At 39.2% G+C, this 72,089-nt stretch overlaps 2 protein-coding genes across 3 annotated transcripts; both read left to right on the forward strand.

The window, feature by feature from the left end:
* Nucleotides 1–7,915: 7,915 nt before the first annotated feature.
* On the forward strand, nt 7,916–15,357 carry LOC148132577 (granzyme A-like). Its single transcript, XM_087954107.1, has 5 exons — nt 7,916–8,070; nt 9,782–9,917; nt 11,567–11,702; nt 13,114–13,386; nt 14,786–15,357. The coding sequence occupies exons 1-5, from the start codon at nt 8,010–8,012 to the stop codon at nt 14,939–14,941; spliced, it is 762 nt and encodes a 253-aa protein (XP_087810233.1). The 5' UTR covers nt 7,916–8,009; the 3' UTR covers nt 14,942–15,357.
* A 24,214-nt stretch (nt 15,358–39,571) lies between these two features.
* ESM1 (endothelial cell specific molecule 1) lies at nt 39,572–50,298 on the forward strand. Of its 2 annotated transcripts, XM_026687394.2 has the most exons (4): nt 39,594–39,721; nt 39,970–40,641; nt 47,203–47,358; nt 48,935–50,298. In XM_026687394.2, the coding sequence occupies exons 2-4, from the start codon at nt 40,341–40,343 to the stop codon at nt 49,033–49,035; spliced, it is 558 nt and encodes a 185-aa protein (XP_026543179.2). In that variant the 5' UTR covers nt 39,594–39,721; nt 39,970–40,340; the 3' UTR covers nt 49,036–50,298. The 2 variants fall into 2 exon arrangements, with proteins under 2 accessions (XP_087814554.1, XP_026543179.2); XM_087958428.1 differs by having other exon boundaries at nt 39,572–40,641.
* The last annotated feature ends 21,791 nt before the right edge of the window (nt 50,299–72,089 follow it).

The following is a 72,089-nucleotide window of genomic DNA, read 5'->3' on the forward strand; positions in this document are numbered from 1 at the left end:
TCCAGTTATGCAGTTGTCCAGATATACCATAGGATTTTATTTTTAGGAGTAGTTTGTCGTGTACCAGTGAATCAAAGGCTTTACAGAAGTCTATGTAGATTGCGTCTATTGCTTTGCCCTGGTCGAGTTGTGTCGTCCATATGTTTTTTGCAGTGTAAGAGTTGCAGATTACAGGATAGTTTTTTTCTGAAACCAAATTGTTTATTGGAGAGTAGGTTGTTTGTCTCTAAGTGGAGGATGATGGATTGGTTAATAATTGATTCCATGACTTTGCGGGTGACGCAGCATAAGGAGATTGGTCTGTAATTTTCAACTAGGCTTGGGTCTCCCTTTTTGAAGATGGGGATGACTTGTGACCATAGGTTAGGCAAGGAGCTGGTCCTGAAAGATTTTTCAAAGATTATCCTTAGAGGTTCAGCTATGGCAGTGGATAGTTTTTTTTAAGAAGTAGGCACATATTCCATCCGGTCCAACAGATAGAGATGGTTTTAGATTGCGTAGTACTTTTTCAACATTGTCTTCTGTAAGATCGATATGTATTATATCATTGTAGTTTTCTGTGGTTTGGCTAGGAAATAGTGGGCATGATCCATTGCTGTTTACAAATACTGAGCCAAAGAATGTGTTAAAGAGGTTGGCTTTAATGGTGTCATTTTTGCAGTCTTTACCATTAGGTCCTTTCAGGGGTGGGATGGACCTTGAGTCTTTTAGTTTGTTGTTTACAAAATTGTAAAAAGTGTGGGTGGAATTGGTGAGTAGAAGGTTTTCCTCTTTAATGTGATAATTGGTGCATTCAGTCTTTATCTGGTGATATAAATGTTTGTATCAGCTTTTGAAGTTGGCAACATGACCAGATTTGTTTTTATGCCAGAGTGATCTCTTTTTGGATTTCCTTATTGTTATGGGAAATCTGTTTTTTTGTTGTTGTTTTGGGAGTTGTTGTTGGTACATATAGTTTGATGACTCTTTTGACTTCAAGTAAAAATATGTTGTAATGATCTTCAACAGTATTGCATCCAGTGAATAGAGATTGCCAATCAAGGGATGAGAGATCATTGTCTATAAGATCATAGTTGCCTTTTTTGAAGTTATCATTGGGGATTACATCATTGTGATGATTTTTGTGTGGGCTTATGTTGAGGCAAAAATCAATCATATTGTGGTCACTGTTGGAAAAGGGTTCTTTAAATTAAATTCAAACTATTGCAGAAGATGAGATTGAGGTAGTTGTTAAGTCTAGTATTGTTGGTTACTAGTTGTTCCAGTCCCAGATTTATAACAGCATTGTAGAAGGTTGCATGTATGGGTAAATACTGGTGATTTAGAACAACTTACTATTTATTTATTTATTTATTTATTTATTTATTTGATTTGCCAATTGTTTACAAGATAATAAGTATAAATGTATACATAGTTGTGAATACATGAAATGGTTACATATAAGAAAAATAGAAGAATAGGAGAAACAATAGGACAGGGACGGTAGGCACGTTGGTGCGCTTTATGCACGCCCCTACAGACCTCTTAGGAAAGGGGTGAGGTCAATAGTAGACAGTCTAAGGTTAAAGTTTTTGGGGTTTGGGGAAGAAACTACAGAGTCGGGTAGAGTATTCCAGACATTGACCACTCTATTGCTGAAGTCGTATTTCCTGCAATCAAGTTTGGTGCGGTTTACTTTGAGTTTGTATCTATTGTGTGCTCTTGTGTTGTTATGGTTGAAGCTGAAGTATTCATTGACAGGTAGGACATTGCAATGTATGATTTTGTATACCATGCTTAAGTCAGACCGAAGACGGCGTAATTCAAGGTTTTCTAGTTCTAGAATTTCAAGTCTGGTGGCATAAGGTATTCTACAGCGAGTAGAGGAGTGGAGAACTCTTCTTGTGAAATATTTCTGGACTTTCTCAATTGTGCTAATATCAGATACGTAGTGTGGATTCCAGACTGATGAACTGTATTCGAGTATTGGTCTAGCAATGTTTTGTATGCTCTGGTTAGTAGTGTGATATTACCAGAGAAAAAGCTACGAGGATTAGGTTAACAACTCTTAATGCCTTTTTGGCTATGTAGTTGCAGTGTGCTCTAGCACTTAGATCATTAGAGGTGAGTATTCCAAGGTCCTTTACAGAGCTTGGGTCATCAACAAGATCTTGACTATTCAGCTTGTATTTTATTTTCTGATTTTTTTGCCAATATGTAAGACAGAGCATTTATTTGTTGAGATTTGAAGTTGCCATTTGTTTGACCATTCGGATACATAGTCAAGATCTTTTTGAAGGGTAGCAGTATTGTCTGTGGTATTGAACAGCTTTACGTCATCAGCGAAGAGAACGCAATTGCTCTTAATATGATCACAGAGGTCGTTTATGTAGAGTATGAAGAGAGTTGGTCCTAGAACACTGCCTTGGGGAACACCACTATTGACAGGTACTGGATTTGATAGGACGCTCCCGATTTTGACCATTTGTTGTCTGTTTGACAGGAATGCTTCTATCCATTTATTCAGTTGTCCAGAGATACCATAAGATTTTATTTTTAGGAGTAGTTTGTCGTGTACCACTGAATCAAAGGCTTTACAGAAGTCTATGTAGATTGCGTCTATTGTTTTGCCCTGGTCGAAGTTGTGTCGTCCATATGTTTTTGCAGTGTAAGAGTTGCAGATTACAGGATAGTTTTTTCCTGAAACCAAATTGTTTATTGGAGAGTAGGTTATTTGTCTCTAAGTGAAGGATGATGGATTGGTTAATAATTGATTCCATGACTTTACAGGTGACGCAGCATAAGGAGATTGGCCTGTAGTTTTCAACTAGGCTTGGGTCTCCCTTTTGAAGATGGGGATGACTGTGGCTTGTGACCATAGGTTAGGCAAGGAGCTGGTTCTGAAAGATTTTTCAAAGATTATGCTTAGAGGTTTGGCTATGGCAGAGGATAGCTTTCTTAAGAAGTAGGCACATATTCCGTCCGGTCCAATAGATAGAGATGGTTTTAGGTTGCGTATTGCTTTTTCAACATTGTCTTCTGTGAAATCGATATGTATTAGATCATTGTTGTTATCTGTGGTACGGCTAGGAAATATTGGGCATGATCCGTTGCTGTTTACAAATACTGAGCCAAGAATGTGTTAAAGATGTTGGCTTTAATGGTGTTGTCGTTGCAGTCTTTACCATCAGGTCCTATCAAGGAGGGATGGACCTTGAGTCTTTTAGTTTGTTGTTTACAAAATTGTAAAAAGCGCGGTGGAATTGGTGCTTAGAAGGTTTTCCTCTTGTTTAATGTGATAATTGGTGCATTCGGTCTTTATCTGGTGGCATAGATTTTTGTATCGGTTTTTGAAATTGGCAACGTGACCAGATTTGTTTTTCCGCCAGAGTGATCTCTTTTGGATTGAAGTTTCCTTATTGATATGGGTAATCTGCTTTTTTGTTTTGTTTTGGGAGTTGTTGTTGGTACATATAGTTTGATGACTCTTTTGACTTCAAGTAAAAATATGTTATAATGGTCTTCAACAGTATTGCATCCAGTGAATAGAGATTGCCAATCAAGGGATGAGAGATCGCTTGTCTATAAGATCATAGTTGCCTTTTTGAAGTTACAATAGGGGATTACATCATTGTGGTGATTTTTGTGTGGATGTATGTTGAGACAAAAGTCGATCATATTGTGGTCACTACTGGAAAAGGGTTCTTTAGATTGTATTCCGTGAGATTAGGTTCAAACTGTTGCAGAAGATGAGATCGAGGCAGTTGTTTAGTCTAGTGTTGTTGGTTACTAGTTGTTCCAGTCCCAGATTTGTAATAGCATTGTAGAAGGTTGTGTGTATGATTTCAGTTGTACAATCATTTAGGGTCCAGTTAATATGAGGTAGATTGAAATCACCAAGAAGGATAAAAGGGTATGGGCAGGATGCAGCCCATGTTAGTAATGTATTTAGCTTGTTTACATGTTCGATGTCATAATCAGGTGCTCTGTAACATAGTAAGAATCGAATTGTGATATTTGAGGATAGTTCACAGATGATGGTTTCAGGAAGGGCAAACTCCTGGGTAACTTGGATATTTTTAGATGTAAGGATTTTTATAGAATATAGCAACTCCACCTCCTCGACGATTTTCACGATCTGATCTGTAAACATGATAGTCTCTTACTGTGGTAATGGAGTCGGGAGAGATGCATTGAGCCATGTTTCACAGACAAATATAATGTCGAAGTTAGCCATATTTAGGAGGAAGAGAAATTCAGGTATTTTATTCACGAGGCTTCTTGCATTGAGTAGTTTGCATTTAAGGCCGGCAGTAGTTGGAATTGAGGTAGTTGGGGCGTGCGTGCCTAGTCTTGGGTGATGGTGGATGGGTTGAGGTAGGGTTGTGGTTGAGGGTAAAAGCTGAGTATTGGGTTGAGTGGTTTACTTTTGATACAGTCAGCATGGTAGTCAATGTACAGGTCCTTCTCTCCATTATCTAGACGGTTTTTGAGTTCGATCGGAGTGCACGGGAGCGGGCACGTTGCTGTATGGTTAGGTCAGGGCGGCAACGGAGGTTCTTATGGATGGTGTTGATTTTGGCAGTGAGTTTATAGTATAAATGAATTTACGTTTGCTTGATTCATTTTTGCAAATGACCCTGCACAAGCGTAGCCACAGAGCCATCTCTATTTTTGAGCTCTCGGTCAATGCGGGAAATGTCAAGTATTTCATCAGCGGAGATGGTTGATGCTTGATAATTTCTGATGATGTTTCGGACAGTTGTGATGTCATCATTGACATTGATGTCTTCTAGACCAAATAAGATGGCGTTAATGGGCGTTTCCGTTCACGCCAACGGCTTCTCTGATGATAATTGGGATATCAATATTTGTCTGGGTTGTGTTTATTTGTGGATTGGGTTGTGGATTGGATTGTGGTTGATTGGTAGAGATGTGGTTAGTAGCTATTGGATGTTCAGGTTTTTGCGTTGTGTCCTTTTTTTCAAGGTTGGATATTCTTTCTTTTACGGCGTCCAGGGATGCTACTATGATGTTGAGGGATGTTGTAATGGTTTCATGGTAGGGGATGTTTCAATGGTTTCAATGGTATCAACTCTTTCAGGCAGATCCAGTTTGGGTCTGCATGATTTGCAGATATGTGGAAACTCATTGGATGATTTTAGGTATTGAATCATCTGCTCAGGTAATCCCAAGCAGTCATGATGAGTGTATTTTTACACAGAGAACATTTGATGGAGTTTTCATTATCCTTTAGATTTTTGTAGCATTTAAGGCATGTGCAGGAGTCTTGTGGTTCACTGGTGGGGATCATCTTCTCTTTAGGTTGTGGTTTGACGAGGATTTTCTTTTGGCATGGTAGGATTGTTAAAATAGTACGTTGATTGAATTAATTGGAGGAACAATTTTGGGTAATCTATATAGCCAATATTATATCAAACAATCAATTGCAGTAATCTCTCAAGTCAGATAATATTCCTGAGCAACAATCAGCCTGAATAGTTAATTACTCTAATCATTAATCAATTAATTACACTAATCATTAACCACACTGTTCATTTCATTTACTATGCTAGTGTAAGAATTTTCTAGTCCTTAGAAAATTTTAACTAGGCTCTAAGTTCATATTTGTCTTAAGCATGACTAGATAAGCATTCAACCCAATTTTAGGAAGAAGCCACTGAAATAGTTGGTTGCTCTTTCTTAAAGGTGCAATTTCCGCTTTAAACCCATTGCAGTTTCATTATGCTGCTTCTTTCATCTCTCTGATGATTTAAGAGGTTGTTCTGTACTTCTTGATCTTTTTATTGGCTGACATCTTTGTTCCAACATTCTGCTCGAGAAACTATGGTTCTCACTTTTTAACTATCCTATGGACAGCAGACTAAGATGCTACTTCAACTGATAATATGGAAGGAGAAATGGCTATGGCCCCTGGGGGATCCATATAGGAGGAGGACTTTAAGAAAATCAAGGTGGTGATTGTGTCTCAATGATCAAGCCCCCTTCTCTTTTTTATGTGCCTTTTAGTGTGACATGTAAAAACATGTGGAGCTTCAACTGTGCACTCACAGTCACCATCTTGCCTTTTTTAACCCCCTCTGCAGATGCCCCTAGACCCATGGGTAACTAAATTAACCAAATCGCTAATATCTCTCTATCCCATTTTATCGAACATGAAGCCAATGCAATAGGAAGCCTAGAAGGAACTTGCCACGTTATATTCATGAGTTAGAGAAGAAAGATGCCATTATCTCTCAAACAAATTTGCCCATTTTTCACTCAGCTGCCCACCCAATTAAACTGGCATAATTCCTTATCTGCAAATGGAGACGCTAATTGCATGGGAAAGCATTTTACAGCTTGCAAGATAAATAGATGTAGCAGCATGGCACATGATCTGGTCTTCAAATGACCAGCATAAAATTTTCTGTATGGTTACAAGCATTCATACATATATGCTCCAAATTGATAAGACACTTGGCAGTTTAGTAGTGCTTGCTTTACTGAAACCTTTCTGAGCTGCAGTAAATAGCATATCGACAGCATTGCAAGTCCATGAATATAACGAAAGACACTAACTTTTTCTAGGAGGAGATAGAGAGGAGACTTTATAAAGATGATATAATGCCTGGTTTTCTAATAGATATGAAATGCTTGAGCAAAGAGGAGTAATGAAAAATCCCTCCAAAAACAGACCAACTCCATGGATGGCGGAAACACTAGAGAGCTTAGGGTAGTCGCCCAATAACAATTGGACTATGACTTTGAAATTTTAAGCATTTCAAAAGCAAAAATGGGGTTGTCTTTGTTAATGGAAATGATGGGAGAGGAAGACACAGAAAACAAGTTATATTTAGAATGACTTTTGTTTCATCAGAATTGTCCATGCAGAATTGTCACTCACCAAATTAATAAGAGTTGTTAGGGATAACATTGTTTACCCTAACTGTTTTGGGTAAAGATAATAAAATGATGAATCATGGTTTGTCAGATAAAGTGTATGTGACTTTAAGCTAAAGGAATGTAATTAAGGGTGCAGCTGTAAAAGTACTATATAAGCAGCAAGGCACTCTCTGGCTCTTAATGGCTGGCTTATTGAAGACTGCATTCTTGCTGGATCGGGGAGGAGAAAAAGTGTTGGATTACTTTGAAGATATTTCTCAACGGAGAGAAGATAAGTTTTGGACAGATTTATTATATGTGTACTGACACTGGCTATTCGACACGGACTTTGCAATTAGAGTATCCTCGACAAGACTTGACTGAAATTGATATATGACTAATGGACTGTTTATAATGACTATGCTATAATTCTTAAATGGAATAAACTATATTATTGATAGCACAAGCGTATCTGTATTTTTACTGCGTGTTAACTAGAAAACTTATCTCACACATTTACCTGTCTTCCTATCTGACTTAGCTGCACATTCTGTTTAGTTTGTTTTCCTTAACACCCGTTGGGGAATCCAGGCTTAACAAGAGTTGTCTAGAGAATCTCTTCATTGCATATGATGATATTCTCAAAATGCGGCTAGAGGAGCAGCCGCACATCAAACATTTTATTTTCACATATGTAGACTGGATATTTTCAGGAAACTCATATTTCTTTTACTAATGCAACCTTTTCTCTGAATAAAGAGGAAACCTACATATGACGTTTTACTTGGTTCAATAGCCTTGTCCTACATTTTTTACTCAGCAACCCAAACCACACATTTCTCTCACACACAGTTAAATGCAAACCTGAAAACCTAAGAAGTATTCTCTCATATCTTTTGTTTTCCACCTCATTAACCATGTTAGTTAAGTATGACAAAGTCTTCATACTAGAAATGAAAAAGAAAATAATTTTGAACATCTTAGTGGTGTTCCAGTTTCACAATGTGTAAAAGAACACCCTTTATAGGATGAAACCAACAACCACTTCTTTACCATCCTCAGTGTGTACACATTCTGTACTTTGATGTACTATCCTCAAAGTACACATTCTGTACTTTGATGTGGAGAAACACAAAAAAGCAAAGATGGTTCTTCTAATGGGCTTTTGGTTTACTGTTGTGATTTTTCTCCTCGGCATTCCCAGAGGTAAGTGCTAAATTATATTACTTTTTTTGTTCATTTCTTTTCATCGCTGATAATGTCACTTCAGAACAATCAATGGAAGGGTGAGGAGATAAGCTACACAGTTTGTTTCAAATGTATGGATGTCTCCTTGAATTTGGACAGTGATGAAGAGAAAATAGCTCAGGTCTCCTTCGGGCAGAACTGACACTGGCAGTTGAAGGCCCACAGTAGAGATTCAAAGCTACAGTTGTTAAGAAGATACTTTATTAGAGATACTAGAAAAGCCATGAGTAATGAAAAAAATCAACTGTTGTAAGATTCAGGATATACATACTGCATATAGTTTTGTATACATGCACAAGCGCACACATACATATACACAGAAGAGGTCCAAAGTCCAAATCTGACATATTTTCACCTGTTCATGCAACCTCACGGGCTGAGAATCATGCATTAAGTGGCAGGTGTGATTAACATTAATACATTGTTGTACCAGACCAATGAGAGTTCTGCTTATGACCATATCACATTTAACCCACATAATGCCAGAGTTTAGAATTGTATCAGGAAAAGATAACTTCAGTAAAATGCCTTGCATACAAATTGCAATATTTAATTATTAAGGGTTTATATTATTGCATCAGAAACCCAATGTTTCTAAGTATAAGGGCAATGTGAATAGTCCTTATCAGTAATGAATAAGTTCACTCCCTTTGTATTTCTTTCTCCCTTTGAGTCTCTCTGCAGCGGAGCTGTCCTGTCAGTTCTGTTGATTAATTGGAGATGTGACTACTAAATTGGTTATTGGGAAAGTGTTGGCAGAGAATACAAACCCAGATGAGAACAGGAAAAAAGAAGTGTCAATCTTCTTCAGCAAAGGCCTAGAATAAAGAGGGGGGGGGGAGAGAGAAAAAGAGAGAAACAAAGAATTTTTGTTCTTGTTTTCTTATCTTTTCTCTGTTCCTTCCTCTTTCATTCTTGTTCTCTCAGTTCTATTTCTTTCAATATAGCACAAAATAAATAAAACAATTATTAGATAATTTTGCATTGTATCCATCAATAAAGATTTTTGATTTAAATCAAATGTCTTTATTGATGGATACAATGCAAATAATAAACTTAGTTTATTAAGTTTAATTTAAACTTTAATTTAAAATTCATTGGTACTTAATTTTAGGAGAATCACACTTGCTTAATATTGTCTAGAAAGCATCCAGAACATTTAGCTTTTTAGAATAGGATTGTCAGGCTATCCAGTAACATTGTGCAGTAATGCTCTTGTAGATGCATATCACAATTCATTGAGATATTCAGTATATATGTCATACAAAAATTACACTTTTTACAGAAGCCTGAAAATTAATCATTACATTTAGCTATTACCAAGCATAATAGAAGGACCCAGCAATCTCCACATTTCTATATGCTTCAGGGTATGTAACCGTACTTCTTCAATCTGGTGTCCTCCAGGTGTAATCCCTGAAAGTCCAAGATAACCGTGCCAAAACTGGAAGTGCTACAGTCCAAAGGTGTGAAATGTGTTACTAAGTGCAAAAAAGCAAGATTGCTTTGGTTGGTTGGTGATACTCCACCATAACCCAAACTGTGGAGCACTTTGTATGATGAAACATTCACATGTTGTGTTGGCTTCTTTTTCCTCTTTAGCTAATGGGTATATCTTAAAGTTGTATTTTGTAACTGGTGATTAGCTTGGCTTCTTCGTTCTATTTAGATCACTGTGTCCAGATCATTGGTGGAAAAGAATCAGTTCCACATTCAAGACCTTTTATGGCCAAAATCAAAGGCTCGAATTGTGGGGGAACCCTGATCAAATCAAACTGGGTATTAACAGCAGCTCACTGCAACATGTAAGTTTGGAAGTGTTGCTAGTTTTTTATTTATTTATTTTTAAAATCTTGTTTTATTTATATATATATTTTCAAGCATAACATAGCCCTGCAATTTAGGGATGAGCAAAACCTAAAGTTTAGATCCAAGCAAATTTGTCATCTCTCAGGTAAATTGTTCATTATTTCAACTTCTTGGCATAAATTCTAGGTGTGACAATGAAACAAAGAAATCCAATCTATGTTTATGTATATGTGTATGTGCCTATGTGCATGGTACTAGAATTTTTCAATACAATAAATATGTACAAAAAGAGATTGAAAATAAGAAAAGGGGGAAAAACAGAAAAGGAATTAAAAGAGAAGAAAATACACATTCTTTCCATCAATTATCACTTTATTATTTTCATCATTCTCTTTGACCCAAATGAAGAAATCATCAATTTCATATTTTTTTCTTTCAACAAAAACTCCATGTGAGGTTTCCAGTTTTTCAAAAGAAATTATTATTATTATTTTATTATTTTCCTATATCCAGACTAGAAGGGCTTTGCTATTTTTGCAAATTCAGTTAATGTTATAATCCATCTTCCATCGTAGATACTTCATTAGTTTCCCAACCTTTGGCATGCATTAATCTTGCCAGATTTACCATATGTAATATTGATTTCTCATACTTCTTTTCTAATTCCATGATCATAAAACCCAATAGGAATAATTCTGACCTCATCCCCACCACCACCACCACCCAAAAAAAATCTTGTTTAGGTGATCAGGGTCTGACCAGATGGAACAGCTTGCCCTCGGACGTTGTGGGAGCGCCATCACTTGAGACTTTCAAGAAGAGATTGGACTGCCATTTGTCAGAAATGGTGTAGGGTGCCCTGCTTGGGCGGGGGATTGGACTAGAAGAACTACAAGGTCCCTTCCAACTCTGATTATCTGTTATCTGTTAAAACCATTGCTTGGGCAGGGGGGTTGGACTAGCTGACATATAAGGTCCCTTCCAACTCTGATTATCTGTATCAGATGATGGGCCAGAAGTCACAGTAGGAAAAAACTGGGATAAACCAAAAACCTGGGTAAAATAGCAGACAAGATTGTGCTGGCATACTTATCAGCCAGAAATTGGAATCAACTTTCATAGATGATATTAGAGAATTTTTCTGTTCTCTCAAAAGCCCTCTTACAAATACTTCTTTTTCATGTAGAGCAAAACATGACATTAATAGCGCATGATGCCTTGCACATTACTGGTGTTATTGTTCTTGTGAAAATTGCATATAATTTGACCTCCCTTTGATTTTCAACCTCCATGTATGTGTGAATGTTCCTGTATTGTAATTTATTATTGAACATAACCAGAAATAGGCCATTGAAAGTATTTTACATCTTGTATCAAAAATATATTTACTTTCACTGTTGAAATAATACTCCAATGAAAATTGAAGTAAATGAATATATACTGTACCTAAACCTGCTGTCTCTAAATCTTAAATTTATGTGCCAGGAAATAAACAATGTTCAATACAGTAGAATTTACTTCTGAAGAAACACAGAGGATTGAACTGCCAAATGATAAAACTTAATATTCTTCAGCTGAGATTATAACGTATTATACTTGCTAGAAATGAACTTTACTCAATACTTATTTATCCTCTGCTTTTTAGAACAAAAACCACTGAAGTTATTCTTGGAATTCATTCAGAAAAAGACACAACAAAACAAGTTTTCAAAATTAATAAGCACATTCCTCATCCATGCTATGATTCCGTCACAATGGAGAATGACATTATGCTTCTCCAGGTATATTCTAAAGGTTATATATAATTAATATACATGTGAATGACAGCAAGAATAGTTTCTCCTTTTCTTTATGGGTACAGGGAATCCTTAATTTACAGCCACATTTGGGACTGGAACTGCCATTGATAAGCAAAGTAGTTGCTAAATAAACCATGCTAAATTTTATGACCTTTTTTTCTATGGTTATTAAGCAAATCATTGCAGGTATTAAGTGAAGCATTCAAATCCAGCTTCCCCCCACTGACTCTACTTGTCAGAAGACATCTAGGAAATCTGCAAATGGCAATCACATGACCTTAGGCTGCTGCAACTGTCATAAATCCATGCCATTTGCCAAGGGCCCAAATTTTGATCCTGTGACCACAGGAAGAGCTGGTCATAAGTCACTTTTCTGAGTGCCATCATAATCTCAAATACCAGCTAAACGAATGATTGTAAATTGAGGACTACCTGGATTGGAGATTGTTGAGATTGTTGAGATCATTGTTGAGATGTGTTGTTTGTTTTACTTGTATATGTATGGCTAAAGCCTCTATTACTGGGGGCTGAATGTCAGGGGGTGGAATCAGTGGTGAATATTTCATTTCAGCTTTGCAACTATGGTCTGGGCTTTGGTTATCTCTCCAATATCATTCCATCTAGTTTTGGTATGCAGCAGAAAGATTTGCCTAGCTACAAGGGGGTTGGGCTCTACAGTTTGTTTCAATTTGCTGCTTCACACACTTTTGCCTTACATCTTTCCTGAAACTTGTTGCATTCAGTTCCCTCCTAGTAAAAGTACCATTTCTCTGAATCTATGGAGCTGAGGTTTTTTTCTTTCCTAGGGAATGGACAGTGACTGCCTTGACATAGCTGTGTGTACTCATGCAGAAAGCAGTGTACAAGGGATTTATCTCTAGCCTTGAGAAGGGAGGGCGAGAAAAAGAAACAATTATTTACCCATGTTGTTGATCTGGCCTACTTCAAAGGGCTGACAAGCAATCCATAAGAGGAGCCTGAGAGTTGAGGACCAGTTGATAGGAACCACCATTGACAATGGCATCAGTGGAATAAAGAATATTCTCACACTTATGTGTTGGAAACATTCTTTTCCCTTTCATTTCAGAGAAGGAGAGCAGGAGGAAGGAATTCATATTTCTATATAAATGATCAGCAGGTGTAAAATTACACATATTGAAGAAGTTCAAAGTATTAATGTTGTTACTATTCCTATTACCATTTGTTTTTATTGCAAGGGGCTCCGATGGTATAAATTCTCAGACTCATTGCATCGGCACAATATTGTAATGTAGGTCAGGCTGAGATACGGTGACTCTCCAAGGTACAAGTCTAACATACAATGCATTAGACTCCATATTGACTGTTAATGTAAGGACCAATCTCTTTTGCCTTCTCTCTTGTCCCATTTAAGCTTAATAAAGAAGCAAAACTTGACAAGAATGTCGCCATCGTCAAGCTTCCTCGGGTGTATAGTGACCTCAAGGCAGGAACACAGTGTCTGGTAGCTGGTTGGGGGATTACTAAGAGTGGAAGCAAAACACCATCAGATGTCCTCCGTGAAGTTAATGTTACTGTCATTGCAAGAAGCACCTGCAATGATCAAAAGCACTATAATTCTCGGCTTTTAGTGACAAAGAATATGGTCTGTGCTGGTGACAAGAGAGGAGGCAAGGATGCATGTTCTGTAAGTATATCTATCTACGTGCTCTGAATTTTTGAAACTCAAAAATAGTATATGGAAAGCAGAATTTGTGCATTTTTCAGAACACTAGTCTGAAGTGCAGCTGGCACTTTGTCTGCCTAAATGTGGCTACATTCTCCACCTATTTAGGAGTCACACTTGTAGAATAGATTGTATCTTTATACAGCTAAAAGCATTTGGTCATTTCCTCATCAAAAAAGGGTATGGCTGGCAGTGATGGGAGTAAGCTAAAGCACAAACACACAAAGAGATACATGCATACAGAAACAGATACACCCTTCTCCTCTCCTCCCCTCTTCTCTCCCCTTCCCTCTCCCCTCCCCTTCCGTCTCTCCTCCCATCTCCCCTCTCTTCCCCTCTCCTCTCCTCTCTCCTCCCCTCCCCTCCCATCTCCTTTCCTCTCCACGTTTCCTTCAAAAGTGTTGGGAAAAAATACATTTTGGCTTTAACTCATATTCTGAAATAGTGAAATACGCAGGGGGGACAAGTATATATGTAACATCAGAAATACAGTGCCATTTTAGATTTAGGTTTATTTGTCTGTTCTGTAGATTTCCATCTACCTCTCTTTCAGTTCAAGGATTCCCTCTTCCCATCTTTTCCTCACCCTATTAACTCTGCAAGATAGGTTTAACTGAGAGAGATCGACAGAACAGAGACCGAGAGACACTCAGTCGGGTGGAGGGGGTGGCTGCAGAGGGTGAAAAAAAGTCAAGATGGAAGCCAAAACCAGGCAATCAAAGTCCTGCCCCCTTTTTTTTACATGCTTCAGGGCAGAAGTTTGATTCTCTAACCAGGATGGGCATAGTTCTCCACTTCCGGCCAAGCTATTCCAAAGTGAATAGCTTGGCCGGAAGTGAAATCCTACTGAGAAATCCTCCTCTGCCCCCCCTCCTTCCAGTCCCCTGAATGAGACACTTGCAGGGCCCCCTCCCAGCCAGCCAAAATTGGAAGGATACAGTCCCAAAGATAACGAAGGCCCACGCTACTCAGAGCTTTATACATAAAAACAAGTCTCTTGAATTTGAACAGGACCTGCCAGCAACCAGAGTATCTCCCAATGAGATGTTACCATGTTTGGCTAAGCTGGTTAGCAAAAGTCAGAGGGAAAGCTAGTGTGCTTTGTGTGAACTGCAGCTTCTGAATCATCTTTGGGGCAGCGCCTTGTAAAATGAACTATAGTAGTCTAACCAGGAGGCAGCAATGGCATGAACCCTTCATTATTGTATATTATAATTGTCCCTTAAAAAGAGAAAAGCATACAGCGTCGCTGTATCAATCAGATGGACAGCATGGAGATTTAATGAATATATATATATACACAACTACTGCAAATAATGCAAAAGTTCTCTTCTCCCACCCTTTTTTCTCCCTTGCGCAGGGTGATTCTGGTGGGCCTTTGATGTGCAAAGGGGAACAAAGAGCCATCGTTTCCTGGGGTATAAAATGTGGAAAGCCTCAGTATCCTGGTGTCTACACCCTTCTGACAAATAAATATTCTCATTGGATAAAGAGTGTTATACAAGGCAGCTTATAGAATTATCATTTGATGTTGACATTCTTTTTTATTATATTCATTCATTATGATTTCTTGAAGACAATCTTTTCCAGCTTTTTCCCTCCAGATATATTTGACTAGTCACACCACACTCAGCTAGCACAACCATTGAGCCTGCTGGCTAAAAATAATAGTGACTTCAGATGAATTCATCTGGAGGGTAACTGATCAGTTTGGGTATTTAGGTTTTCTATTTAAATGCAACTTCACCACCAAGTTTTCTTTTCCTTTATAAAAGCTAAGCACGAGTTTCTAGAAATTCTTTCTCTTTATTTTTCTCTCTCTCTGTGTGTGTGCACTTACTCTACTAGATAAAGTTATTCCCATGTTTATCACAAATAAAATGGTAGTATATTTCCAGAAAGCAGAAGAAAATAAATCCTTGTTGAAAACCATCTTGTTATTGATTTTTTGTTGTCATTGTTCATCTGTGCTATGTATCCAATATTTGCTTGTGGCAAACTTCACACTTTTTCTGTATTTGGAAGAATGAATTTCTGTGCTGGGAATAGCTTCTAAATGCCCTTCTATGGGATAGCATATGATAATTGGACTTCTCTTAGAATTAGAGGTTCTTTGGAATTGCAAAGTTCCCAGATTGCACACCTTATGCCCTTATCATTGGAGACTTCTTATGAATCTATACACCACTTTTATGAGTGGCGATGTGAGAGAACTGAAAGCATTGGAACCACTTGCCTCCTGCAGTTAGAAGTCTTCATCACTCAATGTTGTCAAACTGAGATGATATGAGGCAGGGGATTGACTACAAGAGTAATTTATCTATAAGGCATGACATGTATGATAAACATACTGTGAAGGAAGTGAGAGGACACCAAGCCAACAAGCTCAATTTTTTTCATGCATTGCTCGGAAGAAAGAAGTCAAGGAGCGATTTTGACTTTTGTTAAGGATTTGGGGAGAAATTAGAACAGAGAGCTGTATACACTTGCTCCAGAATATGTACAGAGAAAGCCAAATGCTTACGATAAACTTAATGGGACTTGCACTCCAGTCACAAATAGGATAAGGAGGAAGGGTTAACAATTTTGGTTCATCTAGTGAGGGGCTGGATCTTGAATAAGCTGACAGAAATCAGATTATATTACCAAAATCATGTGAATATAGACCGTAAGTTAACAACAATAATACTGCTAACTTCAGAACAGATTTGACTAGAACATTTCATAATGTATCTATTGGCTTGCAAGATTCTCTGTGGAACATTTCAAATAATAACACCTAGCACTGATAAAGGTGATGATAAATTTACCTGCTTCAGTTTTTATCGTTTTCCAAAGTTGGCAGTCCTCAATAGAGTAGAACAGAGTAGAGATCCAATTATCCCACAATGAGACTAGAACTACAGAACTTTTCCTTCTTTCCTTTGAAACTCAGCTCAAACCTGGTCTGCCCGCATTTTAAGATTAGCATTAGGCCAAGCTTATCACCAGCAGAGAATACATTTTAATATCCATTTATTGTACCTATCAATATTATAAATTCAGTTAGAACCTCTAAGGTTATAACAGCAAATATGCGAATAGGACTTTTCTCTAAGGTTATAACAGCAAATATGCGAGTAGGACTTTTCTGTTCTTAGACAATATTTATTTGCAGTATGTGTAATCGTCTTCAGAGCAATTTTATTTTGAATTGAAACCACAAAGGAAACCCAGGTTGTGTTCTAGGAATCATTATGACATCTTCGAATAACAGTATACCCTCTAATGCACATTCATTGAATTCATAAATTCTCCAAAGCATCCACTGTTAATGAAAGGAAAATTACACATAAAAAAACATGTAGAGGATGGGGTAATATTTGGAAATAGGCCGTTCATGTAGGGGAATGTACATCCAGGAAGATCCCAGTTCATCAAAAGCTTTTGATGAACTCGACCAACACTTAAAGAAGCCATTTAAAAGAAGTTTAACAGAGGCTGATGGGAATCAAATATATAAGTCCATGGATGATTTACGCTATTCTTGTGTTTGGGAACAGTGGCTTATGACACACACACTTATCACTCTATATAGCAAGAGCAGCTTGAAATCATGAAGCCTTTCATATATTTCTGCTCATAAACTGAGGCAAAAAAGAATTTATTTTCTTTTTCACTCAATTCCACATCTGAACAGCTTGCTCTGTAGCCATGTTTGAAACAAGAATGAATAGAGGTGTGTGCGTGTGTGTGCGTGTGTGCGTGTGTGCATGCATGCAGTGCAATGTTTGAACCCTGCCAATACAATTGCAAGAACACAAGAACATACCGTACAATGCAAAGATATTCTATGCAAGGATAGGATGGACATCTGTTGTTTTTTCTCCAGGCTTGATTCAAGATGCTTCTATCTATCTATCTATCTATCTATCTATCTATCTATCTATCTATCTATCTATCTATCTATCTATCTATCTATCTATCTATCTATCCATCCATCCATCCATCCATCCATCCATCCATCCATCCATCCATCCATCCATCCATCCATCCATCCATCCATCCATCTATCTATCTATCTATCTATCTATCTATCTATCTATCTATCTATCTATCTATCTATCTATCTATCTATCTATCTATCTATCTATCTATCTATGACACTTGAGAGGATAGATCTATTTCTTTCCAGAATTTGCAATGTGAGGCCAGTCCCATGACCTGTGTTCTAGATAAGTGAAATTGGAGAATACTTTGCTTTTTTATAGCACTTCCCAACCAAGGAATCTTACCTTGATTAACTTTTAAATGGCTGGTGAAGACAACATTGTTTGGTGAAACTTTTAATAATCAATCCTTCTGTATGGGTTTTTAATTACTCTTTATTTCCAAGGCATCAAACATTGTTCAGCATTTTCATCTGATATCCTTTTCATTGATTACGGCTCAGCTTTTAATACCATCATTCCAGATATACTGATTAAGAAGTTGCTAGAAATGGGCCTCTCCTCTCACATCTGCTGTTGGATAAAGGACTTTCTTACTAACAGACCCCAAACTGTTAGGATTGGCAGCTATTTTTCCTCCACTCTTGCTCTCAGTGCTGGCTCTCCACAGGGTTGTGTGCTGAGCCCCCTTTTGTATTCACTCTACACTTACGACTGCACTCCCTCTTGTCCCACTAACTCTATAATAAAATTTGCAGACGACACCACCTTGGTGGGACTCATATCAGGAAAAGACGAGACAGCCTATAGGTCAAAGGTTCTCAGACTGGTGTTGTGGTGCAAGAGTCATAACCTCGCCCTGAACATCAAAAAGACCAAAGAATTGATTATAGACTTCAGAAGATGCAAAGCAGAGCCTTTCCCACTATATATCAATGGAGACTGTGTGGAAAGAGTTCATAGTTTTAAATTTCTAGGAACTCATATTTCCGACAACCTTACTTGGTCAGACCACACGATGGCCATTGCAAAGAAGGCCCAAAAGCACCTGCACTTTCTGAGGCTGCTGAAGAAGAGTGGTCTGGGTGAGAAGTTGCTGGTTACTTTTTACCGTTCTACCATCGAGAGCATTTTGGCATACTGTGTAACAGTGTGGTATGCTGGATGCTCTGCAGTGGATAAGAAGATGCTCCAGAGAGTTATAAACACAGCACAAAATGTCTTCGGTTGCTCTCTTTCTTCTTTGGAAGAGATTGCGAAGACCAGACTCCTCATCTAGTGCACTAAAAATCTCCACAGACCACTCTCATCCTGGACATTCATATTTTGAACTGTTACCATCAGGGAGGCATTATAGGTGTCTTAAAATGAGGACTAACAGACTGAGAAACAGTTTCTTTTCCAAGGCAATAATTGTCTTGAATCAAACAATGCATATGTGATTTAGCCCTATGTATATAGTGGCATTTTTAAACTAAATAACTTACTATATGTTTTAGATAGGTTTTAGACTAGGTTTTTAATTATTATTTTAATTATTTTAATTTTTAAATACTCTGTAGTGTGTTTGTGATGTGGTGTTTGGGACACTGCTGGAGTAGCTTTCAAATTTCATTGTATTTGTAGAATGCAATGACAATAAAGGTATTCTATTCTATTCTATTCTATTCTATTCTATTCTATTTTTTTACTTATTTATGTTGGTTCACATGATTCTATACTGATTACATAAATAAAATGGCTAATTAGGAGTATTTTTGAATGTTGACAATTTGACCCTTTCCCTAAATTGTGCTCAACAGCAAATTTCTAAGAATTTTCGTTCATTTTTTGATGGTGGTTCTTACTTTAATTAACTCTGCACTAACCTGAAATAAAATTTTCTGTGCAAATGTTTTGTGCTTACCTTGTTTGCCAACCTCATCTCCTTCTCACTAATTGTCAAGAAGCAATAAACCAGGGTGGGCAAACCACGGCCCGCGGGCCACATCCGGCCCGTTGGTCTGTCCAATCCGGCCCGCCCCTGAAAAAAAATCGCTGCCATTGGTCTGTCCAATCCGGCCTGCCCCTGAAAAAAATCACTGGGCGTGGCGTATTGCCCTGTGCCGTGTGGCCCCAAAGCTGCAAAACAGTGCGGAGCGAACTAGGGGTAGGAAAGAAAAGAAATTTGCAAAGGCCTCGCTGGGAGTTCGAAAAACACCTTCGAGTGCGACCTCTCTGAAGGTGAGTCCCCGTGGATCGCCCTTTTTTTCCGGGGCTTCCAGGCTTAAACTTTGCAAAGGCAAAGCTTGCAGGCTGGAGCGTCTTCCCGCCGAGGAGCGGGAAGGGTTCCGCCCGGCAGGCGGGCGGGCTGCTTGGAGCCACCTAAAGCTAGGCCGCTGCTGGAGAGCCTTGCCCTGCCTTGGTGCCCCGCTTCCCGGCTCGGTGGTTCTGCTCGGGCAGCACTTTAAAAGCCTGCTCCCAGCACCCAAGGCTTCCCAGCAACTTTCGGCTTAACTCGCAGGTGTTGAGGAAGCCCGTTAACGGCGTGGGCCCTCACGCCTGGCCAGGTGTGAGCGCTGGTTGCCACGAGTTAAGGAGCGGAAGGGCCGCGGTGGTGGTGGGCTGCTTGAGGCTGCTGGGAAGTTGCTCGGATTTCTGGGGCTTCCAGGCTTAAACTTTGCAAAGGCAAAGTTTGCAGGCTGGAGCGTCTTCCCGCCGAGGAGCGGAAGGTTCCGCCCAGCGGGCGGGCGGGCTGCTTAAACTTTGCTCAGGTGGCACTTTAAAAGCCTGCTCCCAGCACCCGAGCAACTTCCCAGCAACTTTTAACTCACGGGTGCTCGCGCCTTGCCCCGAGCCGCACGGCAGCCCGCTCCAAGCAGCCCGCCGCCCACCGGGTGGAACCCTTCCCGCTCCTCGGTGGGAAGACGCTCCCGCCTGCCAACTTTGCTTTGCAAAGCCCTGAAACCTCGGAAACCCGAGCAACTTCCCAGCAACTTTCAGCTTCCTTTAATTCGCGGGCGCTCGCGCCTGGCCCCAAGCTGCGCGGGCGGAGGGAAGCCCGGCGGGCGGGTGGGTGGGCGGGCTGCTTGGAGGAGGCGACCCGGCAGTGCTCCGGGCTTCCCCTCCGCCATGCGGCTTGGGGCCAGGCGCGAGCGCCCGCGAGTTAAAAGGAAGCTGAAAGTTGCTGAGAAGTTGCTCGGGTGCTGGGAGCAGGCTTTTAAGAGTTGCGCCCCAAGGAGCAACTGGCAGCCGGAGCGGCCGGGACTGGCAGTGGCGGCAAGGGGCCGACCTGCGCACGGGGGTCCTGGGGTGGTTTTCTCCCGCGTCCGGCTTCAGAGCGGCTTGCCGTGCACTCTTGGGCATCTGGCTCGCTGCGTCCTGGGCGTGCCTTTCCCTCACCTCTCAGCCAGCAGCAGCAGCAGCAGCTCCACTGCCGCCTCCTTCCTCCCCTAACGCCTGCTGTTGTGATGCGTATTCCCGTAGACCCGAGCACCAGCAGGCGCTTCATACCTCCCTCCACGGCCTTCCCCTGTGGTAAGATGGGAGAGAACAGTGGTTCACAGTTTATCCGTGGGCACCGGAGGAGTTATGTTTTGTGGGGTGGGCGTTTATTTATTTCTTATCTTATAAGTGGCCAACTTGTGTAAGCTGAGGGGGTACATTCATACACACACACACACACACACACACAGTCATTTATTCGTAGGGGAAGAATCTATCTATCTATCTATCTATCTATGTTGTGTTTTTAATCGGAAGAATATCATGTCTGCGCATTAGGCACAGTGACTTGATTTTGAGGAGCTGTGTGCTGACCCGGCCCGTCTGTCAAATTTTAAAAGTCAATGCGGCCTCCGAGCCAAAAAGTTTGCCCACCCCTGGACTAGAAGATCTCCAAGGTTCTTCCCATTGGCCTCTGCAACTTTTTATACAAAGGCTTGGAAATTTCTTAATTAAGTCAACGTAAGCAGCTATTTGGTACCTGGGTTTTAAATTAAAAATAGACAATAAAACATTTAAGATAGTGCAGATGCCATTGAATCAACCGAGAAAGTGTTGGGAAAGCAAACCTACTTTACCTCATCCCTTTCACCCCTATTTTCAATGCATGTTTACTTACCTTCTTGCAATCTTATGTCAAGCAACATTTTTAACATTTTTGCTTTATTTACTTAAAGTAGAATAAAATTAGTCCTTCACGTTTCTCTTGGGGAAAAGAAAGCCTCCTCAACCACCAGCACCCATTGCAAAATTACACATTCAGGAAATAGATGTAAAATTGCACAGACCACTGCTGATGAACAGACCTTCTCAGCTATATACTGGAGCAGTATTTCTCAAATTTCTTTGGCAACTTTAAGACCTGTGGACGTCAAGTTCCAGAATTCCCCAGCCAGGTGTTAGGAAAATAAGTCACCTAACAGGTATCTGGGTTAGAAATATATAAACCAGGATAGACATTTTAATACTGTCTCTTTAAGAGCATGCTAAAACCTGCAATTAGGTGTGGTTTCTCAAACGGCCATAAGATGGAGCCAGAAACCTGGTTTGTCATAGTCTTAGTCTCAGAAGACAGTGTGTCTGAGTGAGTATCTCTATTTCCTTCTGTTGGAAAGTATTGCTGTTGCTCCATTTCTTTTAATTGACTGATATTACTGGATTTAATGTAAGTCTGATACTGAACTGTTTTTGACACTGGACTTTGATATTTGGATTATCCTTGGGTTGAAAACTGACTGATTTACCTGTGAATGACTTTGGACTGCTTATTTTGGACTTCGCTTAAACCTTTCTGGAAGTAAAAAGCTACATTTACTGTACAGTGTGTATCTGTGTACTGTGTGTGTATTATTCAAACACTTCTCTCAAATACGTCTCCCTGTATGCGCTCATTCTCCTAACGGGGAATTACCTCAACACAAGGTATTTACAGTGCTTGATGATGTTCTGCAAGTTATCTAAGCTTGTTTCCAAAAAAAGGCCCTGTAGCATCCCACCTTTAAATGTTCTACAATGTCCTTGTTCAAAACAATCCAGAACATTTTTGCATGCAGAAATATAGCATTCTATGAAAAGCATCAGATTTTCTTAAGAAATAAGCATTTTCTGGCAGAAATTACAAGTCCCATTATACCTCCTTACAAAAGATTGGAAGGCCAAGCTTTGAGTCACTTGCTGCATTTGCATCCTCATCTAAGCAATTTTTGATATCTGCTTCAATTCAATATCTGTATATTGATAATCACAATATACACCGAGTCTCCAGAGGATTCCTAAGTTATGGAGTTTGGATTGCCTGGAATAGAGCAGACCTTGGTATTTTATACCCTTAGACCACATTTGGCCCCTTTGGCTGTCCCTTACCAGCCTGTGTGGATTGCTTTTGCTTCAAAGACAACTGCTTAAAAAAAAAAAATTACGTATGCATTCCTATGCACTTTCACAGCCCTATTGATACAGCTCTTTTCAACAATTCCAGTTTCTCATGTGGCCTCTTGGGAAAATTAATTGTCCATTCCTGAATTAGAGGGAAATGGATTTGCTGTTAACATACCCAGGGATGTTACGAACAGATCACACCATAAACCTGGTTCCACGTGTGGTTAACATTCAATTGATTTTAATGTTGAGTTTTCCAAAGATACTCTCAAAGATTCATTTGTTGAGAATGTTGTCCTCCTCCACTTTAAGATCTCTTTGTTTTATTGAAATCTGGAAATAACACAGTGATCTTTGACCTCTAACATCTATAGAGGAAATAAATTTCTTTTGGCTTAGCTTTCATCTATTTTTATCATCTATTTTAATTAAATTGTTACATTAAAAAAACCTGTTAATAACTCATTGAAAAGACATACAAAGAGAAATCATGCAAAAGGGTAAGGAATGTTGTTGGAATTTCCTTTTTTTAAAGCCCCCCAGTTTTCTATTTCTGGTATCATATTTGGAATTCATAGCTTGGCTTCCTATTGTAGCACCCCACAGAGTTCTGCTTACAGCTGTGTGTAAAGGAAACCACAGGAAAAGTTGGTTAGTTATGCAATGTAAGGAATGAAACTTTCAGTCATTTATATAATCATATAGCATATAAACATTATGGTGTATGTGTATGTTGTATTATAAAATGTAATTATTGCTTTAATAATATGATGTATGTAATCAAAAATAACCTGTTCACTGAGATGAAAATGGTTGCAACCTTAAGTATATTTCCTTGATGTATTGAATTCCATAGATATTATTTTTGAAAAATGTTCTTAAGAGGCAATCTTGGGCAAGAAGGCAATCTTATAACCTACACTATTGACCAAGCTAAGTTTACATACAAGATGTTATCCAAACCTTACTTTGAACATATTTGGGAATCTATTTACCACATGAATGTAGAAGAAGGTAGTACAGTACTTCATTGCCAGTTTTTGCCTTGGATTCCTCTCAGATACAGTTCTTCTTGAGCCAAGATTTTATTCCCTAAAACTCAGAAGGAATTTGAAGCCCATGTGCTTTCGTCTTCATTCTTGCCCAATTTAGAAATATTGAGAATGAGGAGGGAAATTTCCTTTCCCCATGAAGGTCAGCATCAGAAAATGCGGCACTCTCATAATGAAAGGAAAGAAAAATAAACTAACTTGCACACTTCTCCTCATCCACATCTTCGCATAGATATTTGGAGGTGTGATCTCAGAGGATTGATAGGGGCACACAGTCATGAGCTTCAGGCCTCCACTGCAATAAGGCAAGTTTAAACAGCTGGTTCACAACGCTAAACCTCATTTATATCTTAATATTGAGCATTGGTGTCTAGAAGTGTTGTCTGTTCTTTGTTGGGGTGTGATGAAAGATAAGAAAGTCAAAGGGGTAGTCATGATTATAAATGGAAGCCCTGCATGCACTGTGATTCATGCAGAATGGAACAGGGCTTTGATTGCCTGGTTGAAGAAATTCTGCCCCAATTGTGGTCATAAATTGAGAAGTACCTGTATTCCATCTAGCTTTATAAACCATGTGTTATTTAATCACATTGTTCTTTGACATAACTTGTGACCAACTGGTTCATGCTGTTTTGCCTTCCATCTACAATATTTTCAATAGTATTGGACAGCTCTGGAGGCATTTGCTACAAAATGTTTTCTTTTCAAGGAGCTCTCGCTCTCAATCTTACTTGTGTTAACACTTCTGTTTGTATTACTTTGTTAGATTATTTTGTTCCTTTGGGAAATTCAAGAATGCCAGAGATCTCTTTCATCTCACCTGATATTGTTTAGAGATTTGCCAAGTAAGTACTTCCTAAATATATTTACAGAAGAAGTCTGAGTAATATGATTACACTTCACAGAAACACATTTACCTATGTATATGTACATATGTTTAAATGAAAGTTGGAAGTTCCATTCCAGATTAATTCATTTTGGAATAATTTTTGCCCTTGCCTAAAAAGATTTAAATATCTGAAGCCTGATCACATTTTTTTTATAAACAGTGTGAAATGTTGGTATCAAGCATTCCACATTTAAAAAAAAATATTTTCATCATTTGGGTGGAAGCTTCAAAGAAGCTGAGCTATCAATATACCAGGAACTCTTAAATCTTCCTGTAAATCCTTGAACCCTGTGAAAAATGTAAATATCGAGAATTTTTAGTGTTGAAGTTTTTCTTAATAAAAGTTGTCATTTCCTCAAAATCTCATTAGTTTATGATACATAATAAATTATTAACATGTCAGCCATGTGTATGTACAACTCTTAAGACTGATAATTTTTCAAATGTATTTGATTAAAAAAACATATATCTGCCTATTTTCATTTTGGGTCTCAAGGGGGGTTAAAATGTTCATAAACAACCATCTAATCATTTAATCCACCTAACACCTAATTTGAAAACTATAAATACCCTGAATAAAAATAAATGTTTTATGAAAAAAATTCCTCAAGATTAAAGTTGTTGTTCAATGTGGAATGTCTTTCACTGAAGGAGTTTACAAGGAAGATTGAGGGCCATCTCGTAGAGTTAGATTCCAAGATTCCTTCCAAACTATATATTCTATTAATCTGAAATCTCTCCTAAAAATAATTTAGAGAGGACCAGCTTCACTTCCACTGTCTAGTTCTTAAATATCCTAAATCCCTCACGGAAAAGCAGAATTAGTTCTTGATGTTAAGCATGTCTACATTATAGCAATAGCACTTAGACTTATATACTGCTTCATAGTGTTTTACAGCCCACTCTAAGCAGTTTACAGAGTCAGCATATTGCCCCCAACAATCTGAATCCTCATTTTATCCATCTCGGAAGGATGGAAGACTGAGTCAACCTTGAGCCAGTGAGATTTGAACTGCCAAACTTCAGCTAGCAGTCAGCTGAAATAGCCTGCAGTACTGCACTCTAACCACTGCGTCACCTCGGCTCTATCTTATGCTTCACAAGCATGTCAAGGGTGGTATTTAATGGAAAACAGAAGTCCTCTAAAATAATTGCTTTGATGTGTACATATTGATGTGGATATTGGTAAGGTAAACCCTACACATGCAACATAAAAGGTTCATCAATCAGGAAATGCTTATGTATGCATAATACTATTATCTACCTGACTGGCTTTTATACAGACATAACAAATTATATTAAAACAAATATTTTCATCAAATCAAGTCTACAACTCTGAGTTTAATGAGTCAGATGTTTTTCTTCCCCTGGGTGCTTACTCTACAAGTTGTCCTTGATTACAAACTAGCCTGGGAAGAGTGCCATCCTTGTTACGAACTAAGTTAACACATTCATTAATAAACCTAATAGTTTTACTTTAACAGCAGGCTCGTAATCCTGCACTTTTGATTGGCCTGCGAACGGCTAGTCGTGATTGGTCGTTTCTGGCCAATCGGATGGCTGACAGCGGGTCGTATCTAATTGGATGCTTTTTGAAGCGATAGACTCTCACCATTGGTTGTTGCGACAGCAGCCAGTCCTATAAAAGGGCTGCTGCTGCCCAAGTATTTTGCTCTGTTCTGAAGTCACTAATAAAGAGTTGAAGTCATTGTTCAATGCCTCGTCTCCGTTCCTTGCGCCCATGCTCAGAACATAACACTGGCGACGAAGGTGGGATGCGGAGATGATAGAGCTGACTGAACACTCATCGAACAAATACAGAGCACGTGGCTGAGAGCGCAAGCGACAACGGCACGATGACCAGCGGCGTTATACCACCCGCTCCATTTGACCCGGCAAACGAAGACTGGGACTTATATAGACCGGTTCCAGATGTTCCTGGAGACCAACAATCTGAAAGACTGGCAAGAAACGAGCGGTATTCCTGACCCACTGTGGGCCCGCCATTTTTAAAATGGCTAAGGCGCTTGCAAAACTGGCGGAGGTGAAGACAATGGATTGGGATAACCTCGCACCGATCCTCCGGGCCCATTATGCACCCACGGTGCCAACACTCATACGAAGACATGAGTTTTACCAGAGGGACCAGCGGAAGGGCGAAAGTGTCGGCGACTTCATCGCTGACCTTCGGAACCTGGCCGGCCTCTGTGGGTTTGCAAACCTCGAAGAAGCTATGCGAGACCGCATAGTTCTGGGATTAGATGACCACACGGCGCAGAGCAAGATCATGGCGAAGGGAGACATCAGCCTCGCAGATGTCATCACCGACGCTACTGCAGCAGAAGCAACCAGGAAGTCGGCCGCTTGAATGCGCCACTCGAACGCACCGCATCGCCAACTCGCTAGTGACAGTACGCCTTTCCCTGAGGGCCACGCTACTACCACCCATCACGAAGACCTCGAGTCCTTATCAGACAGTGAGGAGGAGGAGGTCAACCTGCTCCGGTCTGAACGCAACCAATGAGAGCAACGGAACCAGAGACTTCCGCGCCAATGTGCTGGTTGTGGGGCAATTCACCCACGATCAGACTGCAAATTCCGCGACGCACTCTGCCGATCCTGTGGAAAAAGAGGCCACATCGCAAAGGTCTGCAGGAGCAAGCGAGGGTCCAGTCCAATCTGGAAGGAGAATAGTCTCCACCAGGCAACAGGCAACCCACCTGTAAATTGGGACCACCTGAACCACCAATGGAACAACCACTACTACAGAAATCGAGCACCTGCCACTTCAACTAGATGAGAAGAGGCACACCAAACCATCACCATCGCCATGCCTCGTCCCTAGATGCAAGGAAGATCCGAGTAAAAGTCACTATCGAGAATCGACCTGCGTAATGGAAGTTGACTCGGGTCGCCCTTTCGATGGTCTCTTGAAAACCCTCAAGCGGCTGATCCCTGCCATCTGTCGCCAGGACCTCAGCACTCAAAAAGTCATACTCAAGGACTACCAAGGAAACCAAATTCCAGTCGTCGGTTCCAGCCACGTCCAAGTATCCTTCCAAGACCGCACCGTAACACTACCTCTGACCGTCGCCGATCGCGACCGACCCAGTTTGCTAGGACTACAGTGGTTCGCCCCACTCGGAATAGAACTAGCCGGCATCCACCAAACAGGAAGCGATGACTGGGAAGAGGCCCTCGTCCAGGAATTCCAAGATGTTTTTTCAGAGAAGCTAGGCAAGTACAAGGGGACCCCTATATCGCTTAATCTCAGCCTCGATGTAGCTCCCATCCGCCTTAAGCCTTGTCGGGTACCTTTTGCACTTAAGCCCAAGATTGACGAGCAATTGGATAAGTTAATAGCCCAGGGTGTGTTGGAACCGATTGACCACGCCCGATGGGAGACCCCGATAGTAACACCCATTAAGCCAGATGGATCGTTAAGAATTTGTGGGGACTACCGGGCCACCCTAAATCACACGCTTCAACAGAGTGCTTACCCAGTACCTGTGGTTCAACACCTTCTTCACTCCCTTAGTGGCGGGAAAATATTTGCGAAATTGGACTTAGCTCAGGCGTACCAACAGCTACCTGTAGATGCGAAGACTGCAGAAGCCCAGACTATAGTCACACACAGAGGTGCCTTCAAGTGCAATAGACTCCAATTCGGAGTAAGCGTGGCACCGGGCATTTTCCAAAGTCTGATGGAGAGACTATTACAAGGCATAAAAGGAGTCGTGCCCTATTTTGATGACGTCTTAATAGCTGCCCCTACTAGAGAATTATTAGAAAAACGCCTCAGGATGGTTCTCCTAAAATTTAAAGACTCTGGCCTGAAGGTGAAAAAAGACAAGTGTCAACTCTGTACGGAGAGGGTGGAGTTCCTTGGATACCTTCTCGACAGACAGGGAATCTACCCTACTGACAAAAAACTAACTGCAATCAAAAATGCCCCAAGACCTAGAAATAAGACAGACCTCCAAGCCTTCCTGGGACTCATTAACTTTTATAACATCTTCTTGCCCCAGAAGGCGACCGTAGCTGAGCCCCTACATAGACTTCTCGACAAAAAGGCTTCCTGGGTCTGGGGACAACGTGAAGAACGAGCATTTCAACAAGTAAAAGACCTTTTAACTTCTGATGCTGTATTAATACAATACAACAAGACTCTGCCCTTGTCAGTTACCTGTGACACTTCACCATTTGGAGTGGGAGCCATTTTAAGCCACGTGATGCCCAACGGTACGGAAGCACCAATCGCGTTCTTTTCGAGAACTTTATCCAAGACTGAAAGAAACTATCACCAACTCGATAAGGAGGCTCTAGCTATCATGTCTGCAATTAAACGTTTCCATGAGTATGTTTATGGGAGGCCTTTTACTATAATTACCGACCACAAGCCATTACTTGGCATCTTAGCGGGAAACAAACCAACTCCCCACATTTTATTGCCAAGAATGACGCGTTGGTCAGAGTTTCTAGCTGCCTACGATTATAAACTGCGACATCGCCCGAGGAAAGCCATTCCCCACGCTGACGCCTTGAGTTGTTCCCCGCTACCGGAAGCCATCAACGATCCAGCTCCAACCCTCACCGCACTCCAAATCAAAACTCTTCCATCGCCACCGCTAACTGCACGAGACATCGCCGCAGAAATGAAACGAGACCCTGTTTTGGCACGAGTCCTCAGCTGGGTGGAATGCGGTTGGCCGGACAACGGACTCAACGACACCTTGGTGCCATTCAAACATCGACAGACAGAACTGTTCTCTCAAAAGGGCTGCATCCTGTGGGGAGACAGAGTCGTCATCCCGGACAAACTACAACATAAAGTTTTAAAGATGCTGCACGATGGACACCCCGGCATCGTGCGCATGAAGGCATATGGCCAGGAGTTACGCATGGTGGCCAGGCATAGATAAGCAGATAGAAGCCTGGGTGGCTACTTGCAACAAGTGCCAGGAGACTCGCGCCGCTCCTCCCAAAGCACCCCCAACGCAGTGGAAACACCTCGTGGTCCCTGGTCCCGTATCCACATCGATTTTGCGGGACCTACAAGAGGACACACTTTTCTACTAATAGTAGATGCCTATTCCAACTGGCTCGAGGTCCAGAAGATGAAAAGCACCACCACGGAAGCGGTCGTTAAAAAACTGAACAAGCTATTCGCTACCCATGGATTGCCGGATGTCCTGGTCTCCGACAACGGGCCCCAATTCACGGCCCTGGCATTCGAACAGTACCTAGCAGACCGGGGCATCCGCCATGCCTTAACATCGCCAGCTCACCCTGCGGCCAATGGCAGGGCTGAGCGAATGGTTCAATTTGTAAAAAAAAACATTATACAAAATGGAACACGGAGATATTGACGACAAAATAACCAGAATGCTTCTCCTCCAACATATCACTCCAAGCAGCACCACTAACAGAACCCCGGCCGAATTGTTAATGGGCCGAAAACTTTGCTCACATCTTGATCACATTCACCCTGCCTACACATCAGAACAACCCCTGGGATCCAGCAGCAAGTGTCGTACATTCCAGGTAGGCGACGCCGTGTTTGCAAAAAACTTCTCGGGTGACCCATTGTGGGTCCCTGCTACCATTACGCAGCTTACGGGCCCCCGATCCTACCGCCTGCAAACCGAAGATGGCAAAATGTGGAAGCGCCACATAGACCAGCTTTGATCTAGACTAGCACCTACCCCCATGTCAAACCCGGAATCTCAAACCGGGGGAAAGGGACATCGAGGGGGCCGGAAAAGAAATGGCAGACGACCCATCAATCGGAACCCAGCAGTCTACACAACCAACCGGAGAATACTCACCTCCAGAAGGAGAACCGAGCCGGGGGATTGCCTTGCCGTATAGCAGCATCACGACGGAAACAAACCCAAGGAACCCGGATGACAGCGTTGGCAAGAGCGGAGAGGACAGCCCTGAGCCATCTGATGAAGCAGTGGGACCGTCTTCGCCGTCCAGCTCAGCCAGCAGCTCACCGGAACCGGAGCCAGGACAGAAACCGGTGGAACTGCGCAAATCAAACAGGCAGGTGAAGCGACCTGCCTACTTGCGAATACATCACCCCACCCTCAGACGGAACGTAGGGGAGGGGTGTTACAAACTAAGTTAACACGTTCATTAATAAACCTAATAGTTTTACTTTAACAGCAGGCTCGTAATCCTGCACTTTTGATTGGCCCGCGAACGGCTAGTCGCGATTGGTCGTTTCTGGCCAATCGGATGGCTGACAGCGGGTCGTATCTAATTGGACGCTTTTTGAAGCGATAGACTCTCACTGTTGTGAATCAATAAAAGAACTAAGCCCAAATGCAAAGCGGGTTTTGAAAGCCTGCACACCTGATTGGTCCTTAAACAACGAACAAGGATTGTTCCATAGCAAGTTCCTGATTGGCCCATATTAGGACACTTCTTATTGGGTATTAGTTGAACTTGTTGCACATATTATTGGTTAATAAGGTAGCAGCCAACCCTATAAAAGGGTTACTGCTGCCCATAGCCTTGCTCTGTTCTGTTCTAACTACTGTTATTAAAGAGTTGAAGTCACTGGTCAGATGTCTGGTCTCCATTATTCTCCAAACTTAACACTGGCGCACGAGGATGGGATACGGAGACCGAAGAGCTGACTGATCTACAGAGCAACCAACAGAGCACGTGGTCGAACACGCACTATCAACGGCAACATGGCCAGCGGTGCCGTACCACCCGCTCCATTCGACCCAGAAACCGAAGACTGGGAGTCGTACATGGATAGGTTCCAGATGTTTCTGGAGACCAACAACTTGAAAGATGCAACAGCCAGCAAAAAAGAGCTGTATTTCTAACCCACTGCGGGCCTACCGTGTTTAAAATGGCAAAATCACTTGCCAAGCCAGCCAAGTAAAAGCGATGGACTGGGATGTCCTCGAGCTTTGCTACGGGCCCACTACGCGCCCACCATGCCAACCTTAGTCAGAAGGCACGAATTTTACCAGAGGGTCCAGCGGAAGGCAAAAGTCTTGCCAACTACGTCGCAGACCTCCGAAACCTTGGAGGCCTCTGCGGATTCTCTAACTTAGAAGAAGCCCTCCGAGACCGCCTAGTTCTGGGCCTAGAAGACTGCACGATCCAGAGCAAAATCATGGCTAAGGGGGACATCAGCCTCACCGATGCCCTTAAAGAAGCCACTGCAGCAGAAGCAACCAAGAAGTCTGCAGCCCGAATGCGCCGCACCAGCGCACCGCTACGTCAACTCGCCAATGATACCTCGCCTCGTTCAGAGAGACACCGGTATCGACTCACCATGAAGACCTAGAATCCCCGTCAGATAGTGATGAGGAAGAGGTCATCCGACTCCGAACTGAACGAGACCAGTTCACACAACGCTCACTTTGACCTTGTGCAGGATGTGGAGCGAATCACCCACGATCCAGCTGCAAATTCCTCGACGCACTCTGCCGCGTTTGCGGGAAAAGAAGTCACATCGCAAAGGTTTGCAGAAGCAAACAAAACTCCAACTCAAACCCCGACAGGCCGAATGCCAGTCTTCAGGATTCTTCGGCACACCCGAGACAAACTGAATCACCAATGGGGAAGCCACTCCTAAGAAACAAACCGTCCACCACTTCCACCAGGCGGGAAGAAACCAGGCGGGAAGAGACCCACCAGACAATTACCATAGGCCACACTACATCCCTAGATGCCGGGAAAATCAGAGTGAAGGTCGCTATCGAAAACAAACCTTGTGTAATGGAGGTGGACTCAGGATCATCCCTCTCGATGGTGTCCTGGAAGACGCTCCAACAGCTTGTTCCGACGATTCGCCGCCAAGACCTCAACCCTCAAAGGGTTATACTCAAAGATTACCAGGGTAACCGAATTCCCGTTGTCGGGTCCCGCCGATTCCAGGTCTCTTTCAAGGACCACACCGTCGCACTGCCACTGACTGTCGTTGACCGTGACCGGCCTAGTCTTTTAGGCCTGCAATGGTTCAGACCGCTCGAATCACTGTAGCCGGAGTCCACCGTGCGAGAGCAACGATTGGGAGGAAGCCCTCGTGCAAGAATTCCAAGACGTTTTCGCGAACGGACTAGGCAAGTACAAGGGGACCCCGATCTCATTTAACTTGAACCCTGAGGTAGCACCCATCCGCCTTAAGCCGCTCGGGTGCCGTTCGCCCTAAAACCTAAAATCGACGAACAACTCGATAAACTAATAGCACAGGGTGTGCTGGAACCCACCGACCACGCCCGGTGGAAACCCCAATAGTGACGCCTATCAAACCTGATGGGTCACTGAGAATTTGCGGAGACTACCGGGCCACCTAAACCACGCACTTCAGCAAAGTGCATATCCAGTGCCGGTAGTGCAACACCTGGGCGGCGGGAAAGTTTTTCGCTAAATTAGACCTAGCGCAGGCGTATCAACAATTGCCTGTAGATCCGGCCACCGCGGAGGCGCAAACTATAGTCACGCATAGGGCGCATTTAAATGCAACCGGCTCCAGTTTGGGGTGAGCGTCGCTCCAGGAATCTTTCAGAGCTTAATGGAAAGGCTGTTACAAGGAATAAGAGGGGTCGTACCATATTTCGACGATGTACTCATCGCTGCCCCTAACAGAGACATTCTAGAAAAATGACTCGAATGGTCTTACAAAGGTTCCAAAACGCCGGCCTCAAAGTAAAAAAAAAATAAATGCCAGTTATGTACCGAAAGGGTAGAGTTTTTGGGATACCTCCTGGACAATCAAGGAATCCATCCCACTGAGGACAAATTAAAGGCAATTAAGAAGGCCCCACTCCAAGGAACAAGGCAGATCTACAGGCGTTCCTTGGACTTATCAATTTTTATAACGTCTTTTTACCCAATAAAGCAATGGTAGCTGAACCATTACATAGACACTTAGACAAAAAAGCAACATGGGTTTGGGGACAACGTGAACAATACGCTTTCCAACAAGTAAAGAAATTGCTAACTTCTGATTCTGTACTTATGCAGTACAATGAAACTCTGCTGTTAACTATTACTTGTGACGCCTCACCTTTTGGGGTTGGAGCAATCCTGGCCCACGTCTTACCGAACGGAGCAGAAGCTCCCGTCGCGCTTTTTTCGCGAACCTTAGCTAAAGCTGAAAGAAATTATAGTCAGCTGGATAAAGAAGCTTTAGCTATTGTGGCTGCAGTTAAACGATTTCATGAATATGTGTATGGGCGTGCGTTTACAATAATTACTGATCATAAACCACTACTGGGGATTATTGCGGGTAATAAACCAACCCCGTATATATTGTCCCCCAGAATGACTCGCTGGTCTGAATTCTTGGTGGCGCACAACTACACCTTGCAACACCGCCGGGAAATCAATTCTCCACGCTGATGCATTGAGCAGAACACCGCTCCCAGAATCGGTTGAAGATCCAGCCCCAACCATCACAACGCTACAAATTGAGACTCTACACGCGCCGCCATTGACGGTGAGAGACATTGCCCTCGAAACAAAACGAGATCCGGTCCTGCAACACATCCTACGCTAGGTTGAACATGGTTGGCCAACAGAACAACTATCACCTGAATGGGCGCCTTTCAAAGCCCGCCAAACCGAACTGTTTTCCCAAAAGGGCTGCATCTTGTGGGCGATAGAGTTGTAATCCCGGGCAAACTGCAACGAACTGTTTTAGCGGTATTGCACGACGGACATCCGGGCATCATGCGGATGAAAGCACTCGCACGGAGCTACGCCTGGTGGCCGGGAATTGACAAAAGAATCGAGGCCTGGGTCGCTACTTGTCATCGTTGCCAGGACGTCAGCAACGCCCCACCTAAAGCAAGCCCAACCGAATGGGAAACTCCGAGGAGACCATGGTCCCGTATTCATATTGACTTTGCGGGGCCTACAAAAGGGCACACTTTCCTTTTTTTTTTTTTAAACAAGTTTTATTGATTTTCAAAACACACAAGTCATCATTATCCATTACATGTTTAAACCTTTTTCCATTATAAATTTAACAAGTCAGATAAACTATAATTCTGTTTTAAACCATTTCCATATAAACATACAAAAACCTCTTATCCAATTTCCTTTATTTCTCTTCACTCTTATTCAACTTTATTATTATTATTTCATCTACTTCTTTCTGACTTAGTTACCATTATTCTCATTCTATATTTCTACAAGGTTTTATTAATTTTCCCCCAAAAAAACAACATAATCACACAACACACAAAACATAAAAAGATCTTTTTGGAAAGTAACTTGGACCCAGGTATCTCTCTTTTCATGGACTTCAATTATATTCAGGCTCCTCTTACATATTATTACTTATTTTATTTACCATTCTAAGTCTTCTATATTAACTTCTCCACATATTTCACTCTTCTTGATTCTATCTTAATTAATCATCTTAATTTGAGTCATTATATTTATATCTTTTGTCCATTCTCTATTATACCTTTGTCTCATTCCTTTTAAAAAGAAAGAAATTTCTCCTGAAATCACTAATCAGAGTATGATGCCTTTCTATCTCCCCACTAAATTAATCAAATTAATCTTTAAACTACCCAATCCGATTTTGCTTGGTACATTCTAACTGAATAATACATCTAAAACAATTAAATACATAGTTAAGCAATAGATTTAAATATTAAAAACAAAATACTATAATGAAAGTTTTATAATAACATCAATACCATAATCTTAATAAACTCTTTAGTTAAAGTTTAATATTCTAAATCTCCCCTCATATTATATTTTCAAACCAATCATTATTAACATTCCAACATTTTAATCTCTTATCAACTCTCAAGCCATTTAAATTTTCTATTTCTGATACAATACTACAATATCATCTTATGTACCTTGCAAAATCTTTTTGAAGAAATTATACTTATCCTTTATCCCTAAAAATTTCTTTTTTCTCATTTAATTTCAAAACTTTGTAGCTTTTCTCCACCTTTTCCCTTTCTTTCTTCCCCAACAAACCTTTCTAGCCCCCTTATTCTAGCCTCTGCCTTACTGGCTTCCCTTCTCTGTCGTATTCCTCTTCCCTTTTGTTTACCATCCTTATATTGATTTTGCACCTTGTTTTTCCCTTTCTTAAATGTTTTTTAAATCTTAAGTCCTTTATTTCTCTTCTTTTTCCTCTTCCTTCCCTCTTGGTCGAGTTCTGAGATTTATTAAAGATGGCTTCCTCTCTTTGTTCTTCTTCTGCTGTCTTCATCTGTTGCAATGTTTGTTGATAATTAATAAGCGCCATTTCTAAAAAAAGGAAGGCTTCTTTCAAACCAGCTTTACCATTTTGTTTTGCTTGCTCATAATCTTTTCTCAGTTCCTCGATAGAAGAAGCCATTATAAATCTTTTCTTTTCTTTTCTCTTACAACAGCCAGAATATTCCAAAGGAAAAATAAGACAATCCCAAAGTTCTCAGTCAGTCCAAACCAAGACAGAGTTCCCACTCTCTCCTCCTGGGGTAGTATCAATTAAAGAAAAAGAAAGTCCAAATCTGTTTCTTAAAATCTTATTGCAATATATTTTAGTCTTTCAATCCTTAAGGCATCTCCTCCAACAAGGTCTTAGCATACAAATATTTTTTTTAGTCCTCTCTTTTCCCACTCACCGCTTAGAGCCAGTTTTCACCTAAAAAAAATAGGTTTCTTAATGTTCACTTTTATTCCATAAAAAGAGGGTAAGCTATCCTTTCAGCACCATTAAACTGCCGCTTTTTTCCTCTTCTCGAAGGTATCATTCAGAAAGTCATACTTTTCAGGAATTTTGTTAAATATGTCTTAGAGTCATAGGAACCAAGAAAAACTTTCTCCTCTCAAGCACTTTCTCCACTTCCTCCTGCGCATTCTTACCCGGCTGCCAGCTTCTTTGTGGCGGCCATTACGGATCGCCGCTGCACCGTCCTGGGAAAGGGAGGTTCTGCCGGCCGGGGGGGGTCTGCAACACCCCAAACCCTTCTCCGGATCCCCCTACCTTCTGCTGCCCCTGCAGGGCAGCCTCCAGTGCACCCGTCTGGGTCGGAGCCCCAAAAACGGCTAGCGCGGCAGGGATCGCGCAGCTTCGCAAATCCCTGCCGCCGCTGAAGCCGACAAACCGGAAACCCGGGCACACTTTCCTTATTACAGTCGACGCCTATTCAAATTGGCTCGAGATCCATCGAATGAACACAACTACAACGGACTCAGTTATCAACAAATTAAACAGGTTATTTGCCACATGGTTTTCTGGACGTTCTCGTCTCGGATAACGACCCACAGTTCACAGCATTACCATTTGAACAATATCTTGCTGACCGGGGCATCCGCCATCCACTAACCTCCCCCGCACCCTGCGGCGAACGGACGATGCAGAGCGCATGGTACAGTTTGTAAAAAAGACCCTCCACAAAATGGAATTGGCGACATCGATGAAAAAATCAATCGAATTTTATTGTTGCAGCACATCACGCCCCACAGCGTTACCAACAAAACGCCCGCCGAACTTCTCATGGGGCGGAAACTACGATCGCACCTTGACCGGCTCCACCCCCCACGCACCCAAAAAGCCTTTCGGCTCCAGCAGCAAATGCCGGGAATTTAAGGTAGGCGATTTAATCTTTGCAAAAAACTTCTCCGGCGACCCTTTATGGATACCCGCACCGTCACCCACCTCACAGGGCCTAGATCTTACCACCTGCTAACAGGCGATGGGAGGGTGTGGAACGCCACATAGACCAACTCCGTTCGAGATTACCACCCAGCACCCATGGCTCCCGGGTTCACCAACTGAGGGGGAGGAAATATCGAGGAAATTGACTTCGATATAACAGATAGCAGGCCAACGAGAAACCCTACGGCCCAGCGAAGTACCGGGAATCGAAGCAGGGAGGAGTTGAATTTCCCATGGAACGTGAACACGGGGAAACCGAACTGCGAACCCTGAAGAAACACTGATTGGTGGGGACAACCACAACGAAAGTAACACGGAATTTCCATGCAGCGAAACGGAGCTTAACAGAGATCATCCAAACGCTCCACCGGAACCGGACTTTAGGCCAAACCGGTGGAACCACGGAAATCATCCAGACAGACAGACCAAGCGGCCTGTCTATCTTGAGGATTTTGTTACAGCTCCCCTCAAACGGAGCCCAAGGGGAGGGGTGTTGTGAATCAATAAAAAGTAACTAAGCCCAAATGCAAAGCGGGTTTTGAAAGCCTGCACACCTGATTGGTCCTTAAACAACGAACAAGGATTGGTCCATAGCAAGTTCCTGATTGACCCATATTAGGACACTTCTTATTGGGTATTAGTTGAACTTGTTGCACATATTATTGGTTAATAAGGTAGCAGCCAACCCTATAAAGGGTTACTGCTGCCCATAGCCTTGCTCTGTTCTGTTCTAACTACTGTTATTAAAGAGTTGAAGTCACTGGTCAGATGTCTGGTCTCCATTATTCTCCAAACTTAACACTCACCATTGGTTGTTGCGACAGCAGCCAGCCCTATAAAAGGGCTGCTGCTGCCCAAGTATTTTGCTCTGTTCTGAAGTCACTAATAAAGAGTTGAAGTCATTGTTCGATGCCTCGTCTCCGTTCCTTGCGCCCATGCTCAGAACATAACAATCCTGTTAATCTTAGCTGGCAATTTTGGACACAAGAAGAGCAACAGATGAAATTGTGGTCATGGCAAGGAGGACTTCTAACAGTCCACATTGGCAGATGAGAGGGAATGGTGATTTTGTCTTACAAAGTTGACTACTTGCAAAAAACACTTTTGGGTTCAGTTAGACTACAAATAGAGAACATAGACTACAAATAGTGAATAGGGACAAGTCTGTCTAAGATTTGCCTGTGCTAATTTATATATACACACGAGATAAATGTGATCATTTTATTTATTTATTTATTTATTTATTTGATTTGTCAATTGTTTACAAGATAATAAGTACAAATGTATACATAGTTGTGAATATATGAAATGGGTACATATAAGAAAAATAAAAGAATAAGAGAAACAATAGGACAGGGGACGGTAGGCACGTTGGTGCGCTTATGCACGCCCCTACAGACCTCTTAGGAAAGAGGTGAGGTCAATAGTAGACAGTTATCTTATTATCTTATTATTATCTTATTATTATCTTATCATGGTTATCTTAAATAGAACCTTTCAGCCTAATAATGAATACATTTATTTAATTTGCCTGCTGACTACTGATACATTGTCCCTAAATGAACTTCGGAGTTGGCAGCCCTTCAAATAGAAGAGGCCTTCATCTGACAGATTCTTTTCTGAAAATAGGATACTTGCTGGGGTGTCCATGACATGGGCAAGGGGTTGAATAATGTTAAATGCTATTATTTTAACTATGTAGATCACATAATTCATATTGTTTCTGCTGTGCTGTTAGGATGCATGTGCACTTATTGTGATTTGCTTTTGATTCCTCTAGATACATCACCCTATTCCTCATCTGTATCTCCTGCTTTGTCCATATCATGATTATGCTCACAGCTCCTTGAAATACCTTGCAATTAACAACTTGAAAATATGTAAACTGCTGGTTGGAAATCACTGAGGACTCACTGCTTGAGCAATTTCTTTTTGAGAATAGCATGCGTTTTATTGAAGCCCTTTCTTGAATTGTCTTTGACAGCTTAAATGGAATCTCGGGTACCTCCTCCCATGAAAATCTGCTACCATAAAGTTGGAAGGCAGGAAATTTATTGAAGGAAGGGCCATTTAGATTTTTTCCAGCCTAATCAAAATAAATATCCATAGATTGTATGAAAAGTGCTAATCATTTAAACGATGCTACAATGATAACTATCTGAACTATGGAAAGATGAAACCACAGGTCCCTGACATCTCTCCTCTCTTTGTTGTCTTTGGCATTGGTCTCTGAGTGCAATCTACCTATCTAAATATTGACAGGGTCATTCTTTTTTGTTTCAAAACATACTTTTCTCTGGCTTTTAAAGTCATGCTGCCAAACTTTAAAGCAGTTTTCTCTATCCTGCTGCTCTTGTTAGCTGGCTGAGGGATTATGAAAGTGGGATTTCAACACATTTGGAGGTACCAAGTTGAGGTAGGACTACTTTAAAGTAACAATCTATTGTCTTACTGCTGCAGTTGAGAAAAAGGATAGAGACAGAAGCTACAGGGTTAGATATATGATCTCTCTTCCTGATGCTTGGTGTTCCTTTTGTGCAAAAAGTTTGTAAAGATTTGCAGAGATACAGAACCAATGTGAGAACAACACTTGTCCTGAGAGAAGGTATGTAACCTACTCGTTTTTTCCCCACCCTCTTTTACTCCTATGCACTTTTCTGGCAGACATCCTTGAGCATTTGAGACGGATGTGAGAGAATTTCAGTCCTCACTGGAAAACAAGCCAACTAAACATAACAGATTACATCAGCTCAGGCTTTTCAATTCCTGGATGGTAGCAGTGTGCTAATCCAAACTTCATCCTGGATTTCGCAAAGTAAAACAAGGGAGGCTGGCAAGAGCACAGATTGAGGAAACTGACGACGGCAGGCCTTGTGGGCAAGAGGCTGTATAAAGCTCCAAAATTTGTAAGCTGATCTTCAGAACTTTCATATTGGGTTCTTCGCTCCTGTATCCCTGAACAGAAGACATCTGACTGAATTTTTGCAACCTGTCATTGCGGACAGTGTAATTGGGCTTTCATCACACCAGGAGCCATGGCTAGTTTTCTGGTGCTCACTCTACTTCTGGTACCCATGAATGTCAGAGCTACCTGGAGCGCCAAGTATGCAGTAGATTGCCCAGAGTCCTGCGACAGCAGTGAATGTAAAAATCCACAGCATTGTAAGCGGACTGTGTTGGACGACTGTGGCTGTTGTAGGGTTTGTGCTGCAGCTCTGGGAGAAACTTGCTACCGGACAGTTGCAGGAATGGATGGTGTCAAATGTGGGCCTGGACTGAAGTGCCAATTTTTTTCTGAAGAAGATGATTTTGGAGATGAGTTTGGTATCTGCAAAGGTAAAGAATGGTCATTGGATAACATTATCTATCATGACAATTAATGGTCAATGTATAGCTATTGGAAATTGCTCCAAAATATATCTGTTGCTCGTGTGTGTGTGTGTGTGTGTGTGTGTAAAATATATTTTGTAGGATAATTAACCCATGATTGAAAAAGATAGTTATTGATGGTATTCATATACCTAGCACAGGTATCTTCATTTTACCAGAGGCTATAAAATGGTTCAGAATTTCTCTACTTAGCAGACTGGAAAATAATTGCCTAAAGTACCCAAGAAGTTGAGCATTTAATCCTAATTCTACTGGCACGCTATTACCCATGGGGAAACAATATGCAGATATTATTTGAGAAACTTATAAAAGTATTTCAAAAGTGCTTAGGTCAATATTCTTTCCCGGAGAAATATAATGTATTGTTATATGTGCTGCAATGAAGAGAACAACACCTGCATTTTATAAGATGGATATAAGCTTTAGAAGGAAAGCATAGATATGGTGATACACTCTGGTTTCTCTTCAGATTGTATAAATCTTTCACCTACATATTATGTAAAAAGCAGAAGTAGAATTCTAGAGTTAAGCTGCAGAAGGAGGATTCCATTTTTTTGATGCTGCCATGTTAAAAAAGGCATCCTGCACATTGTACACAAGTATGCCATGTAGACAACTCTGTACTTTCTTCTTTCAACTGAAATAATTTTGTATACAGTCTCTTTCTTTCTTTCTTTCTTTCTTTCTTTCTTTCTTTCTTTCTTTCTTTCTTTCTTTCTTTCTTTCTTTCTTTCTTTCTTTCTTTCTTTCTTTCTTTCTTTCTTTCTTTCTTTCTTTTCCAAGTTAAAATAGGCTGCAATCTAAGGTGTCTTTGGTGACATACCACAAATAGCTTTGAACCCTTTAAAAGACAAGTGTAGGTCCAGATATATGGGACCTCAAAATAGCTGAAGACCATCTTAAGAACATTAAGAAGTTTCTGCTGAGTTTCAGTGAGATCGAAATGGTCCAGTTAATTTGGAGCAAGGCTAACAAACTAGCAAAGAAACCTGTACAGAAGTCAGAAGGAGTCGGGTCATTTCTTTTTTTGTTAGTATAAATTAAGTGTCTATATAGCTGTAGGAATCTGTTAATAAGTGAATATAGCCTCTTTTGGATTACTTGAGGCTATAATCTTGCAAACGGTTGTTGGAGAATATCTTCTAGGTGATTATGTTCAATTTTCCTTCAAATTTGCAATTCTTACTTCGGAGTAAACTTCTTGGTAGTTTTATAGAAAGCATATTTCTGGAAACAGGCTTCTTGAGTGAATAGATTACATATTTACATGTTGAAGTGGTGTACTGTGAGTGAAGTGGTTTTTGTAGCTTTTAAGAAAGGAGAAGATAAGCTAAATATTCTGACAAAATAAATAGTTCCAAATTATTCCAGATATAACTTCAGTGACATCATTTAGTTACAAATAGCAATAAAACTCTACACTGCACACTGTTCTTACTTTTTCTGATGTTCATTTGAGTGTGTCCTACTGCATTCAATGCAGTTTACTCCCAGGTAAGTATCTGCCGACTTTCAACACTGAAGTCCAAACACAGTTATTGAATAATTATTTTCTTCAGTAATTAGTTTGATCATCAATCTATTTTGGTGACTTTGAACACTTTTCTTTTAAAGTGTTCAAAGCATCTGTGGTAAAAGAAACAAGAAACACCTTAGACTGCTGGTCTATTTTAACTTGGGAAAGAAAGAAAGAAAGAAAGAAAGAAAGAAAGAAAGAAAGAAAGAAAGAAAGAAAGAAAGAAAGAAAGAAAGAAAGAAAGAAAGATGGATGGATTATTTTGGTATTTACATAGAAGGTAAATTAAGAATGTAGCTTTAAGAGTAGACCCTAAAACATGCACACACGCACGCATGCACACACACACACACAAACACATACACGGGGTGGGGGGACCCCTTCTTACAAAAGCAAACTAAATACAGATAGAGCATGGCAGGTGCCCACTGGGTACTGAATCTCAGAGGCTTCTAACTCTGAACAGCAACCTCTGAACCCACATTTGTTCTTCAATAAATAAACAAGGCTACCAAGAAGATTTTAAACTCCCACTAGAAGATTAATAATGTTGATAAACTCCCCTTCTCCTTTAAAATATGCTGGGAGATAATGAGGATCCTTCAGATTCAAGGTTCTAAAGTCTTCTAAAATATACTGTAGTCATTTGAATGTCTTTACAGAGATTTTCTTGACTGTTAAGAAGAATTTATGTAACTATCAGGTCACTGCCAATAGGAAGTAAGAGAATGAGATGCTTCTGTTATCCAAAATAAACATTCTGAACATTCTTTCTCTCTCCTCTTTCCTCTGACAGAATATAATTTTCTATCTACTGTCTAAATTGATAAATCCAGTTCAGTCTTAATTAATTTATTTATTTACATAACCTGTAAATAGGTTATTAAGTCTTGCAAACATGGGAGTTTCTCCATATGTCCTTCTTTTTTTTTTTTTTTTTAAACAAGTTTTATTAATTTTTAAAACACACAAATTGTCATTATTCATTACATGTTTAAACCTTTTTTTCATTGTCAATTTAACAAGTCAGATAAATTATAATTCTGTTTTAAACCATTTCCATACAACATACCAAAACCTCTTATTCAATTTCTCTTTACTTCTCTTTACTCTTATTCAATATCATTGTTATTATTTCATCTGTTTCTTTCTGACTTAGTTACCATTATTCTCAATCTATATTTCTACAATTTTTAACTAATTCTCCCCCCAAAAAGACATATACACACAACACACAAAACATAAAAATCTTTTTGGAAAGTAACTTGGACCCAGGTGTCTCTCTTCATGGACTTCAATTATATTCATGCTCATCTTACATATCATTACTTATTTTATTTACCATTCTAAGCCTTCTATATTAACTTCCCCACATATTTCACACTTCTTACTTCTATCTTAATTAATCATCTTAATTTGAATCATTATATTTATATCTTTGTCCATTTTTATCATCCCTTTGTCTCATTCCTTATAAAAAAAAAAGAAAATAAGTTTCTCCTTCTTAAGTCCTTAAGTCCTTTAATTTTCTTCTTTCTCTTCTTTTCTTTTCTTTCTCTCTTCCTTCTTTCTGGATCAAGTTCTGAGATTCATTAAAGATGGCTCCTTTCTTTCTTTCTTGTTCCTCTGCTGTCTTCATCTGTTGTAATGTTTGTTGATAATTAATAAGCGCCATTTCTAAGAAAAGAAAGCTTCTTCCACACCATCTTTACCATTTTTTTTGCTTGTTCATATTCTTTTCTTAGTTCCTCAACAAAAAGAGCCATTATAAATCTTTTCTTTTCTTTTCCCTTCTTTCTTCTTACAACAACCAGAATATTCAAAAGAAAATAAAAAAAATAAAACAATCCCAAAGTTATCAGTCAGTCCAAACCAAGGCAGAATTCTCACTTTCTCCTTCTGGGGCAATATCAATCCAAGAGAAAGAAAGTCCAAATCTGTTTAAAATCTTATTGCAATATATTCTAGTCTTCAAATCCTTAAGGCATCTGCTCCAACAAATCTTAGCATACAAATGTTTTCTTTTTAATCCTCTCTCTTCCCTCATCCTAAACCATTTCCCTAAAATCTTATATCTCTGGAAAGGGACTTCCTTTCCCCTTCCGCCCTTTTCCTCTTCTGGCGGTCAAGCCTTTTCAGGTTTCTGGCCAGGAGCCCTTTCTCCTCTCACCTTTCTCCCTCCTCCTCTCTTCCCCTGCCCTTCTTTGTGCCCACCCTGCCTGGGAAGGTTCCGCCAGGGCCCCCAACTTCCGGCCCCCACCCCCTGCCTCGCCGCTGGCCCCCATCCCTGCCCATATGTCCTTCTTGTATTAGTAACAAAAAAAAAAAAAAAGATTTCTGTTATTCAAATAATCATTTTGGTCATATAAGATGTAAGCTTGCACTGTAAACAGATACACGTATAAATCTGCTTTAAAGTATAACAGGTTTTGTATATTTTTTTACAAGTTTCCAACTTCAAAATACCACTGTTGATGATGGTGATAGTATATCTTGCTTTGCTGCTTATATTATAACCTAAAAGCTGGTTAATATGTCATGTACTGCTGTGTATTAAAGCAATTAACACTTCTCTACAACTAGATTGAATTTGCATGTTGGAAAAGGCCCATGCATGTTGCAGCCATTAAACTTTTGCTCCATCTTGATTCAAATGTCAATTTTAGATGTTGATTCAAATCTCAATTCAAGAAGAATGCTTTTGAGAGTCAGCCTAAATATCTGACAAGGCTGTTAAAATAGTTAGAATGTTAGAATAGAATAGAGCTGGAAGAGACCTTGGAGATGATCTAGTCCAGCCTCCTGCTCAAGCAGGAGAACCTATACTATTTCAGATAAATGGCTGCCTAATTTCTTCTTAACTCCCAATGATGGAGCGCCCATGATTTCTGAAGGCTAATAAAAATAATAATGAATGAATGAACAATGACTAATAATAATAAAACCAAATAACTGGTTTTTTTTAAAAAAGATACAGTATTGAGCAAGGTCTAGGATAACTTAATTTTACTAGAACAAAATCAACAAAACCATGGCTAGTAGTAACAATAGGATTGTCAGGTTTGAGCTCCAAAAAGTTATGTGATCACTAGATGGGAGCAAAGAGACCTAGAAAATAAACTAATTGCTACCTCCAGTGGCTGTATTTATTTCTGCATTCGAGATAACCATTGAAGGTAAGAAGGAAAGGCCAGGGTTAATCATTACTTTTCAGGCATGCTCTCTAGCCTTGAGGAGAAAAAACACCTCACACTCCTACAATAATGTTAATCTGTTAGAAGAAAAGGTGAAGTTCTAGAAGGCCATATCAAACTTCTAGAATCAACTAAATGGGGATGACAGCCATTTTTGTAATATGTACACTTTGGATCATGAGATAGGGCAGAAAGTTCTGTCTTTCTTACATTCCAAAGTCAAGATGCAGCATAGTCAAATTTAGCTGAATTAATAATACATAATAATACATTAGATAAGGAATAATTTGTCAAGACTTTCCCAATTCCCTTAGTCGGAATCATATTTATTTGGCTGATTTTTTAATTTTTTTTAAAATTGCTCTCAAAATTATTGCAATATTTTTTGTTTTAAACATTTAAAAATGAATAGCACAGGCATCCATTGGACCCATGAGGGTGGGGAGAGAATGTCAACATGGCAACCATGAGCCTCTCCCCTCTTTTAATGTGTGTCATGACACAGATGCCCCTATAGCAAGTATCATTGTTAAAGAGACACTACCCCTTATTTTTGTGTTAGCTAAACATTATAGAAACTCCCTTGGTGGTATCAACAGTTTAAAACCATGAAAAAAGCTGTCTTTTTTAACTCAAGGGTGATAGATACTTCCTTGTAGAGGTTTTAAGGAAGAGGCTGCTTAGAGATGAGGAAAGATTGCTATAGCCACAGATTTTGGCATCATGGAAAAATTGGATTAAATGACACTCAACCCCTTCCAGCTCATTGTAGGGAAGCATGTATCTTTTTTGAAGATGATATACACATGAACATGCCATATGAAAACAAGGAATATGTTTATTGTCTCAAACTTCATTTATTTTTCCCTGCTATTTCAATATTAATACAGTCCCAAGTCCAGTGGGATTGTTCTAACATCACTCTGTGCAAACAAACCTTCAAATGAAAAGAAAATATAGAGAAATAATGTGGGTAATAACACTAGTCTTTGTACTGATTGATGTGAGCCATTTTTATACCTAGCCAACTTTATCTACTCCTCCTAAATTTGTATTTTAAAAAGCTGAAATATGGGATTAACCTCCTGGATTTGAAAAATAATATACAGTTGAAAAGAACATATTCATAGAATTTTTCAAGAAACAAAGATAATTTATTTGCAATCTTGGAAATGTAGGAAGATAAATATATAAGCATTGCTATAATGAATTTTCATGTTATGATATGATGAAAACCTTAAACAAGCCTTCCTCATTTGGCATTCTCCGCTTGTGTTGGAACACAACTCTCATAATTCCTAGGAAGACTGGTCCCTAGGAGTTCAAGGAATTGCAATCCAGTATTTCTTACAAAACACTCTTTTAAGGGAAAGAGATTTTAAATGAAGACATTTTATAGTACTATCCAAGGATACTGTTGAATCTACTGAGGTTTACTAAATAAACTGAAAATAAAAATAATTGTGAAATAATAGATTACTTTGTAAAAATTGTGTATGTTTGGGATTGCGAATCTTCTGCATATTTGTTAAAGGAAATAAAGGAAACTCTCTGTGATTTAATTCCATGGTATACATGTCTATTCAGTAAAATTCAAAGACAGCAGAGGCAAGTATATTTAGAGTTGCATTCATAACATTCTACTTAATTGTTTAATTATCAAATTTGCATGCTGCTGAATCTTTCAGGCTCATAGTGGCTTGCAAAATACTGATGTCAAACAAAATGCTTCTGCAATATAACAAAAGGTTAAATCACAATAATATGTCTATTGTTTTCTAATCTTTTATCTTGCAGAGTGTCCTTATGGTACTTATGGGTTGGATTGTCTAAGAACCTGCAGCTGTCCAACTGGCATATGTGACAGAGTAACTGGGAAGTGTGTAAAGTTTTCTTTTTTCCAATTGGCTGCATCAAAACCCCCCTACCAACGGAAATTAATGCCACCTGCAGGTAAACCTAATTGCATACATTTCTTAAGGGTATAAAACAGGGGTGTCAAACTCAAGGCCTGCGGTCCAGATCCGGTTCATAATGTGGTCAGATCCAGCCCGCAGGGCTGTCCTGGTCTACCCAGTGTGAAGAGGAAAGATCAGGCCAGCATGGCTTCAGCCTGGTCTACCCAATAGGAAGAGGAATCATGCCAGGACTTTGGGGAGTGGCAGCAAACTGGCCACGCCCACCCAGTCGGCCACACCCATCCCCCCCCGAGGTCAACCACAGCCCTGCTGTGGCCCTCAATGAAATTGAGTTTGACACCCTGGTATAAAGCATTAGAAGATTTTTCCATGCCAAGAGTATTCTCATTCACAAATTGTATTGAATTAATTGAGTTGTGTATCACAGTTGTATTATATGTACTCCAGAGAACCTCCTGGAAGATAACAAACCCCTGATGCTTTGCTTCAAGAAATATTTGACCCCAGTAATTATTTATTGGCTCAGAATTCAATAAATGCACACAGAGAAGACTGTTGAGGCATGGTACATTAGTAATACTGCTGTTGTAATCAAAGAATGATTATTACTTCCCTTATCATTCTCCTGACCTCCCAACTCCTGTTGTGCTGCCTCATTGTGGCAGCAGGATATTTCTAGGAGGATGAGCAAAGAATGCTGGAGCATATGCCAAAAGCATATATACCCAGCAGGGTCACCCAAGATGTTAAGGCTGTCATATTTGCCCTGCTAAATCTATATTGGCAGCAGTGATTTAAGAAGATGATGGAGGCAAAGGCATAAAATCATACTCTGTGGGAGGAGGCATAAGTAAACCAGTTCTATATTTTCACCAAGATAAACATATAGATAGAAACTCTTAAGAGTCAACAATGATTTGATGGCACATAATCGATTAAAAATGTTTGATTATCTTAATTAAAGGCTTTATTGAAGCACTGAGCATTGTGTTTGAATATTAATATTTTGATTCTTATGGAAAACTTGGGAGATTTATATCGGTACAAATTTGTTCTATAAAAATATTCCCATTCCCATTTCTCTTGAACGTTATCCCTGAAATTACATGAGCATGTGTAAAATCAAATTCTTGTGATTCAGTTCATAAGATCATCACTAAAGGGTTTAAAGCAGGGATCCCAAACCATGGTCTATTGACCAGCACCGGGCTGTGGCATGCCAGCAACCAGGCTGCACAAAAAAGCAAAGCCCATCCACGGGATGCAGGCAACATGCAAAACCATGCCCCTGCGGTCCACAAAAAAACCCTTTCTCCATGGAACCAGTCTCTGTTGCTGAAAAGGTTGGGGGCCACTTATTAAAAGATTTCCCTGTGTGGTTGAGACTGATTCAAGGGTATGGTGCTCATCTCTAATTATTAGCCTAGGGAGTCGATATTTGTGAGAGACGCTTCCATTCATCATGTGGCCAGCATGAAAGATTATCATAATGTGTTGAGAATGGACATGATATTTAAAGTTCTTGATTCACACAAAAAGTTAGTTAAAAATCCACGTCTTGATTTTTTTAAAAAAACTAACCCCCATTTTTTTCTCATTTAAACTTTCAGAGAATGACCTGGGATCTGGCAATGGTAATTCCGTAGAAGAGGATTTTGTGAAGGAGAAAGACATCCACTCTCCAGTCATGAAATGGCTAAATCCTCGCTGATATTAGCCTATGTGGGTTAGATTTCTAACCCATGCTTTCTTCTAATAGTGAATGTCCCACAAACCACTTTAAAACAGTAGATCTCTTGCAGAGGAAATGGTAATATTTTAAAAAAGAAGATCCAGTTTATGTATCTTTGGGAAAAGATTGAATTTCAGTAAAAACTGTGTACAGTGTACATGATTTTTAGAATATCTTCTGAATACTAAATGTATCATGAATCCTTGAATGTAAAATATAGTTGGAACTTGCATATTGCTGGAGCTTACATTTATATTGAAACACATGTATATATCTTATTTTTTAACATTCTCAATTCTATACGTCCTGCACAAATTTTTTATTCATCAAAGAACTGAAAATGTATGGGGGATAAAAATTAGTATATGTATTGTCTAGACTGAAATCCTAATTCCAGCAGTAGAATAACAATAGGTAATAGCTGCTGAATATGGAACCAGCCTTAATTCTGAATCCTATATATGTTATTTGCCAGCAAGTCCAATAAATACAGTAGGATTTTCTTTTCTATTAAGCATTGAGAGAATTTACTTTATGGCCACAGTCTTATTCAGAGCTAAACAACTTTTTTACTGTTACCAATTAGCTTTACCCACATTCAGTTTTTCTGACTCAGATACAGATAGGTCTCCCGTTCATCTCCGGGTTACTACTTTAGCACTGCTAACCTCAAAGATTAGTTTTCTTCTGTTGAAATAAAAAAGATGGTAAAATCTTTAGGGATGACTGGTCTTAACAATGACCTTCGTTATGGGTAACTTATTTGTGAACATTAAATGGTGAAACTCAGTATCTTAGAATGTATTTATCGGGGTTAAATTCATTATTCCCTTTTGCAGAAAATTTAGTCTGGCTTGAATTGTGCTGGCTTGAATTGTAAAGCTAAATTGTGTATCTGAAAGTTGCAGCTCAAAATAAGAGTGCCAATACAATCAACATTACAGAAGTGCAAACACTTGCTCTCTAACTTAATGGATCATTCGAAGGCAAATATGATTTGAGGCTCCTTCAGGAATTCTGAGTTGCATAAAAAGGAGAAAGTTGCTTGTGTGGTTTGGTGGGCAGGATGAAAGAGTTTATTTAAATAGTGTTGTGAATATTTGCATGAGTATAACTCTTTCATTTTTTGCTTTGCCAAATATGATGTTGTGTAACTAACTTACTGTTATTACAATATAAGATTGCATTTCTATAGTTGTTACTGTTAATGTAATTAATCTTTAATAAAATGGATAAAGTCTACTGCTTCCACATTCTGAGTTCTGTCCAGGTTTAGTTTAATTCTTTTAAATTAGTTTCATTCAACATACATACAGTTTAACCTTGGGTATGCAAACTTTTTCCTTCATTCTGATATTTTTTGCACCAAAGGCAAATATATAGTTCAGGCGGGGCTATCAGGCATCCAGTAAAAGGAAGGCATATTTTCCTTTTTGTCCTTCTGTCCTCCGTCCAGCAGGCATAGCCTTAAAGTCAAACACTGTGTCTTCTGTATAGTGTGGGGTGGGCTTGGACTATTTTCACAACAACAGTCATTCACACTTACATGTATTATGATCTTGTAAATTGTCTGCTTCTTTTTTTCTTTTGTCCTTCCACAAACTCGAAAGCCCAGATTTACATTATTTATTCCCTGATCCCAGCAATCAGCATTAATCCAGCCCCTTCAAATTTACAACCAGTATAGTCTCTAGACTTATATGTTTCTTTGGTGAATTTTGAAAAGTACACTGTTGTCAATTCTATATTATTGCTAGCACGTGCCCTTGAAAATAAATATTGTTGGAAAAATATTTCCAGCCTTTCTGAAGCTGGAGAAGGTACTTTCATATACTGTACATGTGGGCCTAATTCCCCTTTTTTTGTTTTGTATTTTTCTTCCTTCTCTCATTTGACCTCCTTTCCAATTTCGCATTACAGGCACTCTCATTGTTTTGAAAGCATTTAACCAAGCAGGATGGCAATTTGGGAATCTGAAGTCCTAAACCTTGATAGTGTGGTAGATTAGGAAGGGCTGAAGCAAATTGTTATATTTACTCAATAATTTTAGAAACTTTGTTTGTGGCATAGTTAAATTTCTGAAAACTCTCTTGAATTCAGTACAGGTCAAAACATGTACACTGGACTAAAATAAACATCTAAGTATAGTTACAGGTTCCATGAAGTTATTTTCTACTTTTCACTAGGAGGGAGGGAGGGAGGGAGACAGAGACAGAGACAGAGAGAACAAAGCTGGATTCATCCATTTGATCAATTTTGACATAACATGAAGTATGAATTCAATCACTGTGTTTTGTAATCATGATTCATAATTAGCTCAGCTAATTATGATTAACCAAAACAATCATTGTTACTCAAATCAAAGCACAGTGTGTTCTTTGAACGCAGCCTATTTCTGATATGAAACTGAGAGCTAACAATTGGGTTGTGGGAACATCAGCATGTTAATTAATTGTGTCAGAAATTCCTTGGAAGATCTACTAACATTGAGGTTGCAATAACAAGTAATACAAAACTTAGCCTTTCAGTCGAACAGATGTTTTATTTTATAATCATTCAATCATTTGGAATATGCTTACACATAAATCGGTGGAAATAGAAAGCCCATCTATGTTAATGAAGCATCATATATACATTGTACTTGATTACACTTTTCAAAAATGTTCCCTACACCTACCTCTACCAGATTTGGAGGTTTATACTATTCACTCTGTTGTAACTTGAAACATTGAACATGGTATCCAGAATTTTATGTCAGGCAAGAAGACATAAGAACAGAATATTAAAAAAAGAAGAAAAGCCAAAAAATGTTAAAAGTATACGTAAGTGTAATTCAATTTATATCACAATGAACACTTTGACTTTAAAAAGAAATCCACAAAATGTAATGACTAAGCCTAGAGAATAAAAAGTACTGGTAATCCTAGATAACCCAAGCTTTATGAACATACATGTTCTGCTAGTAAGGTTTCCATTTACATTTTTTCCCTCAGGATTAGAAATTTAGTGCCAATAATCATCCTTTTTTGCTCACCAAAGGATGGCTTAATTCTAACACTTTCCCAATATACAAGAAAGACAATAGGCAAAATTCAACTGTGTATTGCACAATTAGCTAATGTCAGGAATTAGCAAACTCTATGCTTGGTTTTTATGCTGAAAACTTTTAGATTGGATGTGCTGAGGGAAAATCTTGGCTCCTGTACAAGTGGGTTTTAGATCAGGATATTCTACAATAGATTAATATGTAATTTCCTACCATTTAGTTAGTCCTTGATTTATAACCATTTGTTTAATGATTAAAGTTACAACAGTGCTGAAAAAATGACCTATGATCAGTCATTACATTATAAATGTTACCGTGTCCCTGAAGTCATGTGATGAAAATTTGGGTGCTTGGCAGCCAGCATGCATTTACAATGATTGTGGCATCCTGAGTTTGGGTAAATGCCACTTATGATCTTCTTAGGGGGTGTCAAGCAAAGTCAATGGAGGAAGCTGGATTTATATAATGACCTCAGTGATGTGATTGACAAATGAAGTAATTCACTTAATGACCACAGCACAAAAGGTTATAATGTTGGGTACAACTCACTTAATGACCATATTGCTTAGCAACAGAAGTTCTAGTCCCAATTATGGTCATAAATTGAGGACTAGCTGAAAAATATTTTACACTTATTCATGGCAGTCCTTATGTTGCTTATATTAACTTAAGGGCAGCTTTTGATTCTATTCCTCTATTCCTCATGAGAGACTAGGGAGGAAACTAGAATCCATTGATTGTCATCTTTGCAGGTTGATAATTTTGTTATATCAAAACATACAATGCAAATTACAGGCAACTCTAATAGTGATTTAACTTCTCCTGTTCCTATCTTTGCCTCTTTTTTCAACTTCTACACAAATAACATGATTGTGATTCTTTCTAAACTAGAATTTCATCAGGCTGCCTCGATGTGAGTGATATTGGGTTGGCCACACCCAGCCAATAATATGACCACCAAGCCAAGTCCACCCAGTCACATGACCACCAAGCCACGATCACCACCTAAGCCACGTCCATAGAACTGGTTGTTAAAAATTTTGAATCCCACCGCTGACCTTTTTGTGTGGTTAGTCTGTGTTTCAGGATGTGAAGAATGTTGTTTATGCCCAGAAGTTCTTGAAAAGAGAAAAGGATAAATGAGAAATATAGGAAATTTTAGTTTACAAAAGTGTAGCATTTATAAAACTTTAGTCCTTAGTGTTCATGAATGTTAATAAGGAAAACAGCTGTCATGCTATCTTTCAAAAGTCAGCCTGCATAGCCCTTTTATAGGGTGCTAAAGAACAGTGATTAACTTATCCCATGGCTACCAAAGCATATATTTTAAAAGTTAGGAATCATAATTAACACCTGTCTATAGCACCGTATCTCTTTAAATAGCTGTTTTGATCACTGCAAAGTTTTGAAAGTATTTCCTGACACCTGGAAATTTGGTAAATATTTCCTGTTTTTATTGTGTCTGGAGAAGACAGGAATTTTCCAAGTTGAATCTGACTCCTTGATAGTCACTTGGATGACCTGCAAATGGGTATTTATTTATCTTTTTCCTTACTAGATGTCAATATGAACTCATTTTATTTTGGAAAAGACAAAATTGACTGTTGGGATTCAAAGCTAGTTGAATGCCGACTGTGATATTATTTTATCCTTTTAAAGTAACTAAAACATTTTACAAGTGGTGAGTATAACATTATTTTTTAACATGTGATTCATAATAGTTATTAGCCATCCTTCATACTTGCTTTTTTTTTTTTCATTCTGAGTGATTGCAATCTAAACACAATTACAAAGGAGTAAGCCTATGGAACAAAGTAGAAGAGATAATGGTGTAATCCTCCTATCCATCCACCCAGCAAATGCCGAAAATATGTACAGGAACACTCTCTAACTCTCATAAACTGATGACAGATAGCAGATAACCTCTGACAAACTTCATTCCTGAAAAAAAATCCTTGATACACTACATTCACAGTTTCGTATTTCAGTTCTATGCCCATCCATCCTTTAGTTCACCTTGGTGCTCAAAACCAAGGGCAGCAAAATGTCATTGGATAGCTTTGTCCATTTAAAAGAAAATATTTGTTTAATTCTTTGTTTTAAAATATTTAGGCCAATCATCCCAAGTTGGCCACAAAGTACAGGCAACAACTACCAGTATCAGGAGGCTAGAGATAACAAGAGATCAGTTTGATATAGTGATTAAGGCATCAAACTAGAAAATGGGAGACAGTAAGTTATAGTATATAGGGGGACACGGTGGCTCAGTGGCTAAGACGCTGAGTTAGTTGATCAGAAAGGTCGGCAGTTCGGCAGTTTGAATCCCTAGCACTGCGTAACAGAGTGAGCTCCTGTTACTTGTCCCAGCTTCTGCCAACCTAGCAGTTTGAAAGCATGTAAAAATGCAAGTAGAAAAATAGGGATCACTTTGGTGGGAAGATAACAGCGTTCCGTGCGCCTTTTGGCATTTAGTCATGCCAGTCACATGACCATGGAGACGTCTTCGGACAGCGCTGGCTCTTCGGCTTTGTAACGGAGATGAGCACTGCCCCCTAGAGCCAGAAATGACTAGCATGTATGAGTGAGGGGAACCTTTACCTTTACCTTTAAGTTATAGTACTGCTTACTCACAAAACCAATAGGGGACCTTGGGCCAGTCACTCTCAGCCCTAGGAAAGAGGCAATGATAAACCACTTCTGAAAATTTTTGCCAAGAATACTGAAGGGACATGTTCAGGCTATTTCTGAGAACTGGATACAGTTGAATGAAGAAGAAAAAAAGGGACAGAACAAAATGAATGCTACTTTAATATTCAAATTCTCAAAAACCTTTGAACAAAAGCACTTTAGTTTCACAGAAGTCTCCACTTAATGGCTTCTATATCAGAGTTAAATCAACTTAGTTTTCCAATGCCACTGATAACTACAGGAAGATAGAGATCAACCACTATAAACTTTTCAGAGACTGGAACATGATATGGTTTCTATGCTTAAATCCATGTATAAGTCTATCTTGTCCTTAACCAAGGGTACCAAAATGTCCTTGGATAGATTTGTCCATTTTCACTTCTTATTTATATATCAGTCACTTGCCTATTACAGAACAATCTTGTATTAGATTACCCACACTGGCACATTACTCTTTATTTCCCTCTTGCTGACTCCAGTTAGAGAATATGTTCTCTGATATTTTTATGGCATTTTTATTTATTATTACAGACAGGTCAAGATGGTGAATGTTCATCCACACACAATCATCAGGTGTCAAAATTGACTTGATGGTACCTAGTTAACCATTATTATCTAAGAAGATTGGTTGGGTGGAAGTTTTTAGCTGAATGTTGGTAACAATTATGGATATTTTTATTTGAATAGTTGCACAGAGTGAGTTGGGTTTGCTGGCCTATATTGCCCATTTCCTTTTTATTATACTGTGATCCTATTTATTTGTCACTGGTTTTATTCATACTGTTCAAATCTTGTAAATCACTCTGCAGATTCTGAGGAAAAGTAGAGTATTCTTAAACAAATAATCAGAACAAAAGAAACAGACTAATTCTAAAAATCTTTGTGTCAACCACAAATTGATAACAAAATCTTAGGAAAATAATATTGCTCGTCTTTTTAATTTCAAAATGTACTATTTGGAGAATTCTGTGCTTGTCAACATGATGAGAAATTGATTTTCTGTGCAGAAATGAAGATCAAAGCATTCCTTCTCTTCCTAGGTCTATTTTTGAAGAACAAGGCCAAAACACAAAACTGAAAAGCTATTGAAATCCAAAAACAATATTAGCAAGACCTGAAGAATGGAATACAATGGAAGAGGAGAACGCAAGAGAGTCCTTGCAGCTGTGACACATTTTCCTACTTGCTATTTTTAGCATGCTATTCCTGATTTTTATTTTGGATTTGTTTGGCCTCCTATAATACTTCCCTAACTCTTTTATAGCTCTTCCTTATAGAATGCATTTCAAACATTCTTTTCTTTCCTTCAAAGGAAACCCAAGCACTCCTAGCCAGCTTTAGAGATATGTGTTTATCTTGGCAAAGTTAGCTTTCTTGGTCAATGCCATTTGAGAAAACTGTTCTGTTGGTCCCCCCCCCCCTCTTTCTTTTGCTTCTTAGTATTTATGATTTTCTAGATCTCCTTTGAATGAAGTTATGAAGGTTTATTTTATTTACATATCAAACTCTTTGTCTTCCTTATATTAGATTATTGACATTTCAGGTCTAACATTATACACAGATCCAGCCCTATTCCATTAGCAGAATAATTTGGAAGCAAAATTTAGAATTAATAGAACATTTGGATTTTTCAAATGGAAATAGAGATTTAGAAAAATATCACTGAAATTGTGCCCAAGAGAGATTTAGCATGACCATATATCCCAGTGTAGCAAGGACATCCTTTCATATAAACTCAGAAAGCTCAAACTGCCCAAGGAGCTGCTGATACAGTTCTACAGAGGAATTATTGAGTCTGTCATCTGCATCTCTATAACTGTCTAGTTTGGTTCTGCAACCCAACAAGACAGACACAGACTTCAGAGAGTAATTGCAGAAAAAACAATTACTACCAACCTGCCTTCCATCAAGAACCTGTATACTGCATGAGTCAAAAAGAGGGCTGTGAAAATATTTACAGGCCCTTCACATCCCGGACATAAACTGTTTAAACTGCTACCCTCAAAACAAAGGTATAGAGCACTGCACACCAAACAACTAGACACAAGGACAGTTTTTCCCCCCAATGCCATTACTCTGCTAAACAAATAATTCATTCAACATTGTCCAACTATTTACAAAGTCTGCATTACTATTAATCTTCTCACCACTCCTTATTGCCCATCCCCTCCCACTTGTAACTGTATGACTGTAACTTTGTCGCTTGTATCCTTATTATATATATTGACTGTTTTGTAGTAAGATTTGATTGCTTAATGTACCCTACGACTATTATTAAGTGTTGTACCTGATGATTCTTGACTCTTGATTAATGTATCTTTTCTTTTATGTACATTGAGAGCATTTGCACCAAGACAAATTCCTTGTGTGTCCAATCACACTTGCCCAATAAAAGAATTCTATTCTATTCTATTCTATTCTATTCTATTCTATTCTATTCTATTCTATTCTATTCTATTCTAAAGGCTTTTAAATAGTAGGTGCTATGTTTGACATTTTCCTTTATTTGAAGGGCTGCTAGTCTATTTTACAGAATTTGCTCCTAGGTTGCTTCATGGCTTTTGGGACTACAGCACTAATATAGGGATTAATGTATTACTTTGTTGTCTCATTGTCCCATACTGGTCTTTTTGTTATTCTTTTGTTTACTATTTTAATCAACTAAAGCAGTATTTTTCAACTATGGCAAATTTAAGATGGGTGGACTTGAACTCCTAGAATTACCCAACCAGCCCAGAATTTTGGGAGTTGAAGTTCACCCATTTTAAACTTGCCAAGGTTAAGAAACACTGAATTAAAAAAATAACATTCTGATCTGGGGCCTTTATTGTCCCACTATTTTGAATTAGACCATGAAAATGTTATAAATTTAAGCTCAAATCGTCTTATTGTTTCAATTACTATGCTTTTTATAACATTCTGCCTGATGCAGAGATTAGGAGATTTGGAAGCACATTTTTTTTCTGAGTTGACCTTTATTTCCCTAAAGGGGAATATTCAAACTAGAAAGTAATTGTTAGCTCATTTTGTTGGGGTCAGCCTAATCCTCCATTCCAACTCCATTAAGCTATTAACCAAGATAAAGGTTTTTTAGTGCCCTTTAGGCACTAAAATTTATTTGTACTTTATAGGATGTGCAACAAAAAAAATGGACATTCTTGTGAATCATAGATGAGAAGCGAAATGTCTTGAAAGAAAAAAACAAGAAAGCCCAGTTGCTTCCTGAAAAAGCACCTTTGGGACAGTTGTGACCTGAATGACTGAGAATCGCCACAGACTTTTAGCTATAGAATTTGGGATGAACACCCTTTGAATGGCGTGGGAATAGGAATAGATTTCCAGAGAAAAATTGCAGTCTACAGGAACCAGGAGTACTACTCAAGTGACCCCAAGGACACAGATAAACTTCCAAGTGCTTCAACAATCGTCTAAAAGGATGCAAATGACCAGCTGTCTGCAAGGAATATAAATCCTTCCACTCCCCACTATCCCGTCACAGCTGAAGAAGCTTCTTGGACTACAAGCAAAAAGTCTTCAAATGAAAACCAGAAAGTCCAGTTGCCTCTGAAAAAGCACCTTTGGGACAACCATGACCTGGATGACAAGGAATCTCTACAGACTGCCAATTATTTGTAAAATATATGGAAAGAATTACTTATTATTTTTATATTACCATTTTCAGTGATACCGGCATTACTTCTCTTCATAAGAAGAGAGAGAGAAAGAAAGGGAGAAATAGAGGGACAGGGAAAGATTAAGAAACAGAGAGGATAAATTATAGAGTGTTTTTCAATCCTTATGAAGCTATGGATTTTGTTGTGTCTTTTCATATTATTTGCAATTTTTTAAGAGCATGGTGAGTGAACTCTTTTCTGTTAAGCTTTTTGGATTAATAGAAGGCTGGGTGAAACCTTTTCTATATAAAAAAGGAAACTACTTTTTTCAGGAAAATTGCATCTTATCCTCAGTTGATGGAAACAATGCAACTTTCAGACAGAATGGTGCCAAAGGACCAGTGAATAGCTTTCCCAGTGAAGGAGATAAGCAATGTAACAGTTGATAGACGTGAACATTGTGACCTAAGGCTGTAACCCTGATAAAGAATTTTCAAGTATTTATAGGCACTGCCCTATTATGGACACCGCCTTGTTCATTCCCTAATCCATTACAATGAGCAAGATGCTGGGAGGTCATGAAAGATCAGTCATACTCAAAGAGCCTATTGGGATAACATTTTGGGGTAGAGGTCAAAAGCTCCATCTAGCACAAAGGTGTCCAACATTGGCAACTTTAAGACTTGTCGACTTCAACGCCCAGAATTCCCCAGCCAGCCATGCAACAACCATGGCTGGCTGGGAAATACTAGGATTTCTGGGAGTTGAAGTCTGCAAGTCTTAAAGTTGCTAAGGTTGGACATTCCTGATCTAGCAAAATAAGGAGGAGGCTCCTCAAAAGCAGCAGAGTGATATCCAAAGATATCCTTTTTAAGTAACAGGGCAGTGTCCCTCCAGCTGGGGGAGGGGGGAAAGAATAAACGATTGTGTATGTAAGTTTACCAAGGCAGTATGACTATAGCATGTACATATGTTCCATGTGTAGATAATAGATATCAGTGAACTGATTTTTTTTTCATCATGGTTTGTGTTTGAGAGCCCAGACTGCCTAATCTTTGTTCCTCAAATTATTTTACAGAAACATCTCAGATAACATGTGATCCTGTCCAAAAAGCAGGGGTAATTAACTTTAAGGTAGAAAAATGTCCAAACCAACCCAGCTTTTATAATTCTTGCCAGTCTGAAGAGCAGTTGCTATTACCAATTGTCTGAAAGTACAGTATATCTGAGTGATCTATTTAGATTGAACAGGCAGATAGGGAGGATTGCACAGTATCAATATGTTTCTGCCATTGGAATACAAACTCAAGTGGTGAGATGGGATTGTCGTTAATAAACTCCTTAAGATGATAAATATAATGCCTTCCTACTGGGGAGAACAATGCACCCCCACATTAGTGTTCTCTATTGTTCCTTCTCCAATGAGAATACAATTCACTGTTTATACCAGTAGGAACTTGTCCTAGTTGGGCTTTATCTCTGTCCCTGATAACCATGGTATAATTAGGGTAGGACATCAGAAAGTGACATGGGTCAGGCAGCAAAAAGATGGAGAGACTATTCTTCAGACAATAACTTCAAGAATGCCTCATCAATTTCTCTTTTAAACTAATTAAATATGAGCCAACAGAGTGTGCTGGTAGCCAAAAAAGCCATTACAAGCCTAAATTGCATTAACAGAGGGATACAATCAAGATCAAGGGGGTACTAATTCCACTCTATAAAGCCCCAGTAAGACCACACCTAGAGTACTGCATCCAGTTTTGGTCACCACATTATAAAAAAGATGTTGAGACTCTAAAAGGAGTGTGGAGAAGAGCAACCAAGATGATTAGGGAACTGGACGCTAAAACATACGATGAATGGTTCCAGGAACTGGGCATGGCTAGTCTAGTGAAGAGAAGGACCAGGGGAGACATGATACAGTGTTCCAATATTTGAGGGGCTGCCACAGAGAGCTATTTTCTAAAGCACCTTAGGCCAGACAAGAAATAATGGATGGAAACTGAACAAGGAGAAATTCAACCTGGAAATAAGGAGATATTTTTTGACAGTGAGAGCAATCAACCAATGGAACAACTTGTCTCCCAAAGTTGTGGGAGCTTCATCAGTGGAAGCTTTCAAGGAGACACTGGACTGCCATCTGTCAAAAATAGTATAGGGTCTGCTTGGGTGGTTGGACTAGATGACCTACAAGGTCTCTTCCAACTCTCTTAATCTGTTTAAAAAACAATTCATTAACAAAATTGGTGACTATGCAGAGGACTCAGTATTAAACAGGTTTTCCAGGTAAAGATATTCTTTTCCTAGCTAGAATCAAACTTTTATGTAGAAATTCCTCTGTATTTGTGCAGGGAACTGCAATGTCTTTTCAGGGTGCACATTGTTCACAGCTGATATGTGTACAGAGGTTTGGTATGGTCACAAATAATTCAGACATTCTAATGCACTGATTTTCCCTTCATGCCCAGTGTGGTAGCCTTCTCAGTGCATAACATTTGCTTGGCTGGCAAGAGTAGTTTTAGAGTCACACAAAGGAATTTATTTGTAGAGCCATTGCTCTGCTGTTGATTCGGATTTTGGTTGACCGAAATATTCGTCTGGCTGTGCCACGTACTTCCAAAGAACATAGTTTTAGGGTCAGTGCAGCAATGTTTACAACCAAAGCACTTCTAGTGGCTTTACTGCAGCTACTCCAAGCAATGTAATTTGAACTAATAATATTCTTTTTTTAAAAAAAATTGCTAGTTTATTTTTAAACCTTGACATAATATAGTATGGAATCCATTGCCCAGAATTTAAAGTATTTTCTTAGACACCCAACTATGGTCTCCAGTGTTATGGAATGTGCTGTTTTATTTTTCCCTTGAGAATCTGAAAGGCTAAAAGTAAGATCACAACTAAACAAAGGCATATCAATAACAGGAAGCTGTTGGTGAGAAATACCCTGATCTTCCTGTAAATTCACGTCACCGCACTCCTCAGGGACAAAGGTGCACGAACAGCCCAGTAAATAATTATGATTTAATATGGGCCTTGCAATGCTGTTTACCGTACAACAACAAAAAAGAATTGTTTCTCAGGGTGCAAAAAAAGCAAATAACAGAAACCCGTATCAATCTAATCAGGAAACACTGATGTTATGTCTGGGTCAGCTGCTGAAAACAGGTTGTAACCCATCAGTGTATTGACTAGATAGCAGGACATGCACCCGAAGAGAAAGATCGGTCGTACAAAGCCCAAACCTTCAGAAGAGAATAAACTGGAAAATAAAAGCCAATCAACTTCTCATTTGCATTTTTTCCTTCTGCAGAAAGCACAAACAGTTCAGAATGAGATTGCAACATTCCTCTCAAGATGTTTATTGTCTTTGTTGGGAATTTACACACATAAAAAAGAAGCATCTTGTACTTTTTCTTTGCTTGTGTTTTGTGCGTTGCAATGTGGGAATCTTGTGGCTTGGCTGCCAGAGAAAATGCTATAGGAAGAAGAGCAAATGCTTATAATGGCCTCTAGAGAAGAACTTGGAATAAATAACTCTCAAGTGGGTCTCCCTGCGTTTCCTAACAGGAGTGCTCCTTTTGGGGGGTTCTGGACAACCACTCTTCCAGCAAAGCATTCCATTCTGCCCCCATTCCATATTCTCTTTTCCTTTTACAACTGTGACTTTATCTGGGGTTACTGAATGATGCCATTACATGCTGGTTTTCTGGTTTTCCCCTTAGTAATTTTGGGACTTCTGCAAATCTTGTGGTTCTACTCAACTGGTGGATGCCTCCCTCTGGTATGCAGATGGTGCCATTTTGTCTGCAATCAGAAAGGCACTTACTATATATTCATTGTTAGGAATGAGGCTTTGACTGGCAAACTTTGAACTTGGAAGCCCTGTGAGCTTATCTCCTATTTGACCTCAGGAATAGGTTCATTGGAAGATTTCAAAACTGACAGGGGCAGATGTATTTGTTCAATGACCCTTGATTACACCCATTCGTTTAGTGACCATTTCAAGTCACAGCAGCACTGAAAATATGACTTAGTCCTTGTGCTTATGACCATCACAGCATCCCCAGGGTCACATGATCAAAATTTAGGCAACTAGCATGCATTTATGATGCTAGTTGTAGCATGTATTTATGATGGTTGCAGTGTCCCAGGTCCTGTGATCGCTATTTGTGACTTTCCCAGACAACCGTGGACAAGCAAAGTCAATGGGAGAATTGGATTCACTTAACGACCATATGATTCACTTTACAACTATAGTAATTCATTTAACAATCATGGCAAAAAAGGCCCTAAAATCAGGTGCAAAGCACTTAACAACTGCCATGGAAATTCTGGACCCAATGTTAGTCATAAGCTGAAAAATACCTGTAACAATCATACTGTGTATTTTTCAGCTGAAAAGGCTCCATGGCTGAAAATGCTAAACATTTCCCATTTTAATGGATTGTCTATCAATATCACTATTCAGCTCAATTGCAAAAGTATTAGTAGAACTCTAGTGACATTTATTTAATAAGCTGATATGGCTCTCTATCTCATGTGCATGACTCTGGGAAGTTACTGGTTTTCTTCAAACAGCAAGTAGGAGTAGAGTAGGAGCCAGGTTTTTTAAAAAAAAATATAATACAATTGGGCCTACTATTTCACACCACTAAAGTTTTTATGTTTGTGCTTTGGGTGTGAAATATGGCCATCCAATCCTGGCTGACCTTTGAAAGTTGACATAATTATGCCTGATTGGTATTTGGATAGATTTTCAGGGAATATTAGAGCTTAATTAAAATGAGAAATTGAAAAAACATCACAGAAGACAGAATTAAATCCCTTTTACGTTCTGTCAAGAAAGCGACATAATCATATCATCAGGAGTTGAGTTCAACTTGAAGGATCATTTTCACCTTCAAAATAGCTTTTCATGGTGCCTTCTCTGCCAGATGTGTAAGATTTCAGCTTCCACAATTGTCAGGAAATATCATCATGGTTTGGATATTATGGAATTCAAGTTCAACATATTGAATCTGGATCACATTAAGGCTGGGAATCCCTAGATAAATTGATGGAGCTCTTCAACAATGAACAGGGAAAACTTGTTTTAATCAATGTACTAATTAAAGACAAGTTCAAACATTTTTGCTGTTTTGTTTTGCTCCCACAAAACACAAAAAATGCTTTAAAATATCTGTGGGGTCTTGCATCACCACTTTATCCAGCTTCTCTCCCAAAATATTTTGGAGATAATCAGGCAAGCAGTTACATAAAAGCCATTTAGAACAATTCAGTCTTTGTAAAAGAAGTCTGGGAAAAACATAATTTGCAAAAGAAAAAAAATTGGCATCCTCATTTTGGCTTATTAGATTTTAAAGCTAAGTTCAAGTCAGGGCAGTGGTTTAACGCAAAAGTTTTGCAAAAAAACAAACAATAAATAATTAAGACACCCACAGAGGATTCTATCACCCAAGCTTCTAAATCTCTACCAAAGCACTATTGAAAAGAATGCCAAGTGTCATTTTTTTTGAGAAACTTACAACAAAGAATCTCTGAAAAGATTTCAAAATATTTTTCAAATCATATTTATATTTTTGTATCCATCTAAACTAATACTAAGCTTCCAAAGAATCGTTGTTTAAAATATTGCTGAGTGCCCCTTGAAATTTTCATCATGCTTCCAGATGCCCTGTGAACATTGACTATGTATGAACATCTGGATTTGGTAGAACAAACACAGAAATGTTCAAATTTCAGAGGAAACTTCAACGTATCTCATCAGAGATGACAGGAAACGAAAAAGGCCCTCAGTATGGTCTTAATACAAAGTTTCCTTTAACATCAAGACTTTGAATAAATCCCCAATTTGGTGACCTCAAATTATGTGCTAACTGGAAATTCTTGGAACTGCAGTTCTAAGACAGCTGGAGGAGCAAGCTAATATAAGGATCATGGAATTGATGTTCTGATACAATTTGTGGAAATCCACAATTGTTAATCAAATCTGCCATTCATGTTCTTCATCCTTATAGTATATTCACATCCTTTGGATATCTGCGCAGCTCTGTTTGCTTCACAATGCAGCTTTCAGACTGAAAGGTAAAGATGCTCTTAAATCAAGTTCGGCTCCTGGGAACTGCATTTTTGCAGTTTTCTCAGTAGTATTATGGAAGTAGTTTGACAGCCTTCCTATTTTTTATTTCTCTATCTAGAAAATAGCCCTGGGTTCCTCTCTCCAAATACCAAAGAGGACCGATCCTTTTTAGCATCTAAGAACAGCCAAATTAACTAGACATTTCCATTTGCTTAGGCAGAAGATACATATGAGAAAAATGAGGTGCTATTTGCTGAAATAGAAGATGAATATGCAGTTGGGATGATCAATGTATGGGTGAGAGATATAGGGCAACAGTGTCATGAAGGCTACTTTAATAGATTGGTCTCATTTTGTCATTTAATACCACCAGAGGTATTGCTATTCATTAAACAGCTTCAAATGAACAACCAAGCACTAAGGACTCCATGGAAAACCTATAGCCTCCTCTTGAGTCAACAAGCTATAAGGCTCAGTCAATCAATCACCTGAAGCAGACAACGGAGACCAAAGAGAAAATGAGCAGGAGTGGTGTGGGAAAATGAAGATAATAAAGAGATAAACCCTGGCAAGCCATCTACCCCAGGATGGAAATACAAAAGGTAATCTACTTATCTAGTTGGGATAATCCCTAATTAAACGCTAAACCATACCTACAGCTGAAGCTACTCAGGAGTAGCCACAAAGACCTCAATGTCTTCAGGAAACATTTCTATAGAATTGGACCTATATTTTGGTATCCTTGCTCTTCTCTCAGACTTGGAGCTTTTTGACTCAAGAGGAGACTATAGGTTTTTTGTAGATTCCTTGCTTGCTTGCTTGCAGACGTTTAATAAACAACAGTAACTCTGATGGTATTAGATTATTTTAGTGGTGTTACATCATCATTATTTCTGACTTGGATGGTTGTAGAATTCCCTGGCATTTGAATTCTAGACCAACACAGGCCACTCTTGTTTGTCTGCAGTTGCCTCACTCCCCTTTCTTGGACCTGACATTTTATTTATTTATTTATTTATTTATTTGATTTGCCAATTGTTTACAAGATAATAAGTATAAGTGTATACATAGTTGTGAATACATGAAATGGGTACATATAAGAAAAATAAAAGAAGAATAAGAGAAACAATAGGACAGGGACGGTAGGCACGTTGGTGCGCTTATGCACGCCCCCTACAGACCTCTTAGGAAAGGGGTGAGGTCAATAGTAGACAGTCTAAGGTTAAAGTTTTTGGGGTTTGGAGAAGAAACTACAGTCGGGTAGAGTATTCCAGACATTGACCACTCTATTGCTGAAGTCGTATTTCCTGCAATCAAGTTTGGTGCGGTTAACTTTGAGTTTGTATCTATTGTGTGCTCTTGTGTTGTTATGGTTGAAGCTGAAGTATTCATTGACAGGTAGGACATTGCAATGTATGATTTTATATACCATGCTTAAATCAGACCGAAGACGGCGTAATTCAAGGTTTTCTAGTTCTAGAATTTCAAGTCTGGTGGCATAAGGTATTCTACAACGAGTAGAGGAGTGGACACCACTATTGACAGGTACAGAATTTGATAGGACGCTCCCAATTTTGACCATTTGTTGTCTGTTTGCCAGGAATGACTCTGCTTCTTGCCCCTTACAGCTATGACTCTGGACTGAATTTTATGTACTTCTGTCTTGGGATTCTTGAATTCCCAACTTCAACTCACATTGGAATTGCTGGCAGTGCAACCTACTACTAGGCAATATCTGATCTTTCCTGACCATTTGAACTGCAGTCCCATCATTAAAACTGTTGCAACTTGCTAGGGTGATTGCTCAGTCTGGAACATAACAGAAAAGGACAGAAGATCAGCCCATTTTTTGTCTTAGCAAGACTGTTGATACTTCCAATTAGTTTCTTTTTTCTTTTTTTAGCAAGTCTGCTGAGCCATGTCTTGTCTCACCTCCAAAAAGCAATTTCAAACAGATGAACTTCTGATTCCATCTTTTGAAACCTAATTATTTGATTTTTGACTCGGTTCTTGCTTGTAGCTCTTCTGTCTTTGGCTGCTGCCCATAATCTTGATCTCAGTCTGATCCCAGCATGTACCTACATATTATTTTTTCAAGAGATCGCTACAAACACAAAAACGTTATTAGGTTCCCTATAGAGAAACTTGATGTGTACAGATAAATATTGTTTGTGTCTTCGTATATTTTTCCTCAGCCATATGCTCTTCTAAATCTTTGGATTACTCACCAAGGTTCTTTTCTCAAGTCACCCAGAACCTTTGGGGAACAATGGGCCAGAAGAACAAATATTGTGAAGTGTTTGCAGTGCATCTGGAAGGTAAAATCACTTAGATTCTTTTAGGGTTAGATAGTTTTGGGCAAGTCCAGTAAAGGCCTCATCTTGATATGTTAACTGGGGTGACTCTGAGATGATTAAATCAGAGGAAGCAAACAGGAGCTTTTGAGACATGCTAGAAGGCATAAGGAACAGCCAGAAAGACAGTGGAAAGATCCAATGCAAAAGCAATGATCAGGCAAGTGTAGTTTAAATCCATTCCAAGAAACTAACTTGAGAAAACATCTCAGGCCCCACTCAAAGAAAAAGTGAGGGAGGAAAAAAACATTCAGACTTTCAAGATTGTGTTATTATAGGTGTTATAATAAAAGACGATTTAGACTTCTTTTATGAGCCTGGGTTCTTACAATGTGGTCTGTTCTATAGTCCATAGTCTATATGTAGTCTACTCTATAGATGTGGTCTACTCTACAGACTATGGCCAAATCCCTAGCTTTTCTTGTTGCAAAAGCCTCCAGAGAAATAACAGCAAGTTGGGTTACAACAATGGTAAAAATCTTATTGAGAGGTTGATATATTCTTAAACCAAGAAACCACTGTTTAAATTATTTTGAAGAAATATCAAGCATGGCTGTGGAAATTATGGTGGGTCTGCAGTTGCAGACAATTTTGGAGGAAACATTGGTCAGGCTTTAGGTTGGGTTACTATACTAAGACCCCATTAATGGCTCTTTCTAGATGACTTGTGGCAGGTTCACGAGGAATTGGCTTCGTCCTTCTTGATTTCTCAGCTGTCTTCAGTATGTGGTAATATTCTGAACCATCTCCAATGGAGGGAAGGGAGAGAAGGGGCACTATTTTAGAGTGGTTCTTACCCTTCCTCCAAAGTAGCTACCAATCAAAGACAGTGAGAAACAAAAGGTTGAGTCCCGAGGTCCTCTGTTGTGTAGTAGCACCATGTTGTACTCTTTCTCCACTCCTAACTACATGAGGCAAATCATTGGTTGACATCGGAGTCAAATGCCATAATATGCAATATGTACACTGTGTATAGCTAAAATATAGAGAAGCAGTCAAGGTGCTGTCTTAACACCCTGAGGTTATGAAAATTTGGATGTGGAAGAACACATTTATGCTCACATTGATGGCTGTGGGTTCAGTGACTATCTAATAGGAGAGATATCTTTATGTTTAGTCCTGGACACACATGATGTATCCCATCATTCTGAACTGGTTCATAACCTGGGTATCTTGTCTGGACTTCGTGTTCCTGTGATAGCTGTGGCCAAAGGTAGTTTGGGAGAGAATGACTAGTTCAGAGTCATTCAGTGAACATCCATAGTTGTGGTTGGTTTAGAAACTAACGCCTTAACTACACCGCAATACCGCCCTGCCCAAAAGTGTTAATGAAACTGATATCTTTTATCTGTATACCATGTGCATTGCTTCTGACCTATAGTTTTTCCCTGTGAGTTTGAACTAGTTTTAAGCACTCCTAAAAATTAATTTGGATGCACCCCTGCATCAATCAAATCTACATACAAGAATGTTTAGTGACAAGAATCAAAATTAGAGAAAATGTAATAAAATTATTCAAATAATCCAATTCAGAAGGCTGCGTGTTTCCATTCCAAATAAGTTTGTTTATTCTTTGAACAATTTTCTGGTAAGTACAATTTATTTATTGTAATAAAAAATCACTTTGAATAGGATGAAACATAAATGCCTATTTTAATTAAATAAAAGCTAAAATGTTATAATGACATCTCTTCCAATCAGATTCAGGAAAAAACAGCCATTATCTTTGATATTTTTCACTAGAGACAAGTGTGAAACAAAAATAACAGTGACGTTTATGTGCAAAATTACAGAGAACACGTATTATAAGCCTTAAAAACCTTGTATGAGTTTATCAGAAATGTCTCAGCAGAAAACAAATAACTATTTGCCACATTGAATATGTGTGTAAAACCTTCAGTATTGTGTTGAACATGAGGCACAAATATCTCTAATCTAAGAATATGCTTCTTAAGGACTCAATGGTTTATTTGGAAGAGAAACAAATCTATATTTCTTTCTGTATTAGGAAAATGTACTAAAGCCCACTGAAGTTAACTAGGTTAGAAACCAAGATCTCTATTTCTACTTACTAATCACAACCCTGTTCCTTCATTATAAATTGTGCTGTTTTTTGTTCAGTTTCACTCCCATGTGTGCTGCTCAGACATACAATTGTAAGATGGGCAGCTATATAAATTGATCTAGTAAAAAACAAATAATAAAGTTTGTTATGACTAACCTATGTATCTACTTTAAAGTAGAAATGGGATGCACAAGAAGAAAAAAAGCCTCAAGGAAAAAAATGACACAAGAATATCTTATGAAATATGTTGTTTTAGACTACTAAGTAAAATTTTGATGTGATTTTTCTATGTTGAAACCTTCCCCATTCCTAAATAATCCTTAAAATTATGCAAAAGGGAAGATTTCTCTTCACCAGATCATTGTAATTCCTGTGTTGAGGACAAGCTGTCCTTGTCAGAACAAGATGTATTTCTCTTTCCTGGGGCCACTCTGCTTTCAACAGAGAGAGGAAAAAAAAAACATTCTTCAGCTTTTGTTTACTTTTTTTGGAGGATGGCAAATTTGTCTTCATGCCCACCTGCCTAGTTCTCAAACCCTGAGAATGGAGTGAAGTGGATGGCATGAGGACTGGGGGCCAAATGGCGGAGGCAGCAGGCATTGTGTACGAATTGCTAGAGAGAATCCCTGTCACTGAGCCCCCTCCTACCATCCTTTAGGTCAGGGGTCACCAACCTTGGCAACTTTAAGACTTGTAGGACTTCAACTCCCAGAATTCCTCAGCCAGCTAAGCTTAGCTGGCTGAGGAATTCTGGGAGTTGAAGTCCCACAAGTCTTAAAGTTGCCAAGGTTGGAGGAGACCCTTGCTTTAGGTAGATGGAGACCCTCAATAGGTGCTCCCCAGTTCCCTGGGCACATTGAATAGAAATAACTGGGCAAAGGCAGCCCACAAGAGAACCAGGCTTTGTACTATATTCATTATACCACCTTTATTATTTTTTATAAGCAACTCAAAGGGGAGAACATACTTAATACTCCCTCCTTTTCCTATTTTCCCCACAATAATAATCCTATGAGATGAGTCGGGCTGAGAAAGCAAGCAACTGGTCCAAAGTCAACCTGCTGGCTTGGATGCCTAAGGTGAGACTAGAACTCCTGGTCTCCTGGTTTCTAGCTTGGAGCCTTGACCACTAGACTAAACTAGTTCTTTATATTGGGCTCTAGAGGTAGCTTCTAGCATCTGGAACTGCATGCAGAAATCTACTGATTAGAACATGTAAGCGAAAGAAGGAAGGCCCAGAGATAAAACTTGTAGGATAAAACTGGAAAAGGACAAGACAAAATTTCAGGTTTACCATAGACATGCCTATGCAGTTTTCTTGATAGCAACATGGAATATCTTGCTAAAGGACTTTCATAAGATGTTTTCCCAACTTCCCACTCTTGCCTACTCTTCTTGAGATTTCCTTCTGGCTTTTTTTCCAGTTCTGATCAGGGTTAAAGCTGCTTCCCTTTAAGATCACCAGATTTGGCCAGTTGCTGTCCCCTGGTGTGGATAGTTGGTAAAACCTCAATGGCATAATAATAGTAATAAAATAAGGGTAAAAGGAAATTTAAAATGAAAAATATTACAACATTTTACCTAAAAGAACATAGGGAAGTTTTAGAAAATAATCTTAGAAATGTATCATTTTAAGGGGAAATATACGGATTGCAATTCTTTTTGGAAATTGTTTAATGTCTTTAAACATTTTAACAGAGGAATACATGTGGTCCTTGACTTACGACCACAACTGAGCCCAAAATTTCTGTTGCTAAGTGAAACATTTGTTAAATGAATTTTTGTCCCATTTGAAGACCTTTCTTGCCACAGTTAAGTGAATCACTATAATATAATAAGATATTTTAACTAGACATTTGTGTTTTATTTTAACTGTTTGGTGTATTTGATCACTGTTAAAATTTCTTTTTTTAAAAAAAGGCTTCAATACACTTTCAGCAAATTAGAATGAACAGAACTGCACATGTATTCATTGGTGTTTGTGTGTTTATAAACAATGCAGTATATTGAAATTTCATCATTGAAAGCCTACTGTTATGGATGTGTGTAGATTTTAAAAGAGCACACTATTATCCTAATTTGGATTTTGGATTTGTTCTAATAAATAGACCGAGTTTGATATAATGGTTAAGGGGTTGGCCTAGAAACCAAGAGACTGTGTGTTCTGGTCCTGCCTTAGGCATGAAAGCTAAGGATGGGTGACCTTAGACCAGTCACTTTCTCTCAGCCCGGCCCACCTAACAGGGTTGTTGTTGTGGAGAAAAAAGGAGGACGGAAGAATATTATGTATATTTGCCACCTCGAGTTATTTGTAAAAAGAATAATAAAAGAGAGATAAAAATATCAAAAAAATTAACAGATACTATTTTTTTGCTTTTTATAGATCTCTTCTTTGTCCTCAGCCTTACATTGCCCTCCAGTGGTCATCTTTTGTTGGATGTATTTTATCTTTTGATCCATATAGATGCATACTAGATGCAGTGGGGAAAATATATATCATAGTGAAGTTTTTCTAAATATCAAGATTTCTGCAACTATTGATAAGACCATTTTTTTTACACTCAGAAGAGTGTCAGGTAGCAAGTGAGTTATGAAAACTAATTACAGGTAGTCCTCGAATTATAAATTTCGCTTAGTGATCATTCAAAGTTACAATGGCACTGAAAAAATGACTTATAACCATTTTTTACTTACGAGCCATGGTGGCCCAGTGGTTAGAATGCAGCACCGTAGCCTACTTCTGCTGACTGCTGGCTGCCTGCAATTTGGCAGTTCAAATCTCACTAGGCTCAAGGTTGACTCAGCCTTCCATTTCTGAGGCGGGTAAAATGAGGACTCAAATTGTTGGTGGCAAACCGCTTAGAGAGGGCTGTAAAGCATTGTGAAGCAGTATATAAGTCTAAGTGCTATTGCTATTATGACCATTGCAGCATCCCCATGATCATGTGATTTACATTGGATGTTTGACAACTGACTCACATTTACGATGGCTGCAGTGACTTGGGATCATGTGATCATCTTTTTGCAACCTTCTCACCAGATTCACTTAACAATGGTGTTACAAATTTAACAACTGCGATGATTCACTTAACAAATGTGGCAAGAAAAGTTGTAAAATGGGGCAAAACTCACTTCTCACCTAGCAACATAAATTTTGGGCTCAATTATGGTCATAAGTTGAGAC

Source organism: Notechis scutatus, chromosome 2 (assembly GCF_049901735.1).
Source record: "Notechis scutatus isolate UNSWTSFEM ecotype Mainland chromosome 2, rNotScu1.2, whole genome shotgun sequence".
Taxonomy (NCBI): domain Eukaryota; kingdom Metazoa; phylum Chordata; class Lepidosauria; order Squamata; family Elapidae; genus Notechis; species Notechis scutatus.

Excerpts from the sequence above, each read along its gene's own strand:
- LOC148132577 (XM_087954107.1), top strand. The coding sequence starts at position 8,010 with ATGGTTCTTCTAATGGGCTTTTGGTTTACTGTTGTGATTTTTCTCCTC. Across the intron at positions 9,918-11,566 it reads ACAGCAGCTCACTGCAACAT|AACAAAAACCACTGAAGTTA; the intron begins GTAAGTTTGGAA and ends TCTGCTTTTTAG. Across the intron at positions 13,387-14,785 it reads GAGGCAAGGATGCATGTTCT|GGTGATTCTGGTGGGCCTTT; the intron begins GTAAGTATATCT and ends TCCCTTGCGCAG.
- ESM1 (XM_087958428.1), top strand. The coding sequence starts at position 40,341 with ATGGCTAGTTTTCTGGTGCTCACTCTACTTCTGGTACCCATGAATGTC. Across the intron at positions 40,642-47,202 it reads TGAGTTTGGTATCTGCAAAG|AGTGTCCTTATGGTACTTAT; the intron begins GTAAAGAATGGT and ends TTTATCTTGCAG. Across the intron at positions 47,359-48,934 it reads GAAATTAATGCCACCTGCAG|AGAATGACCTGGGATCTGGC; the intron begins GTAAACCTAATT and ends TTAAACTTTCAG.